The 72089-nt window shown below is 39.5% G+C and overlaps 1 protein-coding gene across 2 annotated transcripts; it reads left to right on the plus strand.

The window, feature by feature from the left end:
* Positions 1–18904: 18904 nt before the first annotated feature.
* LOC142520850 (uncharacterized) lies at positions 18905–44677 on the plus strand. Of its 2 annotated transcripts, XR_012814014.1 has the most exons (7): positions 18905–19455; positions 19524–19705; positions 22762–22828; positions 22917–22991; positions 42461–42637; positions 44206–44351; positions 44461–44677. XR_012814014.1 is itself a non-coding variant. In XM_075624001.1 (5 exons), exons 1-5 carry the CDS (start codon positions 19225–19227, stop codon positions 31987–31989), a joined length of 507 nt encoding a protein of 168 aa, XP_075480116.1. In that variant the 5' UTR covers positions 18905–19224; the 3' UTR covers positions 31990–32193. The 2 variants fall into 2 exon arrangements, 1 of the variants encoding a protein (XP_075480116.1); XM_075624001.1 differs by lacking the exons at positions 42461–42637; positions 44206–44351; positions 44461–44677 and adding an exon at positions 31954–32193 and having other exon boundaries at positions 19524–19621.
* The last annotated feature ends 27412 nt before the right edge of the window (positions 44678–72089 follow it).

Raw genomic sequence — 72089 nt, forward strand, 5'->3', positions numbered from 1 at the left:
TGTTGCAACAAGGAGCAGAAGGGTTCCTTATTTATTCAGTAGATTTACTGAAATCGAGCCCGGCATTGGCAGATTTGCCAGTAGTACGAGAGTTTGCAGATATATTTCCTGACGAGATTCCAGGGTTACCGCCAGCCCGAGAGGTAGATTTTAGCATTGATCTTATTCCCTGTACCGTTCCTATTTCGAGAGCTCCATATAGGATGGCGCCAATAGAATTGAAAGAATTGAAAGCACAATTAAAAGATCTTCTAGCCAAGGGATATATCAGACCTAGCGTATCTCCTTGGGGCGCACCAGTGCTATTTATGCGAAAGAAAGACGGTTCTATGAGATTGTGTATAGATTACAGGCAACTGAACAAGGCAACGATAAAGAACAAATATCCTTTGCCTCGTATCGACGACCTATTTGATCAGTTGCAGGGATCATCTATCTATTCCAAGATCGATCTGAGATCTGGATATCACCAGCTGCGAGTACGAGATATTTATATACCAAAGACAGCATTCCGAACGAGGTATGGACATTATGAATTTATTGTCATGCCTTTTGGTTTAACGAATGCTCCAGCGGTGTTTATGGGACTGATGAACCGCGTCTTTCAGAGATATTTAGATGAGTTTGTGATTGTTTTTATTAATGATATTTTGGTGTATTAAAAGAATTTGAATGAGCATGCCAACCATTTGAGAATTGTGTTGCAAACACTAAGAAATGAAAGATTATATGCTAAACTGTCAAAATGTGAGTTTTGGCTGAGACAGGTTGTCTTCTTGGGTCATATCATATCTGGAGATGGTAGTTCTGTGGATACGAGTAAAGTGGAAGCTGTGATCGGTTGGCCTAGACCGACTTCGGTGCCTGAGATACGCAGTTTCATGGGTCTAGCAGGGTACTATAGGCGATTCATCAAAGATTTCTCCAGCATTGCGAAGCCGATTACCCAGTTGACGCAAAAGAATACACTATTTGTGTGGTCGGAGGATTGCGAGTCTAGCTTCCTAGAGTTGAAGAAGAGGCTGACAAGTGCACCTGTCTTGATGATTCCTTCAGGTACTGGTGATTTCGTTGTATATTGTGATGCATCTCACAGAGGGCTGGGGTGTGTTCTTATGCAACGGGGTCATGTGATCGCATATGCCTCTAGACAGCTGAAGCCACACGAGATTCGATACCCCATTCATGATCTTGAATTGGCAGCTATCGTATTTGCATTAAAGATCTGGCGTCACTATCTTTATGGTGAGAAATTTGAGATTTACTCTGACCATAAAAGCCTGAAGTATCTGTTTTCTCAATCAGAGTTGAACATGAGGCAGCGTAGATGGCTTGATCTACTAAAAGATTTTGATTGCGAGATCAAGTACTATCCAGGGAAGTCAAATGCAGCAGCAGATGCCTTGAGTCGAAAGGTTTGTGCCCTATCCTTATCGACGATAGGTGTTTCGAATTTAGTTGAAGATTGTTGTTTGTCTGGTTTAGCATTTGACACAGATAGTAGACCATTAAGACTTGCTACGATTCAAGTTGAGCCAGATTTGATTATGAAAATCAAAGAAGCGCAGAAAACTGATCAGAATATTCAGAAGTCGATTTAGATGGTTAGATCAGGACATCAGTCAGAATATCAGGTACATGATTTTGTCCTTTATGTGAATAACCGTATTGTAGTGCCAGATGTTTCAGAGTTGAAACAACAGATATTGTCAGCAGCGCACTGTAGTCGGTTCAGTATTCATCCTGGTGGCAGAAAGATGTACAATGATCTTAAGACACAATTCTGGTGGAAACAGATGAAATCCGATATTGCCGAATATGTAACTAAGTGCTTAAATTGCCAACAGGTGATGGCTGAAAGAAAGAGGCCCGGAGGTTTACTTCAGAGTTTGTCTATTCCTGAATGAAAATGGGATCACATTTCCATGGATTTCGTGACGAAGTTACCTCGATCATCCCGGGGTTGTGATGCGATTTGGGTTGTGATAGACAGATTAACCAAATCAGCGTGTTTTATTCCGTACAGAATGACGTACAAACATGATCAGATGGCTGAGATATATGTCCGAGAGGTAGTCAAATTACATGGTGTGCCGAAGTCTATCGTATCAGACCGTGATCCACGATTCACTTCTCATTTTTGGCACAGTCTGCAGCAGGCTTTAGGTACGACATTGCACCTGAGCACTGCTTATCATCCCCAGACAGACGGATAATCAGAGCGGACTATCCCCACTTTAGAGGACATGTTGAGAGCTGTAGTGCTAGACATTGGCACTAGTTGGCAAGATTCACTACCGTTGTGTGAATTCTCATACAACACCAGCTATCAAACGAGCATAGAGATTGCACCGTTTGAAGCATTGTATGGCAAGAAGTGCAGATCTACGTTGTACTGGGATGATATATCTGAAGTACCAGAACTTGGACCCGATATGATTCGTGATATGACTGAGAAAGTGAAGATAATCCAGAAAAGAATGAAGACGGCACAGGATAGACAGGCCAAGTATGCCAATATCAGACGTAGTCCGTTAGTATTTGAACAAGGAGACATAGTGTTTTTGAAGATTTCACCTTTCCGATGCATTGTCAGATTTGGCAAGCGTGGGAAATTGTCTCCTAGATACATCGGTCCATGCGAGATTCTTGAAAAGATTGGCGATCGAGCATATCGACTGGCTCTTCCTTCTTCTCTATCTGGAATACATGACGTATTTCATGTATCAATGCTGCGTAGATATATGCCTGATGATTCTCATGTCATTCAGCCTGACGAAGCTGAGCTTGATCAGACTTTGAGTTATACTGAGCAACCGATACAGATTCTCGATCGGAAAGAAAAACAGCTCAGAACGAAGATTATTCCGCTAGTGAAAGTCTAGTGGAATCGTCATGGCACTGAAGAAGCGACTTGGGAGACAGAAACAGATATGAAACAGAAATATCCCGAGTTGTTTACATGATGTGAGTATTTATTCAGCTTTTGATTATATTGTTTTCATTTATGATATGATTGATGACCAGCGATTTCGAGGATGAAATCATTTTTTGAGGGGGAGAAATGTAAAGCTTGAAGTTTATTAGTCTTCATTGATGTGATATTCGGAAGATATGAGTATGCATGACATGTAATGAGAGGCGCTAAATAAAAAGATGAAGTGTTGCTTGAAGAAGAAGACCGCACCTGCGCCCCTTTTGATACCGCACCAGCGGTGCATGGACAGAAAGATGGCCATTTTACAGTAGGGTCACCGCACCCGCGGTCCAAGAAAGAGTGCACCCGCGGTTGATGGACAGAGAGTTGGAAATTATTTACAGAAATGACACCGCACCCGCGGTTCAAACGTAACCGCACCTGCGTTAATGTTACCGCACCCGCGGTCTTATATGTAGCACACCCGCGGTCGTCGATTTTGGAAAATGAATGGACTGCCGAAGCTTAAGCGCACCCGCGGTCTAGACGGAGCGCACCCGCGATGCTTGGTGCGAGAAATTCACCTTTGATTTTTATGTTGTATGAGTTGAGATAAAGCAGATTTTGGGAGATTATGATTGTTGTTATTGATGTTATGGCTTGTGGATAATATGTTGATTGTTATTGGATGACCGGTATCGAGAAACTATGCCGTTGTACCGTCGAATTGTATCAAGATTTGATATTGAACCGTACTAGCATTAGTTGGAGTTATGATTTGATATTGTGCATCTCAACATTGTCATTTCAGATTTGGATTGACAGGTTCGATATCCCTAATTCGAGACTTCGAATTATTCCAACGACAAGAAAGGTATAATTCATGTGAATTCGGGAGATACGACTCGAATCAGACTTGGTTGGAGTTTCCCTAAATCACATACTAGATTTGCTATTTATCTTTGACTATTATTATGTCTTGTTTATATATTTATATTCAAGCATTGAGATAGGAGAGTCATTAGCAGACTTGCTAAACTAGATGTTCGGTGGTATCGACGCTTCGGATCAGATTCACCCCGATTGTAGACACTCGATACAGACATGACCGAAGTCTAGGAATAAGACGTACAGTTACCCCGATTGGGAGGGTAGGTGACAGACAGTGACGTCTTATTCACACCGGGATCCCTATTGTAGAGTCGAGTTAAATCAAGACATGATTTGATTTGAATTGCATGTTTATATAGATTGGTTTCATAGATTATGGAGCCCATTATTATTGCTTTGATTCATGATTTATGATTATGTATCAGTATGTATACATGTTTTATACTGGGATTTGTTCTCACCGGAGTTTCCGGCTGTTGTTATGTCTGTATGTATGCATAACAACAGGTGGGGCAGGATCAGGGTCGCGACAGAGATGAGAGATGGACATAGCGTGGTGATCACGGGCGTAGCAGAAGAACTAGTAGTTGTACTTTTGACATGTACTATACTTAAATACTGGTTTGTAGAATATGGACAAAACAAGACATGTATATTATGTTTGTTGTAATGAAATAAATATAGAACTATCTTTTTCTTAAGTTATAAACATGTGAGTAATGTTAAAAGCAAAATTTTGACCCGTATATTTTAACAATGATCCGATTAATCCCCAAAAGAACTGAGTTAGAGCCCGGGTCCCCACATATACTCCTTCACTTCATTTCAGAATTCAGAATGTAGAGTAAGGACCGAGACTCCCATGGCATGAAGAAATTCCTCAAGCTTTCTTGAATCTTAAAATTTGGATTGTGCAAAATCTAGCAGTCCGATTTTCAATCCGAGTTTAGTTCCGTGCTTCTCTCGTCAAGAGCTTCAAAGGGATGTAAGTTTTATTACTTTCCTGTATGGTTCGAAAATTTGGTATTGAAGAAATCATAGTTTGATTGATATTATGTGTTCTTGAGATTATGATAAGCCTGTAATCGAAACCAGATTGAAGAACGGACAGTTTATGCAATTGTTATCAATTTTCAGCCTATATTGAATGAGATTGTACATATTTGGTAATTGTGGGCTGTAATTGTATTGATTATGAACTGTGATTTGTATCTGTTTATGTCTGTGTTGCCGGATATATCGAGATTGCGATGTTATGCCGTCGAAACAGAATTAGATTGAGTTCGATCAAATCACGTCTTTGTTTGAGGTATATGTTGATATTGTACTTCTCGAATATGTCATTTCAGATTTTGTATTGAAGGATTCGAAGAACGATCAAAGCCAGATTGAGATTTGATTCAACCAAGAACTACGAAAAGAAAGGTATAAATCAATGTTAGACCGGGAGAGATAACTCGAGTAAGAGATAGCTTGAGTTTTCCAAAACCACATACTAAATTGTTATTGCTTGATGTGTTTGCAATTCTTGAGATTGATATGCTTAGTCTATTGAGTTATAGCAAAGCATGTATTATGAGTCTTTGGCAGAGGTGCCAAGTCACTGGACATTTGGTTTATATCGATGTGCTTAGGAGAAGATCGACTCCTATTGTTGAGATTCGATATAGTGGACCAAAGTATTGGAATAAGTACGTACCACTACCTAGCTGGGAAGAGTAGTTGGGAGAATTGTTACGTTTTTATTCAAACCGGGATCCCTAGATAAGAGTCGAGTCAAAGAGTAAGAGTTAAAAAGTTTGATTTATTGCTTTGTATCGATTTATGCTTTCGTAGACAACGATGCATATTGTTTTACAAATGTGATATGCTTTTGTTTATATTTATATGAAACGCATGTATACGTTGTTATACTAGGAATTATGTTTCTCACCGTAGTTATCTGGCTGTTGTTGTGTTTGTATGTGTGCATGACAACAGGTGGGACAAGATCAGGGTCGAGAATAGCATGATAGATCGAGATTAGAGTGGTGATCCGGGCTTAGAAGTAGAGCTGTTTTTCAACACATGACATGTAGCTGATAAACAATAGTTTGCTATGACTTTATTTTGTACAAGACTTGTACTTTTACTCATTTGTAGATATTGAACTTGATCTTGTAAATTGAATAAGATGGGACCTAACTTGTTGTAGAAATTGGTACACTTGTTTCTAAAGTGTTCAACATTAAAAAAAAATAAAAATTTGCGACCCAGTTTAGTTAAATAATCCATTTTTATCCCAATTATGATTGAAAAGAATGAGTTAGCGTTCGGGTCCCAACAAAATGTTCCAACAATCTCCCCCTTTTTGATCAGCACAAAACTTTGAGCAATTAAAGCGATATTTTTAAAGGTGAATAATTTCATACTAATTCTCCCGCTTTGTGAGAATCATAAACATTTTAAACATTTAAGTGAAAAAAAAAGATTTCAATTTGAGAGATAATTAATGGAAACTCTCCCTTAAGAACTGAATTAAAAATGAGTTTAAAATATTTTTCAGTTCGAGGGCTACGAAAGCTCCCCCTCAAGAACTGAATTAAAAAATCCTTCTTAAAAATATAATCATTTACGCGATTTAATGAAGTTTTAACATCTTTTAACATTCAAGTAGTTTAGACAACAAATCTTAGGAAAGCAGTTCAGTTATATAGAAACTAACTGGATAAACATGATGTTTATTTAATCAAACACGTGACCTTTGTATCATACATTTAATCACACTAACATGTGTAATGGAAATTGCTACTACAATAGCATATTTTAAACAAAATAAAATATCAGTCAGTTTATACTTAATAGACCTGAATATACCAACAACTGGTTGCCTTGAATTCTTTGAATACTGCATCGATCTTGAGTTTCTTTGCTCGATGAGCAGCTAATTTGGCTTGGACTTGATCTCTTTGCTGGCTAACTGGTCTAGCTGACTCAAACTGGACTCAAATTGATGCAAATGTGGTTGATCAAGCACCAAAGAAAGCATGAGAATCGTTGGAGTTGCCTGAAGGACCTATAACGAGGGGACGAAGCAAGAAGTTTAAAGATGCACTTCAAGGACTCATGATGAGCTTTCAAGGAAGTCCTACAAGTTGGATGTCTAAATTAGAGGAGGTTGGGAATCATGGGAATAATATTGGAGGTTTTTGGAATGTTATTCAAGTGCAATTTGTCGAAGGTGGAGTGCACCCGCGCCAGTTCAGGGACTGTACTCGCGGTCCATGATAATCAAATTTAAGAGAATATTGCCGAAGCTATACCGCACCCGCGGTCAAGCAAGGATCGCACCCGCGGACGGCAAGCGCACCCGCGCTCCTACAATGACCGCACCCGCGGTCCTTTTATTCGAACTTAGCCGAAGCCACACCGCACCCGCGGTCCAGTATGCAGCGCACCCGCGGTCTATTGTCAACTTCCGTGTCAAAGTTGCTAGTTATCTTCTTTAATGCTTTCTACACTACTTTTTATGGGTTTTATTAATTATATAATGCATTGTAATGACCAAAAACGAGATAATTGAAGATTGATATCAAATACATTGAGTTCTCTCAATTTTCAAAGCTTTTAGCTTTGTTCTTCACAAGAAGAAAACCAAATCAAACTTATCAAAGATTTTCATCTTTGTGGCGTTTGTCGATTGTTCTTCGCACGGATTGTCAAAACAAGTTCTTTGAAGATTCGTTTGAAATTCAATTGTTTTATCGTTGATATTTGTTGCTAAGTTATAATCGCTTAGAGGTGAATATCACAAAATCGTTACTTGTTTCAGAAGACCGGGACAACATAATCGTTCCTTGTTTGTTATTGAATTGAGGGTGCGATTTATATATTCGTGCTTGCCTTTCATTAGTACGAGGATTCGTATCATTTGGTATCAGAGCTTTGGCTCATTGAATTCAAGTAAGTATCGTTGTTGTTATTTTTCAGATCTGTCTCAAATTTCATTCTGTTTTCAGATCTGTGGTATCCTTTTGTTTCTATTGTCATATCTACCAAAAAATAAAACAAAAATTTGTTCTGTTTCAAGTTTTGTGTTATCCTTTGTTCTATTTTAAGATCTGCGTTATTTCTATCATCTTTTGATAATCCAGAATTCCCGAAAAAATTTGTTCTGTGTAATTCTGTCGTTCTTGTTTTTGTGCAATCCATGTGAAACAGTTGCAAGTGTTCACAAGTTGAATCTTGTTAGTTTGATAAAAAAAAAATAATATATATATAAAGATTGAGCACACCTTTGAGATAACTATCAAATTCTAGTGAAAAAACATTTGAGTGCGAGTGTTATTTCTTTGGAGTGATCGTGAGAATTTGGGTGAGGAAAATATTTTATTTCTACTAACATTTTATTGCAGGTACAAAATCTGAAATTAAAATGGGGAGGGAAGTAGGAGAGAGTTCGAACCAAGGGTTATCTAAGGTTCAAATGGAGGCGTAATTTGGGCATTTTAGTAGAATGTTGAGGGCCGAGTTGGATCCTTTATATGAGAGGTTGGATAGGCTTGAAGTTAGTACGAGTAAAAATAAATCTAAGCCTAAAGGTTTGGGTAGAGTGGATGAAGAAGAGAATGATTATGATTTGGAAGGAGAAGAGGAGAGCCAAAACGAGAATTGGGGTAGAAGCGGAAGAGTAGAGGATTTGGTAGGGGAAGAAGAGAAGCCTTACGTGGTAGGTACGATGATGGGAATAAGGAAGATAATAACATAGGTAGCATTAAGATGAAAATTCCGTCGTTCCATGGTAAGTCGGATCCAGAGGCTTATTTAGAATGGGAAAAGCGAGTTGAATTTGTGTTTGATCGTCACCATTATTCCGAAAAAAAGAAGGTTAGGTTGGCCGTGGTTGAATTTGTTGATTATGCACTTATTTGGTGGGATCAATTAGTGACCACTAAGAGAAGATGCAATGAGAGGCCTATAGAAACTTGGGCGGAGATGAAAAGCGTAATGAGGAAGAGGTTTGTACCAAATCACTACTATAGAGAAATGTTTAAGAAGTTACAAACTTTGAGACAAGGTGTGAAGAGTGTTGAGGACTACTATAAAGAATTGGAAGTAGTCATGATTAGAGCAAACATAGATGAGGATAGTGAGGTTACTATGGCTCGTTTTCTGTGTGGTTTGAACAGGGAAATTCAAGACCAAGTGGAGCTTAGACATTACTTGGATCTAGATGAAATGGTGCAAATGGCGATAAAAGTGGAGCAACAACTCAAGAGGAGAGGAGTTGGTCGTACCACACAAACTGGGAATACATCAACACCTTGGCGTTCCAACGTTGTTAAACGTGAAGAAAGCAAGGTAGTGGTCAAGCCCAAAGTTGACATTAAACAGGAGGCGCCTAAGCAGGGAATGCAAGGTAAACCTGAAACTCCTATTAATCGTTCTAGAGATATTAAATGTTTTAGGTGTCAAGGAATTGGACATATTGCTAGCCAATGTCCCAATAAAAGGGTGATGGTGTTGAATAATTATGGGGAGTATGAATCTCATATTGAGGGAGATGATGGAGAGGATGAAGATGAGATGCCTGCATAAGAGGATCCTGATGAGGGATATGAAGCAGTTGTGGGTGAGGCATTCGTGAATAGGCGTATCATGAGTGCCCAAGTCAAAGAAGAGGAGACGAATCAGCGGGAAAACTTGTTCCATACTAGATGTTTTGTCAGTGGCAAAGTTTGCAACGTTATTATAGATGAAGGAAGTTGTACCAATGTTGCTAGTCTTGAGATGGTTGAAAAATTGAGCTTGCCTACTTTGAAACATCCTCAACCATATAGGCTACAGTGGTTGAACGACTGTGCTGAAGTGAAGGTGAACAAACAAGTTTTGATTGCATTTTCGATTGGAAAGTATGTTGATGAGGTATTGTGTGATGTGGTACCAATACATGCTTTTCATATTTTGTTAGGAAGACCATGGCAATATGATAGGCAAGTGACACATGATGGGTTTAGAAATAAATATTCTTTTGTACTCAAGAAAGAACCCATTGTTTTACTTCCTTTGTCCCCAAAACAAGTGTTGGAGGACCAATTGAAAAAAAAGAAGAGAGATGAGGCCGAAAGAAAGAGTGAATTAAAAAGTGAGATGGCCTTTGAAAAGAAAAATGAAATGGCTAAAAACAAAAGTGATAAAAAAATTGAGATAGCCATACAAAAGAAAAATGAGGAAAAAGAAAATGAGACGAAAGAGACCAAAAAGAAAATATATATGGTCAAAAAGAGTGACATGAAACAATTGCTGCACACACATGATACACTTTTGTTGATTCTTTACAAAGAGATTCTCTTTAATACAAGTGATATAGCCGGAAATCTTCCGAGCATTGTTGTTTCCCTTTTCCAGGAGTTTGATGATATATTTCCGGAGGAGCTACCTCAAGGAATACCACCATTGAGGGGGATTGAGCACCAAATTGATTTTGTGCCCGGAAGTGCATTACCAAATCTTCCAGCGTATAGAAGCAATCCGGAGGAGACCAAGGAGCTTCAACGGCAGGTAAGTGAATTATTAGATAGGGGTTTCGTGTGTGAGTCCATGTCTCCTTGTGCTGTACCTGTTTTATTAGTTCCTAAGAAAGATGGCTCATGGCGTATGAGTGTAGATTGTAGGGCAATCAATAACATAACCATTAAGTATAGGCATCCCATACCTAGACTAGATGATATGTTAGATGAGTTGCATGGTGCTTGTATTTTTAGCAAGATTGATTTGAAAAGTGGATATCACCAAATTAGGATGAGAGAAGGTGATGAGTGGAAAACGGCCTTTAAAACCAAGTACGGGTTATATGAGTGGATGGTCATGCCTTTTGGCTTAACTAACGCTCCTAGAACCTTTATGAGGTTAATGAACCATGTCTTGCGTGCATACATAGGAAAATTTGTTGTTGTTTACTTTGATGATATCCTAGTATATAGCAAAGACTTGGATGAGCATGTTAATCACTTGAGAATTGTGCTAATCACACTAAGGGCTGAAAATTTATATGCTAATTTAAAGAAATGTGATTTTTGTACAAGCAAACTTGTCTTCCTTGGTTTTGTGGTAAGTTCACAGGGGATACAAGTAGATGAGGACAAGGTAAGTGCTATTCGAGATTGGCCAACACCTGCTAATGTTAGTCAAATTCGAAGCTTTCATGGTCTTGCAAGCTTCTATAGGAGGTTTGTAAAAGATTTTAGCACACTGGCGGCATCGATGACGGCGGTGATTAAGAAGAACGTTCCATTCCATTGGGGCGAGGAGCAAGAGAAGTCTTTTAATATTATTAAACAAAAATTAATTACTGCACCTTTACTTGTTTTGCCTGATTTTTCTAATACTTTTGAAATTGAATGTGATGCTTCAGGTGTAGGTATTGGTGGTGTTTTGATGCAAGGAGGACGACCAGTGGCGTACTTTAGTGAGAAACTCAATGGAGCAGCGCTGAACTATCCAACGTATGACAAGGAGTTGTACGCGCTTGTGAGGACTTTGGAGATGTGGCAACACTACTTGAGGCCTAAGGAGTTTGTGATCCATAACGATCATGAGTCTCTAAAGTATCTTAAGGGACAACAGAAACTGAACAAGCGGCATGCTAAGTGGGTGGCATTCATAGGTACATTTCTTTACATAATCAAATACAAACACGGTAAGGATAATGTAGTGGTTGATGCACTATCACGGAGGTACGTATTAATCTCTACCTTGGAATTGAAAATCTTGGGATTTGAACATATGAAAGAGTTGTATTTGTTGGATGAGGATTTTAAGGAGATATTTGAAACATGTATGCATGGTCCACATGACAAATTTTATTTGCATAATAGGTTTTTATTTAGAGAAGATAGATTGTGCATTCCTAAGTCATCAATTCGTGAGTTACTTGTGAGGGAGGCACATGGTGGTGGTTTGATGGGGCACTTTGGTGTGGCTAAAACTTTGAGTTGTTTGCATGAGCATTTTTATTGGCCACATATGAAACGTGATGTTGAGCGTGTTTGTGAAAAGTGCATTACTTGTAGACAAGCTAAGTCTAGAACACAACCACATGGATTGTATACACCACTTAGTGAACCTTGGGTTGATATTTCTATGGACTTTGTTTTGGGGTTGCCTAGGACAAAGAAGGGGAGAGATTCTATATTTGTTGTTGTGGATAGATTTTCTAAGATGGCACATTTTATTGCTTGTCACAAAACTGATGATGCATCTCACATTGCGGATCTATTCTTTAGAGAAGTCGTTAGGTTGCATGGCATGCCTAGAACTATTGTTTCGGACCGTGATGTTAAATTCTTGAGTTATTTTTGGAAAACGTTATGGGCTAAACTTGTCACAAAATTGTTGTTTTCTACTACATGTCATCCTCAAACGGATGGGCAAACTGAAGTTGTCAATAGAACTTTTGGAACACTTTTGCGTGCTATTCTTAAAAAGAACTTAAAGAATTTGGAGGATTGTTTACCCTTTGTTGAGTTTGCTTATAATCGTTGGGTGCATTCTACTACAAATTATTCGCCATTTGAAATTGTATATGGTTTTAATCCTTTGACTCCGTTGGATTTGATGTCTTTACCTGTGAGTGAAAGGTTGAACATGGATGGAAAGAAGAAAGATGAATTTGTTAAAAGTTTGCATGAGAAGGTCAAGGATAACATCGAGAAGAAGAATTTACAATACACGAAGCAAGCCAACAAGGGAAGGAAAAAGATGGTTTTTGAAAAGGGAGATTGGGTGTGGTTGCACTTAAGGAAGGAAAGATTTCCAGAAAAGCGACGTTCAAACCTCTTACCTAGGGGTGACGGACCATTTCAAGTGCTTGAAAAGATCAACGACAATGCCTACATATTAGACCTACCAGGTGAGTATAATGTCAGCTCTACTTTTAATGTTAGTGATCTTTCGTTGTTTGATGTAGGAGATGATCAAGATTTGAGGACAAATCCTTTTCAAGAAGGGGAGAATGATGCAAATGTGGTTGATCAAGCACCAAAGAAAGCATGGGAGTCGTTGGAGTTGCCTGAAGGACCTATAACGAGGGGACGAAGCAAGAAGTTTAAAGATGCACTTCAAGGACTCATGATGAGCTTTCAAAGAAGTCCTACAAGTTGGATGTCTAAATTAGAGGAGGTTAGGAATCATGGGAATAATATTGGAGGTTTTTGGAATGTTATTCAAGTGCAATTTGCCGAAGGTGGAGTGCACCCGCGCCAGTTCAGGGACTGCACTCGCGGTCCATGATAATCAAATTTAAGAGAATATTGCCGAAGCTATACCGCACCCGCGGTCAAGCAAGGATCGCACCCGCGGACGGCAAGCGCACCCACGCTCCTACAATGACCGCACCCGCGGTCCTTTTATTCGAACTTAGCCGAAGCCACACCGCACCCGCGGTCCAGTATGCAGCGCACCCGCGGTCTATTGTCAACTTCCGTGTCAAAGTTGCTAGTTATCATCTTTAATGCTTTCTACACTACTTTTTATGGGTTTTATTAATTATATAATGCATTGTAATGACCAAAAACGAGATAATTGAAGATTGATATCAAATACATTGAGTTCTCTCAATTTTCAAAGCTTTTAGCTTTGTTCTTCACAAGAAGAAAACCAAATAAAACTTATCAAAGATTTTCATCTTTGTGGCGTTTGTCGATTGTTCTTCGCACGGATTGTCAAAACAAGTTCTTTGAAGGTTCGTTTGAAATTCAATTGTTTTATCGTTGATATTTGTTGCTAAGTTATAATCGCTTAGAGGTGAATATCACAAAATCGTTACTTGTTTCAAAAGATCGGGACAACATAATCGTTCCTTGTTTGTTATTGAATTGAGGGTGCGATTTATATATTCGTGCTTGCCTTTCATTCGTACGAGGATTCGTATCACAAATGATGCTGAACCGTTTGATCATCTAGTTTGATCTTATATGGCAATGAAACGGCTGTATATAGTGGATGATTAAGATCCTAATCATCCAACATTTCAGCGTATGTAATGCCCGAAATTTGATGTGTTGTTAATCTGAAATGATTTGTTGATTAATTGATGTGATTATAGATGGAACGAATTAGACCGGGATAGGCGGAAAGGAGATTTGAATTATGTGTGAGGATTGAGCCACGCGCATATGCGCGTTCATGCCGGGCGCAGATGCGCGAGTGGGCAGAGAACCTCGCGCATATGCGCGACAGGAATCCGCGCATGTGCGCGAGGGTACCCGAGAGTTGTGAAGAATGGAAAAGGGCCTCGCGCATATGCGCCGAGTGAGGGCGCGCATATGCGCGAGTCACCGTGATGCTACGCGCCGAGACATATTGTCTCGCGCATATGCGCCGAGGAGGGTCGCGCATATGCGTGAGACATGCAGTGCATAGAAGGAGCCACTTGTTCTTTCCCATGCAATTTAAATGTTAAGCTATTCATTCCTTCGAAGATTCAGTAGCAAAATTCGAGAAAGGCTTCTGAGAAAAAGTGAAAAATCCTTAAGCCTTTATATTTCGATCCGTCCGTTAGATTTTGAATCCGACTTCAGTACTGTGCTCCCATCAACACAGGCTACAATTGGACGTAAGTTTTGTTACGTTTTGATAAGAGTTGGAATTATGATATTACCAGAATTGAATATGATTCATATATGATGTTCTTGATATGTTAGACATCGTAGAATCGCAGTGAGATTGAGAAACAGATTGATTATGGAATTGTTATGATTTTTCAAAATATATCGAGTGATATTGAACATCTTTGAATTATGAATTGATTACAGATTGTATTGGATATCAGTTATGGATTGTAATTATTATTTACTTATATGGTATTGACCGGGATATCAGGATTGTTCCGTTATGCCGTTGGTTTTGAGTTAAATCCAGATTGATCAGATTGGTATTGATTTGTGCAGTATATTGATATGATACTATTGATATTGTAATTGCCAAGTTGAGGGTTGACAGACTTTGAATTCAAGACATGAACGACATCAGAACTGCAATAAAAGAAAGGTATAAGTCAATGTGGTATTTGGAGAACGACTCGAGTAGGATATGCTTGAGTTTCCCTAAATCACATACTTATTGTTATTAATTGCAATGCTTTGAATTGTTATGCTTGTTCTATTGATTTATAGAAGCATGTAGTAGACGAGTGATCTTGTGACATAAGTGTCGATAGTGATGGAATCGTCACTGGCTCATTGCACATTGTCACAAGATAGTGAATTGGCGATAGTGCCACAGTCTATGACGGATAGGTCAAGACACCGGATGTTTGGTTATATCGAAGTGGATAGAATTGGAGTTTCTTCTATTACTGATGTTCGATATAGGAATGCCAACGTCTGGAAACCGGGATCCCTAGACTAGGATTGAGTCTAGTATGAGACGTGGAGTCACGAGTCTGAATTGGCAGTTTATATTGATTATGTTTTCAGATTTTGATACATATTACTGATATCTGCTTCATGATTTATATTGATTATATGATTGCATGTTTCATTGGTTTATACTGGGATTTTATTCTCACCGGAGTTATCCGGCTGTTCTCGTATTTGTATGTGTGCATGACAACAGGTGGGACAGGATCAGGGTCGAGGAGATGACGAGAGATCATGATTAGAGTGGAGACTACGGACTTTGACGTTGCTGTAGATAGGATTCAGCACTTGACATTAGTTGTTGAGCCTTAGTTTGAGTTGATGTTTATTGTACAAAACTGTACTGTTATACTTATATGTATATTAGATTGAATTCCATTACGTTCCGCATTTAATACTGTATATTAAAAGAAAAAAAAATTAGATCCTGTTTATTATAATTGATTAAATTGTCCCAATGATGATTAAGAATATGATTATCGTCCGGGTCCCCACAACAGGTGCTATCAGAGCGATAGATCCTTTAGATTGAGATAAGAGCTAGTGAGCGGGGTAGAATGTGTTTTCTTCCTTGCTTATGATTGCTAGCATGAGTTACTGCTTTAATACATGTTTACCTGATTATCTGATTTTGATATGATAATGTGTATTATCTAGAATGGATCAGCACCGATTCTTGATCAGGAGTAAGATGATCCGGAGGAGGACTGAAACAGATTTTTGGTATTTGGTTGCTAATCCTTTTGATAATAAAAAATGCCTCCTCGAAGAGTACCGGAATAGGGTAGCACTTCGAATCCTCCCATGGATGTGACAGCAACACCGATGGAGACATTGTTGAAAATATTTCAACCATTCCATCCACCGACTCTGAAGGGTATTGAGACTTTAGTTGATTGCGAGAGTTGGTTAGACGATATTGAGATGTTGTTTGAGTCCTTGGATTATACGGATGAGCGGAGAGTGAAACTTGATAGGGCACCAGTTGCATGATGTTGCCAAGAACTGGTGGATTACCACGAAGCGGACCTTGCAGCATCGAGGTACAGTTGTCACCTGGAATGTGTTTAGAACTGAATTTTATCATAGATTTTTTCCATTGTCGTACAGGAAGGATAAGGGAGCGGAGTTTGCAAACTTGAGACAGGGCCAGCTGAATATCGAGGAATATATGGCCAAGTTCTCTACACTGCTACGATTTGCTCCACATGTGGCCGAGAATGACGAAGCTATTGCTGATCAGTTCATTAATGGCCTGAATTCTGAAATCTTTACTTTGGTGAACACTGGGAGACCGAATAATTTTATTGATGCTTTGAATAGAGCAAAGGGAGCCGAAGCCGGTCTGATGAGACAGAAGGGAGCTTCGTTTGTACCTCCAGCACCAAGACCACAGCAACCACCTCCCCGGTTTGAGAGTGGCAGTAGCACTGGCGGAAAGAAGGACTTCTTGAAAGCTAGGGGAAAGCAATTCAAGAAGTTAGGAAGCAGTTTTTCTAGCTCTGGGAGTCCTCGATCGAGACAGAACTATACAGGACCTTATTGCAGCACTTGTGGAGGGAAGCACTCCACAGAGCAGTGCCAAGGAGTGTTTGGCAGTTGCCGTATTTGTAGGCAACAGGGACATTTTGGCAGAGTTTGTCCCCAGAGTGATGCTCAGAGATCACAGGGTGCCGAGTCATCTGGATCAGCGGCAGAGACTGACAGACGATCAGCCGCTGTTTATTCATTCCAGCCAGCACCATCTCAGTCACAACAAAGGCCAGTAGGTAGCCAGACAGTGAGCCAACCTCCTAGACAGCAGGCCCGAGTATTTGCTTTGACAGAGGAGCAGGTTCAGGACGCGCCTGACGATGTTGTTGCAGGTAACTGTTTTATTTCTGGTTATCCTGCATATGTACTGATAGATACTGGTGCATGGCATACATTCGTATCTGAGCGATTTGCATTGATGCATTCATTGCCTATTGAGTCATTATCTTCTGTAGTGTCTGTCTCTTCTCCGTTGGGGACATGTTTGATATCAGTGAAGTCTGTTAAATCTTGTATACTGCAGTATGATGGGCATGAACTTGAATTAGACTGTATTGTGCTTGGGTTGTCTTATTTTGTCTGTATTATCGGTATCGATATGTTAACCAAGTACAGAGCTACTGTTGATTGATTTCACAAGATTGTGAGATTCAGACCTGATATGGCTGATGAGTGGAAATTCTACGGTAAGGGTTCTCGATCTAGAATTCCTTTGATATCCGTATTGTCCATGACTCGATTGTTACAGAAAGGAGCGGAGGGATTCCTTGTCTATTCAGTTGATCTACTGAAATCGAGTCCATCATTGGCGGATTTTCCAGTGGTGTGTGAGTTTGCTGATGTCTTCCCAGAGGAGATTCATGGATTGCCTCCGATTCGAGAGATATACTTCAGTATTGAGTTGATGCCAGGTACAGTTCCGATTTTGAGGGCTCCGTACAGAATGGCACCGATTGAGTTGAAAGAATTGAAAGAACAGTTGGAGGATTTATTGGCCAAGGGGTATATCAGACCGAGTGTGTCTTCTTGGGGTTCTCCAGTACTGTTTGTGAGAAAGAAAGACGGTTCGATGAGACTCTGCATCGATTACCGGCAACTGAACAAAGCAAGGGTAAAGAATAAATATCCCTTGCCTCGCATTGATGATTTGTTTGATCAGTTGCAGGGTTCATCTGTATATTCCAAGATCGATTTGAGATCTGGATACCATCAACTGAGAGTCAGGGATTCTGATATCTCGAAGACTGCATTCAGAACCAGGTATGGACATTATGAGTTTATTGTCATGCCATTTGAGTTGACGAATGCACCGGCTGCATTTATGGGATTGATGAACCTTGTTTTTCAGAGATACCTCGATGAGTTTATAATTATATTCATTGATGACATTTTGATATATTTGAAGAATATGATTGAGCATGCTGAGCATTTAAGAACTGTGTTGAAAATTCTGAGGGCTGAGAAATTATATGCTAAACTGTCGAAATGCGAGTTTTGGTTGAGACAGGTTGTATTTCAGGGGCATATTATATCCGGAGACGGTATATCAGTTGATCCCAGTAAGGTTGAGACAGTGATTTCTTGGCCGAGACCGACATCATTGCCCGAGATTTGCAGTTTTATGGGTTTGGCAGGATATTACCGTCGATTTATTAGAGATTTTTCTAGCATTGCCAAGCCTATTACTCAATTGACTCAGAAGAATGCTCCATTTGTTTGGTCTGAAGAATGTGAGACCAGCTTTCTTGAATTGAAGAAAAGACTGACCAGTGCACCGATCTTGCCGATTCCATCAGGTACTGGTGATTTTGTGGTATATTGTGATGCATCTCGCCGAGGATTGGGTTGTATTCTGATGCACACTAGTAGAAAAATCGGATTTTACTTCGGCAGGCATTACTTCGGCAATAATAAATTACGAAGTAATACATTACCAATAAATTCAGTAATAACACAAGCGAAGTAAAATAATATATTTTACTTCGGATGTTTAAAAACACGGGCTTCACTGTATTTTTTTATTAAATTTTACTTCGGCATATCAATGTTGATGAAGTAAAAAATAATGAAAATAAGTTCATACTGAAGTAAAAAGATGAACCGATAAGTTTAATTAAATATTTAATATCGTTTATATCATATATCCTTCAGAGACGAGCTCATTCGATCGATCCATATTTTCCTTCAAAATTAACCCCAACACCACCGCCGTTCCACTCACCGAGAGGGAAGCAAAACATTACCACCACTTGGTCAGCGTAGAATTCATAAAGATTGTGCTGGGGAGTACAGGAATTGCGAGCCGTTTTGCTATTTGAGGGTAGATTTGAGTTTAGGGTTTGCGTTGATTGTTGGGTTCCGGATTCACTTAAGAATTCGATTAGGGCTTGTGGGAGGAGCGAGAATATAGACGCGTCGAAATACAAGAATGAAGCTAAGGATTCCTCTGAGAAGGATGCTAACCGTCACGTTGAGAAGGCAAAGATGGCCGTAAATCACAAAGATCAAGCATTGAAGAAGGCCACGATCTCCAAGAACACTAGAAATAATGCGAATCACGTTTTAGATTTTGTGAGAAAGAAAGATAGGAACGAGCAGAAGGATGCGAGTTCTGATTGCAGTGGAAAAATTAAGGAGGTTGATGATGCAGAGTTGGCTTTTAGATTGCATAGAGCAATGAATAGTTCTCCAAGGATTTTGAGGGATAAGTGCCAGGTGAATTCATGTTTGGAAGACTTAAAAAATGGTGATTTGAATGTTTTAACATGTACGAGATTGGTTAGGGGGAGATCAAAGTGAAGATCGGAGTTCTAATAGTGCAGAGATTGAAAGAAATAATTGGAGTTACAAGCAGAGTTTGTGTTCTGATGCTAATGAAGAGGTAGGCAGAATTTTTCCTGTTGCTGTTAGTTTCTCAGAAGAAACATTTCTTGTCCTTATGCTCTTAGTATCTAGATGTTCTCATGTATGAGTTTTGTAGAACCCGTAAATCAGTTTACGTATAAGCCATGCATAATTCTAGATTTTTAAATTTAATTGACTTCATTGCATGATTATTTTAAATGCATTTCTTTGATCTTAATTATTTTATTATCTCAGTTCAGTAGTTTGATTTTTAGCATTTCAGTTATTTTCAGTGAGGCCGGACTGGAGTCGGAGTTTTGAGATAGAATTTAAGATTCGAGAAATATTTCCAGAAGTTAATTTAGCTAGCAAGTAAGTTCATTTAAGTAAAAAGAAGGTTTGAGGAATTAATTTAAGTTGCTTGAGGTGATTAAGAAATAAACTCATTTAAGTTGCATAATTAATGGTTTTATTCACTAAATTATTTAAGGGATTAGTGAGGCTTTTAAGAGTTATTAATTTAGTAAATAAACAACATTTCTCCTTTATTTTATTATGCATATTCGGCCACCTCATCTCCAAGTAGACTTGATATCAAACAATAATTCAAATTTCAAAAGGAGAGTGGACTTGGTCTTGATTCTTCCTTATATTTTGCACCCATCTTATCTCACTCCCCAACCATTTTCTCCCTCCCTCACCACCGAATTCAGCACCATTCAGAGCCCCATTTGTGTGTAAAAAATCGTGAGTCTTAGCTAGAGGGAAAGAAAGAAAAATCGAGAGCAAGAAAGGTAGAAAAGAAAGCGCTCCATCTTCTCCGTGCCGCGTCGTCGTCGTTTCGTTCGTTTTCTTTCGAGACGAAACCAGGCATGTCTAGATTTCTTTCAAACCTCAATCAAGTCATATTATCAATTATTTTTCAGTATATGATCATGTTTTATCAAGCAAAAACCGAGATACATGTCAAAACATTTTGAAACAACACATGCAGAATTTTTGATTTTTCCTTGGCAAGCTTCACGGTTTCTTTTGGTTTGTGAGTTTCAGTTGATTGGTTCGACTCCAGGCTCCCAAGGCGACTTATATACATGTAATAGGATGCATTAGGACCACATTTGTCCATCGGTTTCAGCCCATGCTCGCTGGAAATCAAGAAATGACAGCAACACCATTTGTGTCCCTTTTTGAGTTCGAAAATTCAGTATGGTTGTCAAGGAGTAAGGATCTGATCTTGGCTGCCCCAAGGGCCTATAGGCATGGTTGGATCACTCCCCTAGCATGTCTAAGACGTGACTAAGTCGCCCTTTTGGTGGCTTGGTCCATGGTGCATCGGTTTTAATCAAATCAACAAGAACAGCCCCTTTCCCCATAAGGCTTCTTCATTGGTTCAGCATATGGTTTCGGTTTTTGGTTGCTTGGTATGGCTCTTGGTTGGCCTATGGCCCATAGCCATGGTTCATACCATGACCCTATATGTCTAGATTGTGCCATGGTCAATCAAATGGCCACTGGAACGACACAAGACATCGATCTAAGCAAAACACTACACACGCACACACGTTGGTTCTCGGTTGGAGTTTCGGTTGAGTTTTGGTGTGACGCGGATTGTGGCTGGCCTAGGGCCCTTAGATATGGTTCAAATCACTCCTTGGGATGTTGTTAAGAGTCTCTGGTTGGTGGTTCACGCCCCAATGGCCGGTAGTCTCGAAAACAACACAAGTTACACGATTGTACAGTTGCTGAAATTTTACAGCAAGTTGCTGTGTCGGTTCGGGGGCTCGTTTGAGTTCTCGGTTGGCTTTTAGCCTATGGACTTGGACTGGACGATGCCCCTTTGAGTTGGGAATGTCATTTTTTTGACCGTTTGTGATTCGGTTCATTTTTGAGGTCGTACAAGAATTTACGGTGCGATGTGCCAAATTGACTCTCGAAAGAGCGTTTTGTGTTTTGGCCTCCATTCCACTTAGATTTCGACCCTATCATTTTAGGAGCATCATTTTATGATTTTTCAGCGTATTTTAATCATGAATATACGTCTGTTTGGTGTCGGTTCAGGTTGGTTCGGAGTCATGACTAAATACGAAGTCATTAGGCGTCATAGTCGCATCTTTTGAACGTAAATTGCATAGTTGGTCAAGTTTAAGCTATTGCATATTTTTCATAGCACAGTTAGGTTGCACCGAGCCTGGGGACGATCCAATCCAATCCAGTTGATAAAATTACGGGACATTTTCATTATGCGAGTTAATTATTTTACGTGCATTAAATAGTAAATGATTATTTTTGAGATTTATGCGATATGGCTTGTGGTTCATTCACTATGTGGGAGTGTTATTTTATACGGTCGCCAGTGATCGATCAGTTCAGTATGGTACCACCCGGTCGCCAGTGACCGGCCAGCTCACTTCAGTTTCAGCCTCCCCTGTAGCCAGTTACCGATCAGTTCAACTTAGTGCAGTGGCCACAGGCGTAAAACATAATCTCAACAGAAAATTTTATCATTTATTTCAGTACAGGCTCCAAGGAGCAAACATTTTTTTTTACTGTGATTATCTGTTCAGTTATGCACGTATTATAATTGCTCAGTACAGATTATTTTCAGCATGCCTCAGGATAGGATATGTTAACTCATGCATATTTTAATTCAGATTTTTACTCGTTACCTGCGATATATGCATGCTGAGTCTTTAGGCTCACTAGACTTGATTGTTGTAGGTACTGATGAGGCCAGGGCCGAGGGCGGGGACCAGTGAGCCAGCTTGGGTCGGCAGTAGTGGCACCCGAGGACCTCAGAGCAGCAGTTGTTATTTTATTCCGCAAATATTTTATCAGTCGTTGGATATTTTTAAATTGTGATTTTTGGCAAACTTTATTTCCTTCCGCTGCAATATTTTGAAATATTGAACTTGATTCACCAGTGATTTTATGAATGAGGCCATTTAAGTTCTTTTAAAAAAGAAAATTTTTAATTTTCCGCAAATTTTCAAGCAAGAAGTTCTAGGGCCATTTACAAGTTTGCTTGAACCCCGTTTTTCTTGAAACGAGTTTGCTTGGTACTAAATTTTATCATTGAAAATATTTTTGTGCTGTGAAAGGACACTGTTACACTATGAGTTTATCTAGAGATTCTTTTATGTCTCGTTCAACTTATTCAACATTATTTTACCTGTACAGCTTGGAGTCTTCTCCTCCCAGGTGTTTCAGGAGTCTCCCCGAGAAAAAATTTGGAAAAAAAAACACTGTAAAATTTTCAATTTAGTTAGTTCGTAAACCATAAGTTTAAGTTCATTATCTCCTTTTAAACTTTTCTGGTTGTTATCCAATTGCAGCTCCCATCTATAAAATGGAGAAACATTGTAACATTGAAATTGCAGCCCAAGTTTCTGGTGTCTCTTCCAGCCAAGGTACTAAGCTTTTCAAAGCATTTGGATTATTGATTCTCTCTACTCTGCAATGGTATTTGTCAGAATTTCTTTATGATGATCTTCTGTCCTTGCTTCCTCTCTTCATGCATTCATGAATATAATTGACGTTTCTCTGTAAAAAGAAGCTAATGTTTAAAGTTGTGGTCGATGATGTTATTCATTTGCTTGTGTATCATATATCTAATATCTGCTAAATGAATGGGAAGACCCTTCAGAAGACTGAGTATCTTCTTGCCTTATAACATATTTCTGTACTTTTTGGTATTCACCAAATTATGTTAGGTTATAGTCAAGAATGAATTAATTTCATATTAATCCTGCGAACCTGAAACTGTTTGCTATTTTGCATGCCTGGTTTTTCCTAAACCTGCACATGCAGAAGTTTGTTTTACCCCATAGAAGATAATGTCTTCGCATTTTTCTTCAATTTAAAACATCTGATTTTATGAAATGGATTATCTTAACTTGTTACTCTCATGTATATGGGACATCAATCTGCACTAGCATTTGATCACTCTGTTTAACCATATGATGAATAGCAGCTTTTTGAAAAGAAAAATGGAAGGAGTGTAGTATATTAGGGCCCAAGAAACTTGTATATCTGGTAAAGCAGTTGTGGGGACCCGGACGCTTATCAAACTGTTAATCATCATTAGGACAATTTAATCAATTATTATAAACAGGGTATAAATTTTTTTTTAAATGCGGAATGTAATGGGATTCAATCTAATATACATATCAGTATTAAAGTACAAGTCTTGTACTATATATACAATCATTCAACTAAGGTTTAACAACCAAATGTCAAGTGTCCAAACCCTATCTCAAATCCAAGTCCATAGTCTCCACTCTAATCACGATCTATCTTCATCTCCTCGACCCTGAACCTGTCATACCTGTTGTCATGAACACATACAAACACGACAACAGCCGGATAACTCCGGTGAGAATAAAATCCCAGTATAAATCAATGAAACATGCAATATATACAATGTAAAAGCATGTAACATATATCAATGAAATGTATCAAAATCTGAAACACAATCAATATAAAATCGTAAATCAGACTCATGACTCCACGTCTCAGACTAGACTCAATCCTAGTCTAGTTATCCCGTTTTCCAGACGTTGGTATTCCTATATCGAACATCAGTAATAGAAGAAAATCCAATTCTATCCACTTCGATATAACCAAACATCCGGTGTCTTGACCTATCCGTCACAGACTGTGGCACTATCGCCAATTCACTATCTTGGGACAAGGTGCAATGTGCCAGTGACGATTCCATCACTATCGGCACTTATGTCACAAGATCACTCGTCTAATATTCGTCTAATACATGCTTCTATAAATAATTAGAACAAGCATATCAATTCAAATCAATGTAAATAATAATAATAAGTACGTGATTTAGGGAAACTCAAGTATATCCTACTCGAGTCGATCTCCCAATACCACATTGACTTATATCTTTCGTTGTAGTCTCGATCTGAAGAAATAGAAGTTCTGGATTCAAGATTGTCTCTATCAATCTGAAATGACATATCGAGAATAACAATATCAACATTCCATTCCCAATTCAATACTGAATTTGATCAATCTGAATTTAATTCAAATCAACGGCATAATGGCACAATCCCGATATCCCCGTCAATACAATATCAACAGATACCAATTACAAATCATAACCCATATCCAATACAATCTGTAATCAATCAATAATCCAAATCTGTCCGATTTCAATCGATATAATCAAAAACTCATAACAATTCCATAATCAATCTTTTCTTCGATCTGACTTCGATTCTACGATGTCTAGCATATCAAGAACACCATAACTCAATTATATCCCATTCCTGTAATATCATATTTTCAAATCATAATGAAATGTAATTAAACTTACGTCCAGTTGTAGCTGTTGAAAAGAGGATCACAGTACTGAAGTCGGATTAAAAATCAGATAACCAGATCTCGTAGAATCAAAGTTTCAGGCCACGATGGAACTTAAAGATTTTCCTTAACTCTTGCCTCGGTTGTTGCTGCTTTCTGGAGGAGAAGGAATGATTTATATATTACATATGCATGCTGGAGCCACTTGTCAATATTCCATGTTTCTCTGGCATTACATTTCTCCCCCTCTAAGACACGATTTCGTCCTCGAAATCTCAGGCAGTCACATCAGATGCAATTAAATCAAATACAATAATCAGGCAGAAATAACAGAAATTGAAATAACATACTCACATCATTGAAATAGTTCTGGGAACTCCTGTCTCATGTCTGATTCAGTCTTCCAGGTAGCTTCTTCAGTACCATGACGAGTCCATTGAACTTTCACAAGTGGAATAGTCTTTGTTCTGAGTTTCTTTTCTTTACGATCAATAATCTGAATCGGCTTTTCGACGTAACTCAGAGATTCATCAAGCTCGGCCTCATCTGGCTGAATAATGTGAGAATCATCAAGGAGATACTTCCGTAGCATAGATACATGAAAGACATCATGTATTCCAGATAAACAAGGCGGTAATGCGAGTCGATAGGCGCGATCTCCTATCTTTTCGAGAATCTCTTACGGCCCAACATAACATGGAGACAGCTTCCCTTTCTTTCCAATTCTGACAACTCCTCTGAAAGGTGAAATCTTCAGGAATACTTGGTCTCCTGCCTCAAATATCAACGGTCTACGTCGAACATTGGCATATTTGGCCTGTCTATCTTTAGCTGTCTTCATTCTCTTCTGAATCAGCTTCACTTTTTCTCAGTCATATATGTCTAATCATATCGGGTCCAAACTCAGGTACCTCAGAGATATCATCCCAATAGAGAGGGGATCTGCACTTCTTGCCATACAACGCTTCAAACGGTGCCATCTCTATACTCGTCTGATAGCTGTTGTTATAAGAAAACTCACAAAGTGGCAAAGAATCTTGCCAACTAGTGCCAAAATCTAGCACTACAGCTCTAAGCATATCCTCCAATGTCTGGATAGTCCTTTCTGACTGACCATATGTCTGATGATGATATGCAGTACTCAAATGCAATGTAGTACCCAGAGCCTGCTGCAAACTGTGCCAAAAGTGTGAAGTGAATCGAGGATCACGATTTGATACAATCGACTTCGGCACACCATGCAATCTGACCACTTCTCTGACATAAATCTCAGCCATCTGGTCATATCTGTATGTCGTTCTGTACGGAATAAAACATGCTGATTTGGTCAATCTGTCAATAACGGCCCAAATCGCATCACAACCTCGGAAGGATCGCGGTAACTGCGTCACAAAATCCATAGAAATGTGATCCCATTTCCATTCTGGAATCGATAAGCTATGCAGTAGACCTCCTGGTTTCTTTCTTTCCGCTTTCACCTGTTGGCAATTCAAACATTTAGATATAAAATATGTGACATCTGATTTCATCTGTTTCCACCAAAACTGTCTTTTCAAATCGTTATACATTTTTCTGCCACCAGGATGAATGCTAAATCGACTGTTGTGCGCTTCTTTCAAAATTTGCTGTCTCAACTCTGAAACATCCGGCACAACAATACGATTATTCACATACAGTACATCATCATGAACCTGATATTCTGATTGATGACCTGATCTGACCATCAACATCGAGTTCTGAACATTCTGATCCACTTTCTATGCTTGTTTTATTCTAACAATCAGTTCGGGCTCAACTTGAATAGCATGCAATCTCAAAGGTTGACAATCTGTCTCAAATACTAATCCAGAAAACAACAATCTTCAATCAAATTTGAAACAAAAATAGTCGATAAGGATAAAGAACATACATTTCGACTCAGTGCATCAGCTACTGCATTCGACTTTCCCGGATAATATTTGATTTCACAATCAAAATCTTTCAAAAAATCAAGCCATATTCGTTGCCTCATATTCAATTCAGACTTAGAAAACATATATTTCAAGCTTTTATGATCAGAATATATCTCAAACTTCACACCGTATAGATAGTGTCGTCATATCTTCAAGCAAACACGATAGCAGTCAATTCAAGATCATGAATCGGGTATCGAGTCTCATGTGGCCTCAACTGTCTAGAAGCATATGCAATAAGATGCCCTCGCTGCATCAAAACACAACCCAATACTCTGTGAGAAGCATCACAATAAACAACGAAATCACCAGTACCTGAAGGAATAGTCAACACCGGAGCACTGGTCAATCTCTTCTTCAGCTCTAGAAAACTGGATTCACAAGCCTCTGACCAAACAAATGGTGTATTCTTTTGGGTTAGCTGGGTAATCGGCTTTTCAATACTAGAAAAATCTCTAATAAATCGTCTATAGTAGCCCGCTAAACCCATAAAGCTATGTATCTCTGGTACAGACGTCGGTCTCGACCAACTGATCACGGTTTCAACCTTGCTAGGATCGACGGAAATCCCATCTCCTGATATGATGTGACCCAGAAATACTACCTGTCTCAACCAAAATTCACATTTCGACAGTTTTGCATATAATTTCCCAGCCCTCAGAGTTCTCAGAACAATCCTCAAATGCTCAACATGTTCAATCATATTCTTGGAACAGATCAAAATATCATCGATAAAAATAATCACAAACTCATCCAGATATTTCTGAAACACACGGTTCATTAATCCCATAAACACAGCTGGAGCATTTGTAAGACTGAAAGGCATGACAATAAACTCATAATGTTCATACCTGGTTCTGAATGCTGTCTTCGAGATATCAGAATCCCTAACTCTCAGCTGATGATATCCAGATCTAAGATCGATCTTGGAATATACCGAAGAACCCTGCAACTGATCAAACAAGTCATCTATACGAGGTAATGGATATTTATTCTTTATCGTTGCTTTGTTCAGTTGCCGGTAGTCAATGCAGAGTCTCATTGAACCGTCTTTCTTTCGCACAAACAGTACTGGAGCACCCCAAGGAGAAACACTCGGTCTGATGTAACCCTTAGCCAGTAAATCTTCCAACTGATCCTTCAAATCTTTCAATTCTATCGGTTCCATTCTGTATGGAGCTCTAGAAATCGGAACTGTACCTGGCATCAATTCAATGCTGAAGTCTATCTCTCGACTCGGAGGCAATCCCGGAATCTCATCTGGGAAGACGTCGGCAAACTCACACACCACTGGCAAATCCGCCAATGATGTACTCTATTTCAGTACATCAACTGAATATACAAGGAACCCCTCTGCTCCTTTCTGCAATAATCGAGTCATAAATAATACGGATATCAAAGGAATTCTAGCTCTAGAACCCTTACCGTAAAATTTCCACTCTTCAGCCATATGAGGTCTGAATCTCACAATCTTGTGGAAACAATCAACTGTAGCTCTGTACTTGGTCAGCATATCGATACCAATAGTACAATCAAAATCAGATAACCCAAGTACAATACAATCTAGCTCAATCTCATGTCCATCATACCGTAGTATACACGATCTAACAGAAGTCACTAATATCAAACCTGTCCCCAAAGGAGAAGAGACATATACTACAGCAGATAATGACTCGGCATGCAAAGAATGCATCAATGCAAATCTCTCAGATATGAATGTATGTGATGCACCAGTATCTATCAATACATATGCAGGATAACCAGAAATAAAATAGTTACATGCAACAACATCATCTGGTGCGTCCTGTGCCTGCTCCTCAGTCAAAGCAAAAACTTTGGCCTGCTGTCTCGGAGGCTGGCTCACTGTCTGGCTTCCTCTTGGCCTCGGCTGTGACTGGGTAGAGAGTGGTGGCTGAAAGGAGTGAACAGCAGATGGTTGTCTCCCTGTCTGAGCCACTGATCCAGATGACTCTGCTCCCTGGGATCCCTGAGAACCTCTATGGGACAAACTCTAGCAAAATATCCCTGCTGTCTGCATATACGGCAACTGCCAAACACTCCTCGGCACTGCTCTGTGGAATGTCTCCCTCCACAAGTGCTGCAGTAAGCTCCTATATAACTCTGGCTCTGGGCAGTCTATCGTGAGCCACTAAAACTGGATGAACTGCTTCCAGATCTCTTGAACTGTTTCGCTCTAGCTTTCAATTGATCTTTCCTTCCACTGCTACTACCACTCTCAAATTTGGGAAGAGGCTGTGGAAACTGAGCTAAGGATGAATGTTGTGTTCTCGGTGCTGGTGCGACATACGAAGCTTTTTTCTGTCTAATCAGACCAGCTTCGGCTCCCTTTGCTCTATTCAGGGCATCAGCAAAGTTGCTTGGTCTCCCGGTATTCACCAATGTAAAGATATCAGGATTTAGACAATTGATGAACTGATCAGCAACAGCTTCGTCATTCTCGGCCACATGTGGAGCAAATCGCAGTAATGTAGAGAGCTTGGCCACATATTCATCAATGTTCAGTTGACCATGTCTCAGATTTGCAAACTCTGCACCTTTGTCCTTTCTGTACGACACTGGAAAGAATCTCTGATAAAATTCAGTCTTAAATATATTCCAGGTAATATTCGTACCTCGATGCTCCCATGCTTTCCTTGTAGTAATCCACCAGTTCTTTGCAACATCATGCAACTGGTGCCCAATCAGTTTCACTCTCCGCTCATCAGTGTAGTCCAAGGAATCAAACAACATCTCAATGTCGTCTAACAAACTCTCAGAATCCACTAAAGTCTCAGTACCCTTCAGAGTCGGTGGATGGAATGAATGAAATCTCTTTAGCAATGTTTCCATCGGTGTTGCTGTCACATCCATTGGAGGATTCGAAGTACTACCCTGTTCTGGCATTCTTCGAGGAGGCATAGCTGATTATCAAAAGGATTAGCAACCATTTATAACAAATCAATCTCAGTCCCCTTCTGATCATCTTACCTCTGATCAAGAATCGGTTCTGATTCATTCTCGATAATACAGGTTACCATATCAAATCAGAAAATCAGGCAAACATGTATTAAAGCAGTAAATCATGCGAGCAATCAAAAGAGGGAAAGAAAACTCAATCTACCCTGCTCACTAACTTCTATCTCAATCTAAAGGATCTATGGCTCTGATACCACCTGTTGTGGGGACCCGGACGCTAATCAAACCCTTAATCATCATTAGGACAGTTTAATCAATTATAATAAACAGGTTATAAATTTTTTTTTTAAATTCGGAATGTAATGGGATTCAATCTAATATACATTTCAGTATTAAAGTACAAGTCTTGTACTATATATAAAATCATTCAACTAAGGTTTAACAACTAAATGTCAAGTGTCCAAACCCTATCTCTAATCCAAGTCCGTAGTCTCCACTTTAATCACGATCTATCTTCATTTCCTCGACCCTGAACCTGTCTCACCTGTTGTCATGCACACATACAAATACGACAACAGCCGGATAACTCCGGTGAGAATAAAATCCCAGTATAAATCAATGAAACATGCAATATAAACAATGTAAAAGCATGTAACATATAACAATGACATGTATCAAAATCTGAAACACAATCAATATAAAATAGTAAATCATACTCGTGACTCCACGTCTCAGACTAGAATCAATCCTAGTATAGGGATCCCGGTTTCCAGACGTTGGTATTCCTATATCAAACATCAGTAATAGAAGAAAATCCAATTCTATCCACTTCGATATAACCAAACATCCGGTGTCTTGACCTATCCGTCACAGACTGTGGCACTATCGCCAATTCACTATCTTGGGACAAGGTGCAATGTGCCAGTGACGATTCCATCACTATCGGCTCTTATGTCACAAGATCACTCGTCTAATATTCGTCTAATACATGCTTCTATAAATCAATAGAACAAGTATATCAATTCAAATCAATGTAAATAATAATAATAAGTATGTGATTTAGGGAAACTCACGTATATCCTACTCGAGTCGATCTCCTAATACCACATTGACTTATATCTTTCGTTGTAGTCTCGATCTGAAGAAATAGAAGTTCTTGATTCAAGACTTTCTCTATCAATCTTAAATGACATATCGAGAATAACAATATCAACATTCCATTCCCAATTCAATACTGAATCTGATCAATCTGAATTTAATTCATATCAATGGCATAATTGCACAATCCCGATATCCCCGTCAATACAATATCAACAGATACCAATTACAAATCATAACTCATATCCGATACAATCTGTAATCAATCAATAATCCAAATCTTTCTGATTTCAATCGATATAATCAGAAAATCTTAACAATTCCATAATCTATATGTTCTTCGATCTGACTTTGATTATACGATATCTAGCATATCAAGAACACCATAACTCAATTATATCAGATTCCTGTAATATCATATTTTCAAATCATAATGAAATGTAATAAAACTTACGTCCAGTTGTAGATGTTGAAAAGAGGATCACAGTACTTAAGTCGGATTAAAAATCAGATAACCAGATCTCGTAGAATCAAAGTTTCAGGCCACGATGGAATTTGAAAATTTTCCTTAACTCTTGCCTCGGTTCTTGCTGCTTTCTGGAGGAGAAGGAATGATTTATATATTACATATGCATGCTGGAGCCACTTGTCAATTTTCCATGTTTCTCAGGCATTACAGCAGTTCCCAAAATTTTTTTGTTGATCCTTTTTTTTCTTTTATCTGATTATGATTTAAAAAGTTGATCCAAAATTTTTTCTGTAATTGAGTCATATATTCGTCTTAAGTTCTTATTTATATGTTTCTTGTCACTGTGTATTATACACCAAGGGCTTATATGCTTACCTTATTATTTCTGTGCATATTAGAATTTTTTTGGTATTTTAAAGCGTTGAGTGAGTATTAGATTTGATGCTGCCTAGTTATCCTCTTACAAGGCATTGTGATGTGTCATTCCAAAACTTTGTGTATTATGATGTGCTCTGTACTTGCTTCAATCAATTTCTGTAAACTGACATTTTTTATGCGTCTTCTGTAAAAATACCACTTTATATCCTTCTTACTTGTGCCACGTTATTTTCCTAGACGGGGTTCGTCATAGATATCATCTTGAAGGATTAATGGAAAGCCCTTTAGTTGATGACGATGCCGATTGCTTCTCACCCATGCTCTTAAATGCGACTTCAGTCAACGTTGAAATCTATTACAATAAAGCAATTAATTATATGTTGATGGTCACCTTTGTATCCTTATGATGTTACCATATTTTTTCTTGAATAACAAATTACTGTTCTCTTCTGGAAAGTAAAATGGTCATTATGTTTTCTCCCTTATTTGATTTATTTTTTAACCATCTGATGAACTAGATCTCTTTCCTTGAAGTTTTGCTGTTAATCCGGAAAATGGAACACAGTAACATCAATCTGTGAGATTCCCTGTCAACATATGAGAAACATATTGCTTACAATCCAGAATTATGTCTTTTCTGCTGAATTTTTCTTGAAGTGGTTCCAAGTCCTTCCTTAATTGACTTGCAGTCTGGGTATTCTGAAAAATGTGATTGCAAGTTAAGTTCGCCACATGGTGACAATGATGAAGAACACGACCGGTATTTTTTTAAGTATGTCAAGAGGATGAAAGGCTCCCACACTGTCTCAGTTGTTGAAACTAACCCTGCATTCTGATAAGAACTGAGGACAATCAACTTACCTTCATAAGTAAAAACAAAAGTACTTGGTGCATTGTCATGTGCTTCACTATTTTACCAATTTGTCTTATTTTTTAGGCTGATTTTTTTTTTACTTTGATCAACTTTTCTTGATGAAATTTTTTGACTCATGAGACTAATCTGAATTTTTTACGTGTCCTTGTGTTTCATAGTTATTTTCTGCTTTTCTTTGGTTGCAACTGCTAGTGGCACACTGAAAAATTTACAGGATATTTAGAATAAAACCATGACTTGCGATCTGAGCAATAATCTTTAGAGTTCTTGTCCTGATAAAAAAAATATGAACTGTGTGATTGCCCGTCACAGGAGACCAAGATGTGACTATAATATTTTAACACTTTTGTGAAAAATTGATGACACAGAGAGTGGTCCTGCCTTTCATTGATTCTTTTCTCTCTTTGTTATCTTGTTTTATTATGTAATTCATTTCCGAACTGCCATAGACTTTGATGAAACAAGATATGATTCTGTAGGAATGTGGACTTATTTTTTTATGTTGTAATATTAACAATAAATGATTTTTTAATCTAATGATCTGAGTGTTGCTATATTATCATAATCAACATCAATACTACCTATGTGTTGAGAAAGACACTTGAATAAACGATTGGGTTACTGCCATATTCATAGAATCTCATCAACCTATTTTCACGAGCGGAGGACTTTCTTTTTGTGCACTTTGCCTGTATTTAGTATCAGAGTGTTGCTGGGTTCGGAATTTTGAACTTTGCTGGGTTCCTAAAAGCATACGGTTGCTAAGAGAAGATATCTTACGCTTTATGGAGATGAGGGAGATACGTGCAAGACAAATTTTAGTTTACATGGGGTATATATAATGTGTGGGGACCCGGACGCTAATCATGTTCTTAATCATCATTGGGACTAATTAATCAATTATAATAAACAGGGTCTAAATTTTTTTTTTTAAAAATAATGCGGAACGTAGTGACATAAAAACATATATACATCTCAGCATATAAAAGTACCAATTCTGTACCACATACATTTATTTAATTAAGGTTTAACAGCTAATATCAAGTGTCCAACCCTATCTCTAATCCAAGTCCGGAGCCGCCACTCTAATCACGATCTCTCTCTTTATCTCCGTGACCCTGAACCCGTCCCACCTGTTTTCATGTACACATACAGACAAGACAACAGCCGGATAATTCCGGTGAGAATATAATCCCAGTATAAATCAACGAAAATGCAATCATATAAACAAATATAAAGCATGTAACAGGTAACAGCAATATGTATCAAAATCTGAAACATAACTAATATCAAAGCGTCGACAATACTCGTAGCTACACAATTTAGACTAGACTCAATCCTATTCTAGGGATCCCGGTTTCCAGAATTTTGCATTCCTATATCGACCAACAGTAATAGAAAAGACTCCAGTTCTATCCACGTCGATAAGGTATCGATCACCAGAAATAGAAAAAGGTCTGATTCTATCCACACCGATATGGTATCGATCACCAGTAATAGAAAGAACTCTAATTCTATCCACACCGATATAATATCGATCACCAGTAATAGAAGAAGCTCCAATTCTATCCACACCGATACGACATCGATCAACAGTAATAGAAGAAGCTCCAATTCTATCCACATCGATAGCCAATCATCCGGTGACAGACTTTGGCACTATCGCCAATACACTATCTTGTGACATCGTGCAATGTGCCCGTGGCGATCCCGCCACTATCAGGCACTTCTGTCACAAGATTACTCGTCTAATACCTGTTATCTATTAATCAAGAAAACAAGTACATCGATAAAATCAATGCAATAAAGTAAAGTATGTGATTTAGGGAAACTCAAGTCTAAACCGACTTAAGTCGATCTCCCGATACCACATTGACTTATACCTTTCGTTCGTAGTTTCGGTCTGGAATTCAAACTCTGTCAATCCCTCAATCTGGAAATGGCAATATCAATAATATCATATTAATATACCGCTCAAACCAACTCCAATCTGATCAATAATTCAAAATCAACGGTATAACCGCACAATCCCGATATCCCGGTCAATATAACATCACCAGATAATAATTCTCTCAACTAATAATCGATACCAATACAATCTGATATCATATCTCAGTCAATTAACTTCAGAAAATCATAATAATTCCATAATCAGTTCGTTTCTTAATCTGACTTCGATTCTATGATGTCTAACATGTCAAGAACATCATATATGATGTGTATTCAATTCCAACAACATCATAATTTCAAAACATGTCAAAACGTAGTAAAACTTACGTCCAGTTGTAGCCTACGTTGCTAGGAACTCGATACCGAAGTCGGATTCAAAATCAGACGGACGGATTTTGCACAATCGCGATCCTAAGATTCAAGGACAATTTTTCCCCAAAGTTTCCCCTTCGATTTCTCGTTTTCTGAAGTTTATGTATTTGCTTATATATATATATATATATATATATATATATATATACGTAACATGCATCAAGGCAAATGGATCACTCTACGTGCAGCACATCTCGCGCATATGCGCGACCTAAATCGGCGCATATGCGCGAGACCTTCTGGTCTTCGCACATTTCTTCTCGGCAGCTCGCGCATATGCGCGACACCTTCCGCGCATATGCGCGAGACTCTCTGGAGTTGTGATTGAACCTTCACACAGCTCGCGCATATGCGCGCCTTCCTGTCGCGCAGATGCGCGAGACCTTCTGACCAATTCGCGCATGTGCGTGTCTCATGTCGCGCATGTGCGCCGATGGTACTGTCCTCGCACATACATTTTCACACGTTACTTCAAATCGTGTCTCGGTTAATCCTTTCATAATCATATCAAATTATAAATCAATAATTACCGATTACTAAGATTACATTTCCGGGCATTACATTTCTCCCCCCCTAAGATATGATTTCGTCCCCGAAATCACAGACAATCTATCATATCAATAAGAAGGTATGTAATAAAATTGAACAAAAATTTACATTAGTAAAATAATGCTGGGAATTCATGTCTCATATCTGATTCAGTCTCCCAAGTGACTTCTTCAATGCCATGACGAGTCCATTGTACTTTCACAAGAGGAATCGTCTTTGTTCTGAGCTGTTTTTCTTTACGATCGATAATCCGAATCGGTTTCTCGACATAACTCAATGCCTCATCCAGCTCGGTCTCGTCTGGTTGAATAACGTGAGAATCATCAGGGAGATATTTCCGCAGCATAGATACATGAAAGACATCATGTATCCCTGATAATGAAGGCGGCAAAGCGAGTCAATAGGCACGATCTCCTATCTTTTCAAGAATTTCATAAGGACCAACATATCGTGGAGACAACTTCCCTTTCTTCCCGAATCGGACCACACCTCTGAAAGGAGAGATCTTCAGGAACACTCGGTCTCTTGCATCATATACCAACGGTCGTCGCCGAAGGTTGGCATATTTAGCTTGTCTGTCCTGGGCTGCCTTCATTTTCTTCTGAATCAATTTCACTTTTTCAGTCATATCTCTGATCGTATCAGGTCCAGTCTCCGGAACTTCAGAGATATCATCCCAATAAAGAGGGGATCGACATTTCTTTCCGTACAACGCTTCAAATGATGCCATCTCAATACTCGTTTGATAGTTATTGTTGTACGAAAACTCGCAAAGAGGCAACGCATCTTGCCAATTAGTGCTAAAATCAAGCACCACAGCTCTCAGCATATCTTCCAATGTCTGAATCGTTCGTTCTGACTGTCCGTCAGTCTGAGGATGATATGCGGTACTCAGATGTAACTTTGTACCAAGAGCTTGCTGCAAACTCTGCCAGAAGTGCGAAGTAAATCGAGGATCTCGGTCTGAAACAATCGACTTCGGCACTCCGTGCAGTCTAACCACTTTCTTGACGTAGATATCGGCCATCTGATCATATCTATAGATCATCTTGTATGGTATAAAGCATGCGGATTTGGTCAATCGATCAATCACGACCCAAATCGCATCACAACCTCGGGAGGATCTCGGTAACTGTGTCACAAAATCCATGGAAATGTGATCCCATTTCCATTCAGGAATCGACAAACTTTGCAATAATCCTCCGGGTTTCTTCCTCTCAGCTTTCACCTGTTGGCAATTCAGACACTTGGCTACAAATTCAGTAACATCAGATTTCATTTGCTTCCACCAATACTGTGTCTTTAAATCATTATACATTTTCCTACCACCAGGATGAATGCTAAAACGACTGTTGTGCGCTTCTGTCAGTATTTGTTGTCTCAATTCTGAAATATTTGGCACAACAAGACAATTATTCACATACAAAACACTATCTCGAACCTGATATTCCGATTGATGACCAGCTCTGACCATTGCAATCGAATTCTGTACGTTCTGATCAACTTTCTGAGCTGCTTTAATTTTCAAAATCAGCTCTGGTTCAGCTTGCTTAGTCTATAATCTCATAGGTCTCCGATCTGTCTCAAATAATAATCAAGACAAACAGCAGTCTTATATTAAATTTGAAACGCCCATAGTCGATAAGGATAGAGAACATACCTTTCGACTCAGTGCATCGGCTGCTGTATTAGATTTTCCTGGGTAGTATTTGATTTCACAATCAAAATCTTTCAATAAATCCAGCCATCTTCGCTGTCTCATATTCAACTCTGACTGTGAAAACATATATTTGAAGCTTTTATGATCAGAACAGATTTCGAATTTCTCACCGTAAAGATAATGTCGCCATATCTTCAAAGCAAAGACTATGACTGCCAATTATGCCTCGAGACAACTGAAGCCCCATGAATCTCGTTACCCAATTCATGATCATGAATTGGGTAATGAGATTCATGGGGCTTTAGTTGTCTCGAGGCATAAGCAATAATATGTCCTCGCTGCATCAACACACAGCCCAATCCTCGGTGAGATGCATCACAATAAACCACAAAGTCACCAGTACCTGAAGGAATCGTCAACACATGCGCACTGGTTAATCTCTTCTTCAATTCGAGAAAACTGGTCTCACATTCCTCAGACCAAACAAATGGAGCATTCTTCTGAGTCAACTGTGTAATCGGTTTGGCAATACTCGAAAAATCTTTAAATCTGCGTATCTCTGGTACAGATGTCGGTCTCGGCCACGAAATCACTGCCTCAACCTTACTGGGATCAACTGATATCCCATCTCCGGATATAATATGCCCCAGAAATACCACCTGTTTCAACCAGAACTCGCATTTCGATAGTTTAGCATATAATTTCTCCGCCCTCAAAATTCGCAACACAATTCTTAAATGTTCGGCTTGCTCCATCACATTCTTTGAATAGATCAAAATATCATCGATGAAAATAATCACAAAATCATCGAGATATTTCTGAAAGACACGGTTCATTAATCCCGTAAATACCGCTGGTGCATTCGTCAAACCAAAAGGCATGACAATAAATTCATAGTGTCCATACCTGGTTTTGAATGCTGTCTTTGAGATATCAGAATCCCTGACTCTTAGTTGATGGTATCCAGATCTCAGATCGATCTTGGAATACATAGAAGAACCCTGTAACTGATCGAACAAATCATCAATACGAGGCAATGGATATTTATTCTTTACCGTTGCCTTGTTCAGTTGCCGGTAGTCGATACAAAGTCTCATCGACCCGTCTTTCTTTCTCACGAACAGTACTGGAGCACCCCAAGGAGATACACTCGGTCTGATATACCCCTTGGCCATTAAGTCCTCCAACTGTTCTTTCAACTCTTTCAACTCGATCGGTGCCATTCGGTATGGAGCTCTCAAAATCGGAACTATTCCTGGCATCAATTCAATACTGAAATCGATCTCTCGCATCAGAGGCAATCCAGAAATCTCATCTGGAAAGACATCAGCAAACTCGCACACCACTGGCAAATCCGCCAATGATGGACTCGATTTCAGTAAATCAACTGAATAAACCAGGAATCCATCCGCTCGTTTTTGCAGCAATTGAGTCATATTCATGGCAGATATCAACGGAATTCGTGCACGAGAACCCTTACCATAAAATTTCCACTCCTCAGCCATCTCAGGTCTGAATCGGACAATCTTGTGGAAACAATCGATTGTAGCCCTGTACTTGGTCAACGTATCGATACCGATAATACAATCAAAATCGGATATCCCAAGCACAATATAGTCCAACTCAATCTCATGCCCATCATACTGCAGTATACTAGATTTAACAGATTTAACTCACATCAAACCTGTCCCTAACGGAGAAGAAACAGACACAACTGCAGACAATGACTCAATAGGTAACGCATGACTCAATGCAAACCTCTCAGAAATAAAAGTATGCGATGCACCAGTATCAATCAATACATATGCAGGATAACCAGAAATAATACAGTTACCTGCCACGACATCATCAGGTGCATCCTGTGCCTGCTCCTCAGTAAAAGCGAATAGTCGGGCCTGCTGTCTAGGAGGCTGGCTCGCTGTCTGGCTCCCTCCTGGCCTCGGCTGTGACTGAGTAGGCGGTGCTGGCTGGAAGGAATAAATGGCAGCAGATCATCTCCGAGTCTGAGTCACTGATCTAGATGACTCAGTGGCCTGGGATCCCTGGGCACCTCTCTGGGGACACACTCGGGCGAAGTGTCCCTGCTGCTTACAAATGCGGCAGTTGCCGAACACTCCTCGGCACTGCTCGGTGGAATGCTTCCCTCCACAATTGCTACAGTAGGGTCCTGTATAACTCTGGCCCTGACCAATCTGTCTAGAGCCACTCGAACTGGATGAGCTACTTCCAGCTTTCTTGAATTTCTTCCCCTTAGCTTTCAGGAAGTATTTCTTCCCACTACCACTGCCGCTCTCAAATCGAGGAGCTGATGGAGGCATCTGTGATCTCGGTGCTGAAGACACAAACGAAGCCTCTTTCTGTCTCATCAGACCAGCTTCAGCTCCCTTGGCTCGATTCAAGGCATCAGCAAAGTTGTTTGGCCTCCCGGTATTCACCAAGGTAAAGATTTCAAGATTTAGGCCATTTATGAACTGGTCCGCAACGGCCTCATCATGTTCAGCTACGTGGGGAGCAAATCGAAGTAGTGTAGAGAATTTGGCCACATATTCCTCAATGTTTAGCTGGCCCTGCCTCAAGTTTGCAAACTCGGCTCCCTTGTCCTTTCTATACGACACTGGAAAGAACCTTTGATAAAATTCATTTCTACAGACATTCCAGGTGATAGTTGTACCTCGTTGTTCCAAGGCCCGCTTTGTGGAAATCCACCAGTTCTTTGCCACATCGTGTAACTGGTGCCCTATCAGTTTCACCCTCTTCTCATCAGTAGAGTCCAAGGACTCAAACAACATCTCGATATCCTCTAACCAACTCTCGCACTCCACGGAATTCTCCGTACCCTTCAAAGTCGGTGGATGGAAAGACTGAAACCTGTTTAACAATGTCTCCATTGGAGTGGCTGTAACTTCCATTGGAGGATTTGAAGTACTACCATGTTCAGGTAGTCTTCTCGGAGGCATATCTGATAATTAAATGGATTAGTAATCCCAATACACAAATATGTTTCAGTCCTCCACCGATCATCTTACTGCTGATCCAGAATCGGTGCTGATCCATTCTCAATAATACATTTTTTCAAATCAAGTCACATAAACAGATAAACATGCATTATAAAGCAGTAAATAATGCTAGCAATCAAAAACAGGAAAGAAAACCTCAATCTACCCCGCTCACTAGCTCCTATCTCAGTCTAAAGGATCTATCGCTCTGATACCACCTGTTGTGGGGACCTGGACGCTAATCATGTTCTTAATCATTATTGGGACTAATAAATCAATTATAATAAACAGGGTCTAAATTTTTTTTTTAAAAATAATCCGGAACGTAGTGACATAAAAACATATATACATCTCAGTATATAAAAGTACCAATTCTGTACCACATACATTTATTTAAATAAGGTTTAACAGCTAATATAAAGTGTCCAACCCTTTCTCTAATCCAAGTCCGGAGCCGCCACTCTAATCACGATCTCTCTCTTTATCTCCGTGACCCTGAACCCTTCCCACCTGTTGTCATGTACACATACAGACAAGACAACAGCCGGATAATTCCAGTGAGAATATAATCCCAGTATAAATCAACGAAACATGCAATCATATAAACAAATATAAAGCATGTAACAGGTAACAGCAATATGTATCAAAATCTGAAACATAACTAATATCAAACTGTCGACAATACTCGTAGCTACACAATTTAGACTAGACTCAATCCTATTCTAGGGATCCCGGTTTCCAGAATTTTGCATTCCTATATCGACCAACAGTAATAGAAAAGACTCCAGTTCTATCCACGTCGATAAGGTATCGATCACCAGAAATAGAAAAAGGTCTGATTCTATCCACACCGATATGGTATCGATCACCAGTAATAGAAAGAACTCTAATTCTATCCACACCGATATAATATCGATCACCAGTAATAGAAGAAGCTCCAATTCTATCCACACCGATACGACATCGATCAACAGTAATAGAAGAAGCTCCAATTCTATCCACATCGATAGCCAATCATCCGGTGACAGACTTTGGCACTATCGCCAATACACTATCTTGTGACATCGTGCAATGTGCCCGTGGCGATCCCGCCACTATCAGGCACTTCTGTCACAAGATTACTCGTCTAATACCTGTTATCTATTAATCAGGAAAACAAGTACATCGATCAAATCAATGCAAATATCAATGCAATAAAGTAAAGTATGTGATTTAGGGAAACTCAAGTCTAAACCGACTTAAGTCGATCTCCCGATACTACATTGACTTATACCTTTCGTTCGTAGTTTCGGTCTGGAATTCAAACTCTGTCAATCCCTCAATCTGGCAATGGCAATATCAATAATATCATATTAATATACCGCTCAAACAAACTCCAATCTGATCAATAATTCAAAATCAACGGTATAACCGCATAATCCCGATATCCCGGTCAATATAACATCACCAGATAATAATTCTCTCAACTAATAATCGATACCAATACAATTTGACATCATATCTCAGTCAATTAACTTCAGAAAATCATAATAATTCCATAATTAGTCCGTTTCTTAATCTGACTTCGATTCTATGATGTCTAATATGTCAAAAACATCATATATGACGTGTATTCAATTCCAACAACATCATAATTTTAAAACATGTCAAAACGTAGTAAAACTTACGTCCAGTTGTAGCCTACGTTGCTAGGAACTCGATACCGAAGTCGGATTCAAAATCAGACGGACGGATTCTGCACAATCGCGATCCTAAGATTCAAGGACAATTTTTCCCCAAAATTTCCCCTTCGATTTCTCGTTTTCTGAAGTTTATGTATTTGCTTATATTTATATATATATACCTAACATGCATCAAGGCAAATGGCTCACTCTACGTGCAACATGTCTCGCGCATATGGCGCGACTTAAATCGGCGCATATGCGTGAGACCTTCTGGTCTTCGCACATTTCTTCTCGGCAGCTCGCGCATATGCGCGAGACTCTCTGGAGTTGTGATTGAACCTTCACACAGCTCGCGCATATGCGCGCCTTCCTGTCGCGCATATGCGCGAGACCTTCTGACCAATTCGCGCATGTGCACGTCTCATGTCGCGCATGTGCGCCGATGGAACTGTCCTCGCACATACATTTTCACACGTTATTTCAAATCGTGTCTCGGTTAATCCTTTCATAATCATATCAAATTATAAATCAATAATTACCGATTACTAGGATTAAATTTTCCGGGCATTACATAATGTCTAACTTACAATATTAGTGCATTTATATAATATTTTTTGTGGTACTTGTTCATATTTTTAAAATTTTCTAAACGATATATTTGTGCATCTATATCATGGAGTCACCTCTACAAAGATTTGAAGAAAAAAGACAAGGCTGGTTATTTTTCGTTTGTGGATCTCGGTAATATACCTACATGCCCGATTGGCACAGATGGTCGTGACTTATCACAACATATTGCTGACCAGTTGGAAGCAGTGTGTAGAGATAGCATCTGCCTCATCCCATACAACACTGGGTAAGAATTTAGGTATTTATAAATTTCTACTTCATGATAGTCAATGCTGTGATTTCATTTTTTCAGGTACCATTGGATCTTGACAATCGTCAACGTAGATAAGAATATGATATATTTATTGGATTCTATGTCTAACAGGAATCGAGATGATACATGGAAAACTATTGTGACAAAGTAAGTAGTAGCTTATGTTGATTTTGAATACATTAACTTATAAATATGCAAAAAAATAACTTCTTACTTTTTAAAATGTAGTGGGTGAAGATGTACAATGCCTCGAAGGGTATTTCTAAAGGGCCATGTTTTAAAATATTGACGGTATGTATCGTACTTATTTATGAATACATGAATTAGTAGTGGTTATTGATTAGATTGTGATTGTTGCATTAACTTTTCAATTCCATTTTAGGGCAATCTGAAACAAAGTGGTTCGGTTGAATGTAGATATTGTGTGATAAGGTACATGAAAGAGATAGTCGATTGCGATGATCCACAGTTGGAGAAGATGGTGAGTTTCTTCTTGGGATAAATTTGTTGATTGATTGAGATGAATTGTTGCCATTAAGATATATTTTATTGTTGAGATAATGTGTTGCCATTGGGATATATTTTATTACATTGGGATATATTTTATTGTTGAGATAATTGCTTGAGATGTATTGTTGTCATTGTGATATATTTTATATTAGTGATAAAAAAAGAAATTTTGTTCTTAATTTTCATATCTTCTGTGTTGTAATCTTAAGTTTTTGTGTTTATTCTGTTTATTTCTGATATATGTTTTGGTTAAAATACTTTCTTTTCATTTGTTTTATTTGGTGGGTTGTTGGTTTTATCAAGAAATTTGAAGCCCGGAAATCATATACGGGAGTACAGTGTTGTCTTTTTTTCAAGATTCTTGTATCATTTCCAAGTGGCACAAATTCTATTTGTTCTTACTTTTAAGTTGATTTTGCTTCTTGAAACAAGAAGTTGGGTTGCTTCAGATTTTGTTGGAGTTTAAGGTGATCTGGTTTTGTCTTTTTCTGTTTTTTTGGTATATATCTGTACTCACGCAAATGTAAATGCAACTAACCATCTTGAAGGTGTAGGTTCCATTGTAATAACTATGCTGGAAAAAAAATTTATTAAGGTTTCGAAGTGCCTAATTTGATTCATGTTGGTGTAGAATAAAACAATACAGCTGTCGTTTGGGTGGAAAATTTATGCTGCTGCATCTTATACTACCATCATAGACAGATTGAGAAAATGATAATTTTTTGGTGCAGTTTACTTGAAATGTATCTTCAAATAATGTTTTTTTCTTTTGGGAAATTGATTTCTTGGTTTTTAGTAATTCAATTGGCTTTTACTGCACTTAGTTTATTGTTGTTTTGTTTCTTCGCATTACTATTAATGAATTTTTTTTATGTTTTCCAGTTGTTGCTTGAGTAGTTCATTTATCAGTGTTGATTGAATGAGCTTCAGTACTTCTGTCTTTTGACAATTTTCCTTCTGATTTCTGTAATATGTTTTTTCGTGAGCCGCATTATTCTTTTCCAATATCTTTCTTGCGTTGGCTTCAATAGAGATTAGGATCTCTGGTTTAGATGCAATTGGGGTAATCTGTAATGGATGTAGACTAGATGGAAACAACAGGCGCTATCTCAGCTTGGAGAATGGTGACATGTTATGAATTTTTATCCGGTGTTATTTCAAGATGCAAATGAAATATGTTCGTACTTTCAAATGAAACCTGTCTCAACCAGTACTGATATATTTTATATCTGTCAATTTTTATTTGAAATAGAAGAATATAATGTATTTTCTTTTTCAAATTTCAGTTTGCAGGATGCATCAAGAACCAATATTACACCCAATGTCAATATGACGAGGTCAGAAGTGAATGGAGTGAATTTGTTTACTCCTATGTAGGTGCTTAAATGGATGGTGTATGTTGGAATAAATATTTTGTTTGTCATTGTGGATTTTTGGATATATTTTTGGTTTTGTGGATACATTTTTGGGTTATTTGTGGATTGATGAATATGTTCTTGTGGATTCGTGGATATTCATCATTTTTAGATGGATAATTTATGAATTTAATTATATTAGTGTATTAAGTCATATATTGCGAAGTCTTTTTTTAACAATTACTTCATCAAAATAAAAAATAATGAAGTGTAACAGGTAAATTACTTCGTTGTTATTTGCAAATTGTGAAGTAACTTAATATTAAATACTTCGTCAATAAGAAATCAGACGAAGTGATAGAATTAATTTACTTCAACATTGTTCTGTAAAAACGAAGTTGTTTTGCGCAATTACTTCACGAAAATACAAATTATTGAAGTCTTTCGAACCACTCACTTCGTCACTAAATGTAAATTGTGAAGTAACATAATATAAAATACTTCAACAAATAGGATAAATGCGGAAGTTATAGATTATATTTACTTCGACAAATAGGATAAATTGTGAAGTTGTTTGTGTCTATTACCTCACCAAAATACATAACTACGAAATCTTTCAGATACATTACTTCGTCGATTATTGTAAATAATGAAGTAAAATATTATAACTACTTCACTAACTAATAATTAAGACAAAGTTATATATAATATATTACTTCATTATTTACAATAACCGATGAAGTAAAACACATTTCTTACTTCGGCACCGATCCAATTCTGGACCGGTTTTCCTTCAAAAATCGGCCAAAGACTTCAGTATTTTCAATCACACAACTTCGGTTATTATGCGAAGTAAAAGGTACATCTATTACTTCACGTCCATATACTTCAGCAATTAACTACCTTATTACTTCATTGAATACGCGAAGTAAAAAGCGATTTTTCTACTAGTGGCAGCGAGGACATGTGATTGCTTATGCCTCAAGACAGCTGAAACCACTTAAGACTCGTTATCCAATTTCTGATCTTGAATTGGCGGCCATTGTCTTTGCTTTGAAGATATGGCGACATTATTTGTACGGTGAAAAGTTTGAGATCTATTCTGATCATAGGAGCCTGAAGTATTTATTTTCACAATCCGAATTGAATATGAGACAGCGAAGATGGCTTGATTTATTAAAAGACTTTGATTGTGAGATCAAGTACTATCCGGGGAAAACCAATGCAGCAGCAGATGCACTGAGTTGAAAGGTATGCTCATTATCCTTATCGACGATTGGTGTTTCAAATTTGATAGAAGATTGCTGTTTGTCTGGATTAGCTTTTGAAACAGATTGTCAGCCTATGAGATTATATACTATTCGAGCTGAACCAGAACTGATATTTAGAATCAAAGAGGCACAGAAAATTGATCAGAATGTACAAAATTTGATTGCTATGGTCAGAGCTAGACATCAATCGGAATATCAGGTTCGTGATGGTGTTTTGTATGTGAATAAGCGTATTGTTGTGCCAAATGTTTCAGATTTGAGACAACAGATATTGATAGAAGTGCACAGCAGTCGTTTTACCATTCATCCTGGTGGCAAGAAAATGTATAATGATTTGAAGACACAATATTGGTGGAAACAGATGAAATCTGATGTTACTAAATTTGTAGCCAAGTGTCTGAATTGCCAACAGGTGAAAGCAGAAATAAAGAAATCAGGAGGATTGTTACAGAGTTTGTCCATTCCTAAATGGAAATGGGATCACATTTCCATGGATTTTGTGACGCAGTTACCACGTTCCTCCAGAGGTTGCGATGCGATTTGGCTCGTGATTGATCGATTGACCAAATCTGCATGTTTATTCCATACAAAATGACATACAGATATAACCAAATGGCCGATGTTTACGTCAGAGAGATAGTCAGATTGCACGGAGTGCCAAAGTCGATTGTTTCAGACCGTGATCCTCAGTTTACTTCGCACTTTTGGCAGAGTTTACAGCAGGCTCTAGGTACGAAGTTACATCTGAGTACCGCATATCATCCACAGACTGACGGACAGTCAGAGCAGACGATCTAGACACTGGAGGATATGCTGAGAGCTGTAGTGCTTGATTTTAGCACTAATTGGCAAGATGCATTGCCTCTTTGTGAGTTTTCGTACAACAATAGCTAACAGATGAGTATTGGGATGGCTCCATTCGAAGCGTTGTACGGAAAGAAATGTCGATCCCCTTTGTATTGGGATCTTTGAGGTTCCTGAGATTGGACCTGATATGATCAGAGATATGACGGGAAAAGTGAAGCTGATTCAGAAAAGAATGAAGGCAGCTCAAGATAGACAGGCCAAATATGCCAACATCAGACGACGACCGTTGGTATCTTAGGCAGGAGACCGAGTATTCCCGAAGATTTCACCTTTCAGGGGAGTTGTCAGATTTGGCAAGAAAGGAAAGTTGTCTCTGCGATTTATTGGGCCGTACGAGATTCTCGAGAAGATAGGAGATCGTGCCTATCGACTCGCATTACCGCCTTCTTTATCTGGGATACATGATGTCTTTCATGTATCGTTATTGCGAAAATATCTTTCGGATGCTTCACATATTATTCAGCCAGACGAGGCCGAACTGGACCAGACACTGAATTACTTCGAGAAACCGATCCAGATTCTCGATCGAAAGGAAAAACAGCTCAGAACGAAGACAATTCCTCTTGTGAAAGTTCAGTGGAGTCGTCACGGTGTCGAAAAATCTACCTGGGAGACTGAATCAGACATGAGACAGAGATTCCCAGAATTATTTCATTGATGTAAGTATTTTATTCAGCTTCTATTATACATTCCTTCTTATTGATATGATTGATTGCTGGTGATTTCGGGGACGAAATCATATCTTAGGGGAGGAGAAATGTAATGCCCGAAATTTGATGTATTGTTAATCTGAAATGATTTGTTGATTAATTGATGTGATTATAGATGGAACGAATTAGACCGGGATAGGCGGAAAGGAGATTTGAATTATGTGTGAGGATTGAGCCACGCGCATATGCGCGTTCATGCCGGGCGCATATGCGCGGAGTGGGCAGAGAACCTCGCGCATATGGGCGACAGGAATCCGCGCATGTGCGCAAGGGTACCCGAGAGTTTTGAAGAATGGAAAAGGGCCTCGCGCATATGCGTCGAGTGAGGGCGCGCATATGCGCGAGTCACCGTGATGCTACGCGCCGAGACATATTGTCTCGCGCATATGCGCCGAGGAGGGTCGCGCATATGCGCGAGACGTGCAGTGCATAGGAGCCACTTGTTCTTTCCAATGCAATATAAATGTTAAGCTATTTATTCCTTCGAAGATTCAGCAGCAAAATTCGAGAAAGGCTTCTGAGAAAGAGTGAAAAATCCTTACGCCTTTATATTTCGATCCGTTCGTTAGATTTTGAATCCGACTTCAGTATTGTGCTCTTATCAACACAGGCTACAATTGGACGTAAGTTTTGTTACGTTTTGATAAGAGTTGGAATTATGATATTACCAGAATTGAATATGATTCATATATGATGTTCTTGATATGTTAGACATCGTAGAATCGCAGTCAGATTTAGAAAAGATTGATTATGGAATTGTTATGATTTTTCAAAATATATCGAGTGATATTGAACAGCTTTGAATTATGAATTGATTACAGATTGTATTGGATATCAGTTATGGATTGTAATTATTATTTACTGATATGGTATTGACCGGGATATCAGGATTGTTCCGTTATGCCGTTGGTTTTGAGTTAAATCCAGATTGATCAGATTGGTATTGATTTGAGCAGTATATTGATATGATACTATTGATATTGTAATTGCCAGATTGAGGGTTGACAGACTTTGAATTCAAGACAGGAACGACATCAGAACTGCAATAAAAGAAAGGTATAAGTCAATGTGGTACTGGGAGAACGACTCGAGTAGGATATACTTGAGTTTCCCTAAATCACATACTTATTGTTATTGTGTGCATTGATTTGAATTGATATGCTTGTTCTATTGATTTATAGAAGGCATGTATTAGACGAGTATTAGACGAGTATTAGACGAGTATTAGACGAGTGATCTTGTGACATAGGTGTCAGATAGTGATGGAATCGTCACTGGCACATTGCACGTTGTCACAAGATAGTGAATTGGCGATAGTGCCACAGTCTGTAACGGATAGGTCAAGACACCGGATGTTTGGTTATATCGAAGTGGATAGAATTGGAGTTTCTTCTATTACTGATGTTCGATATAGGAATGCCAATGTCTCGAAACCGGGATCCCTAGACTAGGATTGAGTCTAGTCTGAGACGTGGAGTCACGAGTCTGAATTGGTAGTTTATATTGATTATGTTTTCAAATTTTGATAAATATTACTGATATCTGCTTCATGCTTTATATTGATTATATGATTGCATGTTTCATTGGTTTATACTGGGATTTTATTATCACCGGAGTTATCCGGCTGTTGTCGTGTTTGTATGTGTGCATGACAACAGGTGGGACAGGATCAGGGTCGAGGAGATGACGAGAGATCATGATTAGAGTGGAGACTACGGACTTTGACGTTGCTGTAGATAGGATTCAGCACTTGACATTAATTGTTGATCCTTAGTTTGAGTTGATGTTTATTGTACAAACTGTACTGTTATACTAATATGTATATTAGATTGAATTCCATTACGTTCCGCATTTAATACTGTATATTAAAAGAAAAAAAAAATTTAGACCCTGTTTATTATAATTGATTAAATTGTCCCATTGATGATTAAGAATATGATTAGCGTCCGGGTCCCCACAGCGTAGTTGGATTTCGTTAGTTGATTAGCTGAACGGGTAGGCTGGAAACTGTAATCTTGTCCATTGATCAGTTTAACTATTCTTTTGTCAGTTCGGAATCAAAATCCTGCAAGTTTCTTAAAACAACAAAAAACGCAGTCGAGAGTAGTTGCTACAATGTTAGTTTCATATCCAACAATCTTCTCTCTTCCCACGATAAACTCATATAAAAATTTTAGGAAGATTTTGAAAACCATTTCAAAAAACATTTTGAAAGATAATGAAAATATCAGTTTTCAAATGTTCTTCTTAGAACAGCTAGCTTTGATACCAATTGATGGATCGGTTCAAACACTTGTGAGGGTGCTTCAAACACAATATTCTCAATGAGCTGGAATAGCTCGTTTTCTAAGAATGTAAACATCGATGAATTAGATCAAGTTTTGTTTTAAACTAAGCGAAAAATACAAGAAATAATCATTCGTTAAGAAAATTGATTAATTTTAAAGTTTATTACCTTGTGTAAACTGAATAATTGAAATGAGGGGGATCAGATCTTGCTTGTATCAGTTCATTTTTGGTGAGAACTGAACTGATATCAGCTCGAACTGACCAAATCAATTTAAAAACAATAGTTAAACAATTAAGTAACAATACATGATTATTGATGTTCGGATACATCAACTGCTTCTGCGTTATCCCTTCTACCACCTCGAGCAGGTTCCACAAGAAGACTTTGATTGATACAATTCCTTGTACAAACCCACTCAGCTTAGGACATACACTAATACCTAACTGAACTCCTAGCCTAGACTTAAGGTAGCTCCTTTCAGCCAACACTTGTTTAACGTCTATGTGTTAAAGACTAACTACACAAGTTTAATGTCTTCGTGCAAGACTCACTCAGCTATTCAATAAGTTTAACTCTCTGTATATATGAGTAATTGTGTGTGAGAACTGATATATGATTACAACATGAAAATATTATCACATACTTAGGGAATTGTGCTTCTAATCTAAGCTAAAAACACGTTGAAGTGTTCCCTCAAATCTGGGTGGATTGCATCTTGTAAGTTAATATACGATGAGCGTGCCCTTATTTTTTTCTCATGATTTTCAGAAACTTTTTTGTTGATAGACCTGATCTTGTATTTATCGAGGCTTCGTGATCGTTCTTCAAGACTCATCAAATATGTTCGTTGCAGTTTGAATATGTTTTTCGATATTTGTGTCTAGTCCTTTCTGACTGCAATTCTGGAACATCTTGACTTTAGGCTCTGCTACAACGTTTATTATTTTCCTTTGATTGGAAAATTTTTTTCCTTAATGTGAACATCGGGATTTCATTTAGATAATCTTGTCGTGTTAAGAAAACTAGTCTGCTCCTAACTAATGTTCTGAACTGGTCAGTTGAAATGGTGTTGAACTGGTTTGTTAAATTCAGTTGGCTCGTCAGCTAAACTGATTTCACTGCTTCAGTTGAACTGGTCAGCTGGGTTCTTTATCAGTTGAGCTCTTCATCAGCTGGCTGGGCTTCTGAAGGTCGTCTGCTGAACTACCTATCAGTTGAACTGGTCTTTGATATATTAGTGGTGCTGGTTCAATTTAGGCAATTAGTTGGCACTTTCAGTTTGTGTCTCGATAGCTTCATTTTAGGCTTGATAGCTTTCTGCACACTTTGGTAAATTTATTAGAAATAAAATAATAAGCTTTGTTAATATCAAAATAAAGATTGAGAACATTAAATGTTCCAACAATCTCCCTCTTTTTTATGATCACAAAACATTGAGCAATTAAAGCGATATTTTTAAATTTAAAAAATTAAATACTAATTCTCCCCCTTTGTGTGAATCAAAACCATTTAAAACATTTATGTGTAAAAAAAGATTTCTGTTCGAGGGATAATTAATGAAAACTCTCCCTCAAGAATTGAACTAAAAAAAAGTTTAAAACAATTTTCAGTTCGAGGGATATAAAAGCTCCCCTTCAAGAATTGAATTAAAAACTCCCCCCTTAAAAACATAATTTTTTACGCGATTTAATGAAATTTTATCATCTTTTAACTTTCAAGCATTTTAGGCAACAAATCTTAGGATAACAGTTCAGTTACATAGAAACTAACTAGAAAAACATTAAGTTTGTTTTATCAAATATGCGTCCCTTGTATCATACATTTAATCACACGAACATGTGTAAGGGAAATTGCTACTACAATAGCTGATTTTAAACAATATAAAATATTAGTCAGTTTATACATAATAGACCTGAATATACCAACAACCGGTTGCCTTGAATGCTTTGAATACTAAATCGATCTTCAGTTTCTTTGCCAGAAGAGCAGCTAATTTGCCTTAAACTTGATCCCTGTGTTGGCTAACTGGTCTAGCTGACTCAAACTGGACTCAATGATGCTGAACCGCATTGATAATCCACTTTGATCTTATATGGCAATGAAGCGGCGGTGTATTGCTGATGATTAAGCTCCAAATCATCCAACATTTCAGCATAGTTGGGTTTCGTTAGTTGATCAGCTGAACGGGTAGGCTGGAAACTGAAATCTTGTCCATTGATCAGTTTAGATATTCTGCTGTCAGTTTGAAATCAAAATCTTGCAAGTTGCTTCAAACAACAAAATACGGAGTCGAGAGTAGTGGCTACAATGTTAGTTGCATATCCACTAATCTTCTCTCTTCCCACAATATTCTCAATGAGCTGCAATAGCTCGTTTTCTAAGAATGTAAACATCGATGAATTAGATCATGTTTGGTTTTAAACCAAGCGGAAATTACTCGAAATAATCTTTCGTTAAAAAATCTGATTTATTTGAAAGTTTATTACCTTCTGTCAACTGAATAACTGAAATGAGGGGAATCAATTCTTGTTTGTATCAGTTCAGTTATGGTGAAAACTGATCAAATAAATTTAAAAAAATAGTTAAATAGTTAAGTCCACAAGATATGTTTGTGGATGTTCGGAGACTTCAACTGCTCCTACGTCACCCCTTCTACCACCTCGGGTCAGATCCACTAGAAAAATTTGATTTATACGACACCTTGTACAAACCCACTCAGCTTAGGACTTACACTACTGTCTAATTGAACTCCTAGCCTAGACTGAAGGCAACACCTTGCAGCCAACACTTGTTTAACGTACATGTGTTAAAGATTACATACACAAGTTTAACATGTTCGTGCAAGACTCACTCAGCTATTAAATAAGCTTAATTCTCTGTATATGTGAGTGATTGCGTGTGAGTGTGTGAGAACTGATCTATGAATACAATAAAAAAATGTTCTCACATACTGAGGGAATTGTGCTTTTAATCTAAGTTGACAACATGTTGAAGTGTTCCCTAAAATCTGGTCGGTTTGTTTCTTGTAAAATGATATACGATGAGCGTGCCCTTATTGTTTTCTCATGATTTCATACACTTTTTTATGGTCTTGATCTTGTATTTATAGAGGCTTCGTGACCGTACATCAATACTCATCAAACATGTTTGTTGCAGTTGATAATGCTCATCGATATTTGTGACTTGTCCGTTCTGACAGTAATTCTGGAACGTCTTGACTTTAAGCTCTGCTGCAACGTTCATTATTGTCCTTTGATTGGACTGTTACTTTCCTTGATGCGCACATATTGATTCCATTTAAATAAGCTTGTCATGTTATGAAAACTGGTCGGCTCCTAACTTATGTTCTGAACTGGTCTTGAATTGGTTTGGTGAAATCAGTTGACTCGTCAGCTGAATTTATTTCACTGCTTCAATTGAACTGGTCATCTGTGTTCTTCATCAGTTGAGCTCTTCATCAGGTGACCGAGCTTCTGAAGGTCTTCTGCTGAACTACTTATGTATGGCCCAAAATCTGTACACATAAACCCATGCATTTAGTAAATTGTTAAATTATTTCTTTAATTTTAAAATGATTTTAACGATGCACGATTTTTGATTTGCATTATTTTAAATTATTACATGTTTATTTGATGCGCGATAAAACGTTTTCTTGAGTATTGGATGTGCAATTGGGAAAAGAGACCGTTGATGATTTTGGCGATTTATGAATAATGTGGTATTTTATTTCAAGTCAAGAAAATTAATATTTTAAATGATTTATGAAATTTTAAGCATTTTAAAGCCTAATTTAATTTATTAGGTGATTTTAAGATTTTAAGCTTTTGAAAAAAACTAATTTGAATGGTTGGGATTTTAACTTTTGAAAAATTGACGCATGTGTATTTTATTAAAATTAGGGGTTCTAGTAAAGTTGTGGTGGATTAATAGTATTGGATTAGTATTTTAATTAACATGTTAATTGATTATTAGCTATTTTTATTAGTCTACTTAAGCCCCTAATTAACCCCTTAATCACCGCAAATACTCACTCACACGTACGTTACAACACACACACGTTTGATTAGTAGCAAGAAACGTGCCACAAGTCGTCCTGGATCGGTTCTCCCTTCTCCTCGCTTCGATATTCGTCGTACCGTGAGTATAAATCATCAAGGTATGTATGAAATTTTCTTTTACGCATTGATCTTGTCTTATTATGTATTTTGATGTATATTGTGCATGAAAATTTGTTCATTATGTGCAAAGTTTAATGGGTTATGATTACAACGATTTCTTAAAATTTTGAGTAACAAAACCCGCCATATGATGTCACTTCGATTCTTGCGGTTCATAGGTCTGTTTTTTATGGAAATGTCTTCAACATAAGATTTGTTGTACTCTGTAGTACCTTTGATTCGATAGCAAATTTGTAATTTTTTGATACGAAACGAGGGAGGTATGATTTTCATCGTAAAACCGCACAAGCTGTGAAATTTCTATGTCACAAAACTCGTCAGCCCCTGTTATTTTAAATTCTGCGACTTATAGGTTGGTTTTCTAGAAATGTTTTTGACATATGACTTGTAGCACTCTGTTATCTTTGATTTAATAGCAAATTCATAATGTTCTGATAAGCAACGAGGGAGATTTGATTTTTATCGTAAAACAGCACAAGTTGTGAAATTTTCTGTGTCACAAAACCCGTCCCCCTTTGTTTTATAGAATTATGAGACTTATAGGTTGGTTTTATGGAAATGTTCTTAACATATGATTTGTATTACTCTGTGTTATCTTCGAATCGATAGCAAATTCCTAATTTTCTGATTAGAAATGAGAGAGATATGTTTATTATCGTAAATCAGCTCAAGCTGCGAAAATTTGTGCATGTTCTTCACTTCTTCTCAAGTTTTGGTTGCAGGATTGGTTGGGCTCTCATTAATCCTTTCTGTTGTGGTTAGGCTAGTATGTCCAGAGCATTCCAACGAAGCCCTCAACGCTATGTAAGTCTGTTCGACGAGCAAAAAAAAAAATATTTTATGTTTTCGAGGTATGCGAATTGTCTTGTGATCAATTATGTTACGGGTTTGGAAGTCGGAAAACGTGTCTGGGGACCTCTCCACCCCATTAAAACATTACCGGGTTTTGATCAGGATTGAGAAACAATAAAGAATGACCAGGGACCAATCCACCTGGTAAAGCATGACCGGGGATCTTATGTATGTGGGAGTGGACGTTCGGTCGAAAGGTTGTGATGATCCATGCCAGACCAGTACTGTGGTTTAGTATGATCAGGCGCATTATGTTATGGATCACTTGCTTTGAAACATATCTCTACGCAAAATGATGATGATTATGCATGTTTAAATATGTATGATGCAAGCATGTTTATGAAAAATTATGGAATGATGGAATATCAATTTTATGTAAGTATGTTCAGAGTTAAAATATGTATGTGCTACTTTAAATTTTATGTGGTTTTATTATGTATTACTTGCTATTATCAGTTTATACATGTTGAGTCTTTAGATTCGCTAGACTTGATCGATGCAGGTGAGTACGAGTACGAGGAGGCGATAGGTGGGGACAAGTGAGTTGGCTCGAACTGTGCGGAGGCCTAACCCGAGGACCGCTTAAGTTTTCAAGAATTTTATGCATGTTAAATTCATTTACTCTGATTTTAATGAAATCACTTCATGTTGTTTAAACAAGTAGTTTCTGCAAGCTCGTTTTGATTGTGACATTGATTACACATAAATAGTTTGTACTCATTTATATTTCAAATATTTAGTCAAGCATATTTGTAACGCCCCATATTCGACGACTATCCTCACTGTATCAAGACGGGTCTTCCCAGCGTGCAAATGTCCTCACTCACACGCACCCTGGGAAACTTCCCAGGAGGACACTCATCCCAAAATTGCCCCAAGTCAAGCACGCTTAACTTTAGAGTTCTTATATGATGAGCTACCGAAAAAAGATGCACCTTCTTGATATGAGTAGTACATATCAAATCTTTTAAGCCCTCTTCAACTGTATAGTCTCATATCTGAACAGTTTCGGAACCCTCTCCTTCCGATGTAAGAACAGTTCATCCATGTTCTCTCCACCTAGAGGTCTACCAGGAGCCGCTCATTGTCCGTTCCACCTCATGGCACCGGTGATCACCCCCCGCACTCTTCGGCCCCGGGCCTCACATGCCCACCAGCTTCCGCTTGGTTCGTCTCCGAACCACACCGTACTCGGAGAGGTCGGCTCTGACACCACTAGTAACGCCCCAGATTCGAAGACTGTCCTCAGTGTATTCCTCACTCACACGCACCCTGAGAAACTTTCCAGGAGGTCACCCATCCCAAAATTGTCCCAAGTCAAGCACGCTTAACTTTGGGGTTCTTATGTGATAAGCTAACGAAAAGAAGATGCACTATCTTGATATGAGTAGAAAATATCTAATCTTTTAAGCCCTCTTCAACTATACAGTCTCATACCTAAACAATTTCGGAAACCTCTCCTTCCGGTGTAAGAACGGTTCATCCATGTTCCCTCCACCTAGAAGTCTGCCAGGAGCCGCTCATTGTCCGTGCCACCTCATGACACCAGTGATCATCCCCCGCCCTCTTCGACCCCGAGCCTCACGATTTTATTTATATTGCATTTTAAAATATTGTTACTTATTTAAGAAAAATATTTATTTTCCGCAAATTTTACGTAGTTATAAAGTACGGTACGTTACAATCATCATTTAATGCATTAAAATAATAACACATATTTTGGTAAAAACCCTAGAATGCATGAAGTCAGGTTGCGTAGTTCAAATTTTATAGACCTTAAAATTTCTCCCCCCTTATATATAATTTCGTCCTCGAAATTTTAAACGTAATAACTTCGGGTAGCAACTCCTCATCTCGATCTCTGTCTCCGAAGTACCCTCCTGCTCGGAATAATTCAGCCACTTGACATTGATTAAAACGTCCTCTACTTAATAAATTGAACCCTAGCTTGTCCCTCTCGAGCCATCTCACGTTTTCTTTGAACCAACGTCGAGCCACCTCAAGCCATCCCTTGACGAGACCTCCTAGGGACCCTACTAACCACGCCTAGCCCATCTAACCAGGCCCTAGCCCATGCCACAAGTCCTAGCATGAGCCGCGGTCGAGATTGCAACTAGGACTTCACTCGACGAAGGCTCTTCACCCGAGCCACCACCTGAGCCCGAACCCTCCTGACCCTCACTGACCACCATCAGACCTAGCCTAGATCACCCTAGCCAAGCTAACCAGCCCCTAGCCAATGCACTCAGTGCACATGAACAAGAGCCGCGCAAGTTCCACTCCGGCTTTGGTCGAACCATCTCGAACCAAGCCGCACCAGCCTCTGTCCCATCCCTTGACCATCCTACCTAGATCCTACAGGACCAGCCTAGACAAACCCAACCAAGTCACGAGCCTCCCCCTCCGAGAACGCACAAATGCTTGCATGGGAATAGTCCATGCGGTTTTGGACTCTTCCCTTCGGTAGCTCTTGGCTAGGACACTTCCTAACCCTTGACCACGTCTAGCACGAGCCCATACCCAAGCCATGATCGAGCCACATGTAGCCAAGAACCAATAGAACTGTTATTAATGTGGAAGCCATAGAAAAACCCTACGCGTGTGCTTCCTAGCCAAGCTCGACTCCAGCTCTCATTTCCACCTTAAATTGTCCTTTTTCTATCCATAAAACATCCTATGTTGGCAGCGTACTCGTTGGGAATCATAACACGTTCATATAAACGTAAAAATCATCTTCGAAACTTTAAAAATAATCGTCAAAACAATAAGAAATTTGAACTCCAATATTTTCATGCAAAAATAAATGAAGCATGCATAATATGGATTGAATGATGTGTTGAAGAAATTTAGAAACGTGCCTTTGAATTTCAAAACTCTCGAATACGCGATCGTCGGCGTCGGGCTCAAGGAAGAACGAACGGGCGACGATGACTCCTAGTTTTCATCCATTGAAATTTTTGAATTTGATTGTGTGCTGCGTGTGTAAATTTTGGCTGATATGAATTCTCCAAAGCCTAGTTTTCTATTTTATAGATTTTAATTTGCATTATAATGGGCTTGGTTTTATGCTTTCAAGTTTAGGGGCAATTGAGCCTACTCATTCTACTTATTAGGGGCAATTAGGCCCAATAGCACCTATTTAATTGAAAAATAAAAGTTTATCAATTTTAATTTTCAAAGATAATGCATTTGATATTTTAAAAGTCTCTTGTTTGCTCAAAACCGGCTTCAAGAATAAAATTGTGCTCGTCTCGTAAAATAATTTGAACTCTATCATTTTTTGAAAAATTTAATCATTTTTAACCATATTAAGAAGCCTTGAAAAAATTTATTGAAAAATATTCATTTTGTCTTGGTCATCCCCGATCTCTTTTTCCCAGCTTATTATCGAATATTCGGACAAAATCTTCAAATTTCATGATATCATGCCATTTAGTCATTTAACCATGCAATCTTACCTTTAATTATATAATATGCATCATGTAAGCATTTAAAATTAATTAAGTAAAATTATAATGCAATTTAATTCATTTGCATGCATGTAGTTTACTTAAGTTGGCTTTTGAACATAACATTGACCATCTGGATCACCTTTTTAACGCCCTCGATGGATTTCATAAAATAAAAGCGGAAATTGAAATAATATACTTAGAGGAAAGAAGGATTTAAAAATTCTCTTGACATGAATACATTTTCAAAATATATATACAATCAAAAGTATATACATGATCAATAAAGTGTTGCATCAAAATAAAAATATCATTTTTGATCATGTCAAAATGTTAACAAAATATCTTTCTTCCTTCCATCTCTTGTATGCATATGACCTCGGCTCCAATCAACGTCCTGGCTCGTCACTCTTAAATGCATCACATGAAATAACTGGAATGAGTATAAAACTCAACAAGTGAAATTCTTATATAACAATGTATACATATCATACTCTGTAAAACATGGCTTTGAAATCATCATATACCATTTAACTCTTAGAACACGAATAACATAGTATAACATGACAATAACGATGGTATTTCTCTTTTCTCTGGTGGATTGATATCTAAACAGTATCTCTATCTCTGTACCTATATCCCATAGATATAAATCGATTACTCTGTTGGGATATAAGCCTATGGTCGTTGATCAACTAATTGCATGCAATCTCTGACTATCTAATAATCAAAAACCCATACCATAAAACCCATACAATCAACACAATCACAGATTCCATGATTTCCCCCAACACCATAATCAAAGAATAACTAAACCCACAAGATTACCTTAGCTCCTTGAACCCAAAATGATCTTGTTCTCACTTCAATAATCCAACTAGGAGCTTGAATCAAAGGAACAAAAGAAAGAAAATGAGAACCCTAGCTCTCCCTTGAGCTGAAGAACCGATAAGAAGAGAAAAGAATGAGAGAAATGGAGCAAACTCTTGTATTATATCACTTAAAACTCCAAAACACGACTTTACTGTTCACGCACCGCAGGTGCGCTAGCCTTCTTACCGCGGGTGCACTAAGTATACTGAACCACTTCCGAAAATCCAAAGGCAACGACCACGGGTGCGCTGCTTTTCTACCGCGGGTGCGATAGACCTTCTATCCAAACACCGCTGGTGCGGTAGCTTTCCTGGCGTGGGTGCACTGTCTCCTGAAGCCAACAATATTCTTTGCAACAAAAATAGAATCCCAACGTCGCTTCTCCTCATAATTTGGCAACACTTTCAACATGAAAGTTACACCTCTATGTCTTATCTAACCATTCCAATTGGACTCATACCAATCGACTCAACATACGAATTATCATGAATTTAATCGTAATGACGCTAAAATAGAACTACACATCATCTAAAATCAACAATACTAGAAATCATCAATCGAATTTCTTAACATCTAAACTATACTTAGACTTGACCAAATAGTCCATCAACATAAAAAATCTTAAACCGTACCATTCACCAAGTTTGGATATTACAATCTCCCCTCCTTAAAGAAATATCGTCCCCGAAATTGACGTCACTACGCAAACAACTCAGAATACTTTTATTTCATCTCATCCTCTGGTTCCCACGTGGCTTCTTCAATCAATTGATTCCTCCAAAGGACTTTAACAATGCCAATCTCTTTGTTTCTCAATGCTTTAACTTTGCGATCCAGAATCTAAACTGGAATCTCTTCGTACGTCAAATTTGGCGTCAAATCCAATGGCTCGTGACGAAGAACATGGGAAGGATTCGCAATATACTTCCTGAGCATGGAGACATGAAAAACATTATGAACTCTATCAAGATCTGGTGGTAGGGCTAACCTGTAAGCTCGATCACCAACTCTGTCCAATATCTCTAATGGGCCAATAAACCTTGGACTCAACTTTCCCTTTTTGCCAAACCGCATTACACCTTTAAGAGGTGCAATCTTCAAGAACACGTGATTGCCAACCTCAAACTGCAATGGCCTTCGTCTTACATCAGCATAACTCTTCTGTCTTGACTGTGCTGTCTTCATCCTTTGTTGAATAACAGCAACAACATCAGCTGTCTGTTGGACCAACTCTGGACCCAACATCTTTCTCTCACCAATCTCGTCCCAATATAAGGGGGATCTACATTTTCTGCCATAAAGTGCTTCATACGGTGCCATGCCAATCATCGTCTGGTAGCTGTTATTGTATGTGAACTCAACAAGAGGCAATTTGGAATCCCAGCTACCAGGATAGTCGATAGTACAAGCTCTGAGCATATCCTCCAAAATCTGAATAACTCTCAATGATTGACCGTCGCTCTGGGATGTTATGCTGTACTGAATGCTAACTGTGTACCCAAGGCTCTGTGTAAACTCTTCCAAAACTCTGAAGTAAATCTAGGGTCACGATCGACACAGGAACACCATGAAGTCTGACAATCTCTGCTATGTACTCTTCGGCATACTGGTTCATGGAATACGTTGTCTTGACTGGGAGAAAATGCGCTGACTTGGTTAACCGATCAACGATGACCCAAATAAAGTTATAGCCTTTCTGCGTTCTGGGATGACCAATCACGAAATCCATTTTAATGTGCTCCCATTTTTATTGAGGAATCGGCAATGATTGCAATGTCCCAGCAGGTTTCTGGTGTTCGATTTTCACCTGCTGACAAGTTAGACACTGAGAAATAAACATGGCAATATCCTTCTTCATACCTGGCCACCAATAGAATCTTCGAAGATCCTGATACATCTTGGTACTACCTGGATGTATCGAGTATGGCGCGGTATGTGCCTCTTACAAGACGTCTCGCCGAATGTCATCACCAGTAGGAATACATATACCGCCTCTGAATGTCATCAAACCATCTTTATTCATCCCAAACTCTGAATTACCTCTCTCTTCTGCTCTGGCTCTCATCTCTGTCAATTGTGCATCATTGACCTGCTCTCTACGGATTCTGTCCGTCAATGTAGCCCGAATGATCAACGCTGAAAAGCGAGCAATAGTTCATGGTACTACCAAAGTTATCCCTTCTCGTTGCAAGTCTAATAACAACGGTCTCTGGATGATAGAACTCAAAGATGAACTCGACTTACGGCTCAATGCATCCGCTACAACATTCGCCTTCCCAAGGTGGTAACTAATCGTCACATCATAATCTTTGGCAAGCTCTAACCACCGTCTCTACCACATATTGAGTTCTTTCTGAGAAAACAAATACCTTAAACTCTTGTGGTCCGTGAAAATTTCACACTTTTCGCCATATAAATAGTGTCTCCAGATTTTCAGGGCGAATACCATAGCTGCCAGTCCCAGATCATGCGTAGGATAATTTTTTTCGTAGTCTTTCAACTGACGAGAAGCGTAAGCTATAACCTTTCCACGTTGCATCAGCACTGCACCGAGGCACTTCTTCGATGCATCGGTATAAACAACAAATTCTTCTGTACCACTAGGCAATGCAAGTACCGGAGCTATCGTCAACCTATCTTTCAACTCTTGGAATCCACTTTGGCATTCATTGGACCATTCAAACTTCACAGTCTTCCTTGTCAAATTGGTTAACGGCAGGGCAATTTTGGAAAAGTTTGAAATAAAGTGACGATAATAACCCGCCAAACCAAGAAAACTGCGCACCTCTGATACAGTGGTAGGGATAGGCAACTTCTGTATCGCCACAATTTTTGCTAGATCAACACCTAAACCATCCTTCGAGACAACATGGCCTAGGAAAGAAACCTGCTCCAACCAGAACTCACATTTATTCAACTTAGCATACAGCTTCTTCTCTCTCAATAACTGAAGAACAACTCTGAGGTGCTCTACGTGAAGCTCTCTGGTCTTGGAATAAATCAATATATCATCGATGAAAACAATGACAAAGCTATCCAAATACGGTTTGAACACCTGGTTCATAAGATCCATGAAGACTGAATGAGCATTAGTCAGACCGAATGACATAACAAGAAATTCGTAATGACCATACATGGTCCAGGACGCCGTCTTAGGAATATCAGACTCCCTAACTTTCAACTGGTAATAGCCAGATCGCAAATCAATCTTCGAAAACACTGTAGCCCCCTGCAGCTGATCAAAAAGGTCGTCTATTCGTGGCAACGGATATTTATTATTAATGGTCACTTTGTTGATTTCCCTGTAATCAATGCACAGCCGCAAAGACCAGTCTTTCTTCTTGACGAAAAGAAACGGAGCTCCCCAAGTCAAAGAACTCGGCCGTATAAAACCTTTATCCAATAGATCCTGCAACTGCGTCTTCAATTCTTTCATCTCTGTCGGGGCCATTCTGTACGGAGCTTTGGAAATAGGAACCGTCCCCGGAACTAGATCAATCACTAACTCTACATCTCTGTCTGGCGATAAACCAGGCACATCATCCTCAAATACATCATGGAACTCTCTCACAACATTAATATCATCAATATTCAACTTCACAATTCTATCCATATCCACAATCGAAACAAAAACCCCATCACAACCTCTAAACAACAACTTCTTAGCCTCAAGACATGAAATAAAAGGAAGGACCAGCGAAGTACCTGCACTGGCGAGCATACCTTCCTTATTATCATCATCTGCAAATTTCACCGTCTTGGCAACGCCATCAATCACTGCACGGTAAGTCGATAGCCAATCCATGCCAAGTATAATATCAAATGCAACCATCGGAATAACAATCAAATCGGCATAAACCACTCGCTCATCAATTTGAACAAAACACGCATACATAATAGACTTCGAGCATAACACATCCCCAGAAGGCAATAAAACATTAAACTGGAGGGGAAGAACAAAAGGAACTAGACCCAAAGATCTCAAAAATAGTTCAGACATAAAAGAATGAGTAGCACCTGTATCAATCAATGTCGTAGCTACTCTGCCTGAAATTAAGATAGTACTAGAGATCACAGAAGAATCAGGATTAATACCTTCCTTCGTCATGGTGAAGATGCGACCCTGCACCTTATCTTTACTTGATCCTCTCAGACAATGCTTGGCAATATGGCCTGCAGTACCACATCGGTAGCACGTATGAGTACCAAACCTGCACTCACCCCTATTATGCCTACTGCACTTGGGACGTAACGGCTTCTCTGGATCAAATGGGACTGTCAGTGCTTTATAACTCGGTTCTATCTTGCCTTTCCACTCGAAACTGCCTTTTCCTATTTGGCTCGAACCTTGACCTCTTTGAGCAATAGCCTGCTGCCTTGCCTGTCTCTCTCTAGCAATGTCCTTCTAATCTTGCTCAGCTAACAATGCTTTAGCCATAATCTCTTTAAATGTCACCGCCTTAGACATATTGATGTCCCTCCTGATCTCTGCTTGAAGTCCTCTAATGAAATGAGCACCCTTGTCTTTGTCATTCGAGGCAATATATGGGGCAAACAAACAGCCTTCCTCAAACGTCAAAATGTACTCGTCAACATTCATACTTCCTTGTCGAAGCTCTAAAAACTCAGTCACCTTCCGATGTAATGCCCTAGATTGTATGTGGATAAAATGAAAAGATGAAGTGTTGCTCGAAGAAAGGGACCGCACCCGCGCCTAGAGAAGCACCGCACCCGCGGTGCATGGACAGAAAGTTAGCCATTTTTACAGTAGGGTCACCGCACCCGCGGTCCAAGAAAGAGTGCACCCGCGGTTGATAGACAGAGAGTTGGAAAGTATTTACAGAAATGACACCGCACCCGCGGTTCAAACGTAACCGCACCCGCGTTGATGTCACCGCACCCGCGGTTTTATATGTAGCGCACCCGCGGTCGTCGATTTTGGAAAGTGGATGGACCGCCGAAGCTTGAGCGCACCCGCGGTTCCTGAACTACCGCACCCGCGGTCATGCGTGTTACTTGAAAAATATGACACTTGCCCCTCAACATGCAAGATATATATATGATTTGTCATTCATTTCTTCCTCATTTTCAGCAGATGGAACGAGAGAGAGAGACTTCAAGAATTCCTTCATGCTCTATTTCTTTTAGAAATTGATTGTATAAGATATCTTCATCAGAATTTTAATTAGAGTTCAGATATGTGATCTTCTCAACCAAGGCTACAAGAAGAGGTAAATTGTAGAACCCGTAAATCAGTAGACGTATAAGCCATGCATAATTCTAGATTTTTAAATTTAAATGACTTCATTGCATGATTATTTTAAATGCATTTGTTTGAAGTTAATTATTTTATTATTTCAGTTCAGTAGTTTGATCTTTTGCATTTCAGTTATTTCAGTGAGGCCGGACCGGAGTTGGAGTTTTGAGATAGAATTTAAGATTCGAGAAATATTTCCAGAAGTTAATTTAGCTAGCAAGTAAGTTCATTTAAGTTAAAAAAAAAAAAAGAAGTTTAAGGAATTATTTAAGTTAGTTGAGGATTTTAATTTAAATTATTGGAGGTGATTAAGAAATGAGCTCATTTAAGTTACTTAATTAAGGGGTTAGTTCACTAAATTAATTAAAGGATTAGTAAGGCTTTTAAGGGTTATTAAATTACTAGATAATCAATTTTCCCCCTACCATTTATCATGCGTTTTCGGCCACACCCCTAGAAGAACAAACTAGGACTTGCCAACTCACCTTTGACCCATTCTTGGTTGATTAGCATGCTAATTCTTTTAGCTATTTTTCCACCTTAATTAATTAATACTAGACCACTATCCTAACCCTTGTTTGGCATGATAAAATCGGCCACTATAGTCTAGAATCACCCAAGAGATCATTTGATAGCAATTCAAAATTCAAAATTCAAATGCATGAAGACTTGGTCTTGATATGATCCTATTTTTGTGCACCCTTCTCCTCACCTTCATAACCATCACTCCCCCTCCACCTCCACCAAAAATAAAACCCCTTTTCAGTAGAAAAAAACGTGAATAACAGCTAGGGAGAAAGGGAGAAAAATCGAGAGCCAAGAAAGGTAGAGAAGCAAGCCACTCCGTCTCCTCCGCGCCGTCTCGTCTCTTCTTTTCGTTTTCTTTCGAAACGAAACCAGGAATGTCTAGATTTCTTTCAAACCTCAATCAAGTCATATTATCATTTATTTTTCAGTACATGATCATGTTGTAGCAAGCAAAAATCGAGATCCATGTCAAAATATTTTGGAACACACATGCAGAATTTTCGACTTCCCTTGACAAGCTTCACGTTTTTCTAAGTTTTGATGGTTTCAGGTATTGGATCGACTCCAGGCTCCCAAGGCGGCTTGTATACATGTAGTAGGATGCATTAGGACCATGTTGGTCCATTCAAACCAGCCCCATACTTGCTGGAAAACCGAAATGACAGCAAGTTCCCCATAAGTGCAGAAATGTGATTCGAAATTTCAGTTTGGATGTCAAGGAGGAAGGATCTGATCTTGGCTGCCCCAAGGGCCTTTAGCCATGGTTGGATCACTTCCCTAGCATGTCTAAGACGTGACTAAGTCGCCCTTTTGGTGGCTTGGTCCATGGCTCATCGGTTTTTAAATAATCAACAAGAACAGCCCCTTTCCCCATTCGGCCCTTCCATTTTTTCAGCATATGGTTCGTTTCTTTTGTTGCTTGGTGTGGATCTTGGTTGGCCTATGGCCCTTAGCCACGGTTCATATCATGCTCCTAGATGTCTAGATTGTGCCATGGTCAATCAAATGGCCACCGGAACGACGCAAGACATCGATCATAGCATAAACACTACACACGCACGCATGAGGGCCCTCGGTGAGAACTTTCGGGTGGTTGCTGGAATGAGGCGAATTGTGGCTGGCCTAGGGCCCTTAGCCATGGATAAAATCATTCCTTGGGACGTTGTGGAGAGGCTTTGGTCGGTGGTGCAAGCCCCAATGGCCAAAAGTATCGCAAACGACGCGATGCAAGCTAGGTCGCAGCTGCTGGAAATTACAGCAAGTTGCTGTGTCGGTTCAGAGGCTCGTTCGAGTTCTTGGTTGGCTTTTAGCCCATGGCCTTGGACTGGACAGTGCTTCATTGAGTTAGGAAGGTCATGTTTTCGACCGTTTGTCATTTGGATCATTTTTGAGGTCGTACGAGAATTTACGGTGTAATGTGCCAAATTGACTCTCGAAAGAGCGTTTCGTGTTTTGGCCTCCATTCCACCTAGATTTCGACCCTATCATTTTAGGAACATTATTTTATGATTTTTCAGCGTATTTTAATCATGACTATACGTCGGATCAGTGTCGGTTCAGGATGGCTCGGAGTCATGATTAAATGCGAAGTCATTAGGCGTCATAGTCGCATCTTTTGAACGTAAATTGCATAGTTGGTTAAGTTTAAGCTATTGCATATTTTTCATGGCACAGTTAGGTTGCAGCGAGCCTGGGAACGATCCAATCCAATCCAGTTGGTAAAATTACAGGAATTTTCATTACGCCAGTTAATTATTTTACGTGCATTAAACAGAAAATGATTATTTTTGAGATTTATGCGATATGGCTTGTGGTTCATTCACTATGTGGGAGTGTTATTTTATACGGTCGCCAGTGACCGATCAGTTCAGTATGGTACCACCCGGTCGCCAGTGACCGGCCAGCTCAGTTCAGTTTCAGCCTCCCCGGTAGCCAGTTACCGATCAGTTCAGCTTAGTGCAGTGGCCACAGGCGTAAAACATAATCTCAACAGAAAATTTTATCAGATATTTCAGTACAGGCTCCAAGGAGCAAATATTTTTATAGTGATTTCCAGTTCAGTTATGCACGTATTATAATTGCTCCGTACAGATTATTTTCAGTATGCCTCAGGACCGGATATGTTAACTCATGCATATTTTAATTCAGATTTTTACTCGTTACCTGTGTTATTATGCATGCTGAGTCTTTAGGCTCACTAGACTTGATTGTTGTAGGTATTGATGAGGCCAGGGCCGAGGGCGGGGACCAGTGAGCCAGCTTGGGTCGGCAGTAGTGGCACCCGAGGACCTCAGTGCAGCAGTTGTTATGTTATTCCGCAAACAATTTTTATCAGTTGTTGGATATTTTTAAATTGTGATTTTTGGCAAATTTTATTTTCTTCCGCTGCAATATTTTGAAATATGGAACTTGATTCACCAGTGATTTTTATGAATGAGGCCATTTGAGTTCTTTTAAAAAGAAAATTTTTAATTTTCCGCAAATTTTCAAGAAAGGAGTTTTACGCCCCTCGCAGTTGGTATCAGAGCGGTGGTTCTGTATAGGGTTTCACTACTACTGACCGCGAGAAGCTCACGAAGCCACGTCTTCGGTCTGTAAGTTTTTCAGTTCAGCATTTTGTTCAGCATTTCAGTTATAGCATGAATTATTTTGTCAGCATGCTTCCAGATTTTGAATATTTCAGTAATAAATTATGGAATTATGCATGCTAGTTACGTATGGGTTATGTTGGAACAGTATGCCCCCTAGACGCATTTTAGAGCGCAACAGAGAGGAGGAGCCTCGCCGAGAAGACAGGGAGGAGCGTAGACCAGAGGGAGACCTACCACCTCCTCCACCGCCCCCACCGGACATGAGTGCCCAGATGTTAGCTGGGATGGCACAGTTCTTCGCACAGTTTGCGGGGGGCAATGCCGCAGCCGTAGCCGCAGCCGCAGCCAGGCCGACAGGGCCCGAGGCTGTGTATGAGCGATTCATGAAGATGCGCCCGAAGGAATTCTCTGGGGCATCTGACCCCATGGTTGCCGAGGGATGGATCAAATCCCTCGAGGTTATCTTCGATTTTATGGAGCTGGGGGACGCAGACCGAGTCCGATGTGCCACCTACTTGTTCACTGGAGACGCCCGCTTATGGTGGGAAGGAGCTTCGGTAGCCCTGACATTGGCTACACTTTCTTGGACCCGCTTTACGGAGGTTTTCTACTCCAAGTATTTTGCTGAGGAGGTTCGCACCAGGCTGACCACCGAGTTCATGAGTCTGAGACAGGGGGATATGTCGGTTACGGAGTTTATCCGTAAGTTCGAGAGGGGCTGTCACTTTGTGCCCCTGATAGCGAATGATGCCAGAGCCAAGCTGATGCACTTCCTGGTGGGCTTATGGCCGATCTTGCGCCGGGATGTTAGGGTATCTGACCCTGCTACTTATGAGGTTGCCGTCTCCAAGGCCTTAGCCGCAGAGCAGGATCTGCGGGATATCGAGAGGGATCGCTAGGGCAAGCGCCCAGTCCAGGCACCGCACCGCCCTCCTCCTCATTAGCATCAGCAGCAGAATAAGAGGCCTTTTCATGGACCGCCCAGGAACCGAGACCAGCAGCAGCAGCAGCAGCGGGGACGCCCAGCCCCGAGGACTCAGGAGCACCCAGTTTGTCCCAGGTGCTCACGTCGCCATCCTGGAGCATGTATGGCTGGCTCAGGAAAGTGTTTTAAGTGTGGCAGTCCAGACCACATGTTGCTGCAGTGTCCTCAGAGGAATCTGCCTACCCAAGGCAGAGTTTTTGCTCTCCATGCCGCGGAAACCAACCCGGAGACTATGTTGTTGACAGGTACCTTTAAACTTTAAGTTATTCTTCGAATTTCAGCATTTTGGGAATCGGGATTTAGATTTTTGAACTTAGAACTGTTATAGGATTGCATGCTCTACTCAGATTTATTTCGGGGAAATTAAGCTAGAGGAACCTTGACCTTTGCATGTCTATAAGTTTAGATCTTGTAGTGGGATTCAACTTAGAGCTCCGCTCTTTCAGGGAGAATTTTTATATCTGGTTTCGCTACCAAGGCCTTGATAGATTCAGGAGCCACTCACTCATTTATTTCGGAGGTCTTTGCAAACTTTCTCAAGATCCAGACCATTGGGCTAGATACAGCCTTTTCAGTAGTGTTGCCGTCAGGCGAGGAGATGGCAGCTACCAATGTTATCCGAGATATAGACCTTGAGCTGCACGGTAATCTTGTTTATGCGGATCTGATTGTGCTACCGATGCTGGAATTTGACATCATCCTAGGGATGGACTGGCTATTGAGGAACAGAGTGTTGATAGACTTCCATCGGAGATCCGTTCTTGTCCGACCGCCTGGAATGGAGCAGTTCTTATTAGAGCCGGACAGGTACTTTCCTTTACCGCGCATTATTCCTTATGTTCAGGCTAGGAAGCTCATGCATAGAGGGTGTCGGGCATTTCTAGCAACCTTTTTATCTGTCCCCGAGGAACCCAGCCAGTCAGCCTCAGATGTTCCGATAGTTAGAGATTTCTTAGACGTTTTTCCCGAAGACGTCTCTGGTATGCCACCCGAGAGAGAGGTGGAGTTTTCCATTGAGCTTATGCCAGGTACGGCTCCGATATCCAAAGCGCCGTACCGACTAGCACCGACAGAGATGGCAGAGCTTAAGAAGAAGATCCAGGAACTTCTCGACAAGGAGTTCATTCGCCCGAGCTTTTCTCCATGGGGCGCGCCAGTCTTATTCGTGAAAAAGAAGGATGGCTCGATGAGGCTTTGCATTGACTACCGGGAGTTGAACAGGGTTACAGTGAAGAATAAATACCCACTGCCGAGGATTGAGGATCTGTTTGACCAGTTGCAGGGAGCTTCGATTTTCTCCAAGATAGATCTGCGTTCCGGTTATCACCAGTTGAGGGTGAGAGATGCTGATGTCTCGAAGACAGCTTTCAGGACTCGTTATGGCCACTACGAGTTCCTAGTGATGCCGTTCGGTCTGACGAATGCGCCAGCGATCTTCATGGATCTCATGAATCGCTTATTTCAGCCGTACCTCGACCAGTTTGTGATAGTGTTCATAGATGACATTCTCGTCTACTCCAAGAGTCGGGAGGAGCACAGCAGGCATCTGACCACAGTGTTGCAGACATTGCAGAAGCACAAATTATTCACAAAGTTCAGTAAGTGCGAATTCTGGTTAGAGAAGGTGGCGTTCTTGGGCCACATTGTTTCTAGCAGTGGCATTGAGGTAGACCCTGCGAAAGTTGTAGCAGTCAGAGATTGGGTTGTGCCTCAGAATGCATCAGAGATCCGCAGTTTTCTTGGGCTAGCAGGATATTACAGGAAATTCATCCAGGGATTCTCCTCTATCGCCGTTCCACTCACAGCACTGACAAAGAAAAATGTGAAGTTTGTGTGGAGCGAGGAGTGTCAGAAGAGCTTCGATACTTTGAAGCAAGCTCTTATCTCAGCACCCGTTTTGGCTGTACCGTCAGGATCTGGTGAGTTTGTCCTTTATACCGATGCTTCGAAGCTTGGTTTAGGTGCAGTTTTGATGCAGCATGGGAGAGTGATAGCGTATGCTTCTCGACAGCTGAAAATCCACGAGAAGAACTACCCCACCCATGATCTGGAGTTAGCGGCCGTAGTTTTTGCTTTGAAGATTTGGAGGCACTATCTGTATGGAGAGAAGTGTCAGATCTTTACCGACCATAAGAGCCTCAAGTATTTCTTTACGCAGAAGGAGCTGAACATGCGTCAGAGGCGTTGGTTGGAGCTTGTGAAAGACTACGATTGTGACATTAGCTACCACCCGGGTAAAGCTAATGTAGTTGCGGATGCTTTGAGCAGGAAAGTCGCAGTGATGGCTCACTTGACGATTCAGAAACCTCTTCAGATCGAGATGCAGAGGTTTGATCTTGAGACTTACCCTCGAGGTAGAGTTCCTCGTTTATCTACCTTGACTATCCAGTCCTCTCTTATTGACCGTATTCGCAGCGGTCAGGCAGCAGATGAGCAGTTGGCACAGTGGAAGAAGAGAGATGAAGCCAAGGGCAGTGTTTTGTATTCAGTCAGCGACGGTATTGTGAGATACCGAGATAGGATATGGGTTCCTAGCAGTGATTCTATCCGAGCAGACATCTTATCAGAGGCCCATACGTCCCCGTACTCCATTCACCCTGGGAGTACGAAGATGTACAAAGATCTGCAGCTATTGTATTGGTGGCCAGGGATGAAGAAGGACATCAGGCGTTTTGTATCCGAGTGCCTGACTTGCCTGTTAGTGAAGGCCGAGCATCAGAGACCAGCAGGTTTGCTCAAGCCTCTTCCTATTCCCGAGTGGAAGTGGGAGAACATTACCATGGACTTTGTGACCGGATTGCCGAGGTCAGCCAGAGGATCGAATGCTATCTGGGTGATTGTAGATCGTCTTACCAAATCAGCGCACTTCTTGCCTATTAAGACGACTTTCACCATGGTTCAGTATGCAGAGCTGTATATCCGAGAGATAGTCCCACTCCATGGTATTCCAGTTTCTATCGTATCCGATAGAGATCCCAGATTCACTTCCTCGTTTTGGAAGAGTTTGCATTCGACTTTGGGTACGAAGTTGCTGTTTAGCACAGCTTTCCATCCGCAGACAGATGGACAGTCGGAGCGAGTTATTCAGATCTTAGAGGATCTTCTCCGTGCTTGCGTCATTGATTTCTCTGGGAGTTGGGAGTCGAACTTACCATTGGTAGAGTTCACATATAACAACAGTTTCCAGTCGTCTATAGGTATGGCTCCGTATGAAGCGCTGTATGGCCGCAAGTGTAGATCTCCTGTTCATTGGGATGAAGTAGGAGAGAGAGCAGAGTTGGGTCCAGAGATTGTTCAGCAGGCAGCTGATGTAGTAGTCAAGATCCGTGATAGGATGAGGACTGCCCAGAGCCGACAGAAGAGTTATGCCGATCAGCGGAGGAGAGAGTTAGAGTTTGCAGTGGGCGATCATGTCTTCGTGAAAGTGGCACCTATGAAGGGTGTCATGAGATTTGGCAAGAAAGGGAAGCTCAGTCCGAGATTCATTGGACCGTTTGAGATCCTCGACAGAGTTGGGACGCTAGCGTATCGTGTGGCTCTTCCGCCAAATCTGGCCGGAGTACACAATGTCTTTCACGTCTCCATGCTGAGGAAGTATATGGCAAATCCTTCGCATGTGCTGAATTTCGAGCCGTTGCAGCTTACTCCGAACTTATCTTTATGAGGAGAGACCCGTGCAGATCCTAGACAGACAGGAGAAGAAACTTCG

Source organism: Primulina tabacum, chromosome 12 (genome assembly GCF_025594145.1).
Source record: "Primulina tabacum isolate GXHZ01 chromosome 12, ASM2559414v2, whole genome shotgun sequence".
Taxonomy (NCBI): Eukaryota; Viridiplantae; Streptophyta; class Magnoliopsida; order Lamiales; family Gesneriaceae; genus Primulina; species Primulina tabacum.

What these genes read in the sequence shown, in the direction of transcription:
- LOC142520850 (XM_075624001.1), top strand. Translation starts at nt 19,225, where the DNA reads ATGGCCGTAAATCACAAAGATCAAGCATTGAAGAAGGCCACGATCTCC. An exon ending in TTTTGAGGGATAAGTGCCAG is followed by an intron (nt 19,456 to 19,523) that starts GTGAATTCATGT and finishes GAGATTGGTTAG; the next exon opens with GGGGAGATCAAAGTGAAGAT. An exon ending in AATTTGGAAAAAAAAACACT is followed by an intron (nt 22,829 to 22,916) that starts GTAAAATTTTCA and finishes ATCCAATTGCAG; the next exon opens with CTCCCATCTATAAAATGGAG.